The following is a 72,089-nucleotide window of genomic DNA, read 5'->3' on the forward strand; positions in this document are numbered from 1 at the left end:
AACTAAAACAGGGGAGGCATTTATTGGCTAACATTTGGTGGGGTGGGGGCTTACACCTCGAGCTTACCTGACACAAAAACATAAATTCCATTAAAATTAGAAAATTTAAGGATGAAAAATAAAAAGGAGAGTGTGTTTATAATCTTTGAGGAGGGAAATATTTCCAAATAAGAAATAAATCAATAATCCATAAAAGATCACTAAGTCTATTATGGTGAAAGACACCCTCAATGAAAAATAAAATGGCAACCTAGGAGAAAAGTATTTGTAACATATGTGAAAAGGGTTAATATTCTTAACATGCAGAGTCAAATCAATAAGAAAAATATTAATAGATTAGTATGGACAAAGGTCAGGAACAGGAAATTCATAGAAAAGCAATGACTAACAAATGTAAGAATATGTTTAACTTCATTATTGCAAAGGAAAATAAAAGTAACATAAAATATGGTTTGAATATTAATTATTTTTGCTGATTAGATTTGTGAATGTAAAAGGCTGCCTTAATGCATAGTAGTAATCTCAGAAATTAGGCATTTTTTTTAAAAAAAGAGTATGGTGATTCACATTGCCTGTTTTAGCAGTGTGTATTCATACTGCAAATGAGTCTGTCTTAATCCAGTAAGTTCACAAACCACAATAATAGGATATAAAGAAATACACATTGAAATAGCATTAGGTGAAGGGGAAATAAATGGAAATAAAAGCAAGTCTCCTTCAATAAGAAAAATCATTATTTAACTTGTGGCACATTCATATTACATAATACTATCTAGATATTAAAAAGAATTTTCTGTATGTACATGGATTATCAAAACAAAAACATTGCCGAAAAAAACAGTACGTATAGTATAATCTCACTTTTTAAGAAGTTAAATTATGTTAAGTGTCTACTATTGTAGAACTGCTTTATTTAAAATGGAAAAGTTAACACTTCAACAGTAGGATGAATTTCAGTTTGGGTTTCATAAGTCAAACACTGAGAATAATTCAAGTGAAATTAAACATGAAACACTAAGGTTTTTTCAAAGTGCAAATTTAAAATACACCTCAAATCCAAGATATAATTTCTTTAGATTTCAAGAATTTTGCCTCTGCTCTATTATAAATAGATCACTAACCAAATTGAAACTTTTATTATATTTTAAAACCTATCTAGATTGTTAACTGAAGATATCTGCCTGCAAATTTGAGATTTTTAATAATAACATAATGACTTCCAAATTACTTTGTCATATTTACAAATCACATCTTTATCATATCATGTTCAGTTAATACTTGTTCAGAGCAGAAATACAGCTCTGCCAGAAATTTTGTGCAATAAAGCCCTGTAAGTAGCTTAGAACAAAACATTTGTTATATATGAACTTACATCTCAAGATTGCTAAGATTTAACTTTAGCCAAGTTTCTTATTTACTTTATGTACTGCTAGGTTTGAGTTCAAAATGAAGGGATTCTTCCCTTTGGAGAAAAAAAAAAGGAGAAATGTAATTTGATCTTGTTTCAGTGCTATTACACTACTTTGCATATTCTGAAAGTTTTACAGAGTTCAGTCTCCTGAGTTATGTCAAGACAAACATTGTATCATGGAGAAATTAAAAGTGCAAAGGCAAAATTACATTTACTTCGTTCTCACTTATTAGAAAAGCAATCATTTCAGACATAGCTGCAACTGGGCAGTGTTTGTCTTGTTGTCTTCATTATTTTAAAAAGTGAGTTTTTCCCTTACTATTCTGTGTATCTGGAATAAAAAAATTATTCATTGTAAGTAGCACGTATTCAACCCTTTCTTTATAGATTACAACAGCATACTTCTCAGTATTTATAAAGAGTGAACACTAAATGTTTTATTACATTATGTTCCCAAATAAAAAAGTAATTTAAAAAAAATACGGTTCATGTTTAAATATCAATAGGAAGGCAAGAACTAAAACATTTTTTTTTTTACTGAATGTTTACTGCTGCCTACCAACTATTTTCAGTCTTCCTCCTGGTGTATCAACCCAGCTGAAGTCTTGTTTTGGCCATAAATGTGTGAGTAAATGTGTATTTCTTTCGGGTGGACGCTCTAACAGACTGTGTATGATTCATTGTATTCTGTTCTTTCCCCTCTAGCATAAACAGCAAGATATCATGGTGATATTGAGTCACTTGAGTTCTTTGAAGTGATTATAGTGACAGGAACCCCACTTTAGAGTGGACAGGAAGCACAGAAGACCCACAAACATTTCTGAGTTTGCGTCACTAAGATTTGGGGGTCGCTTGCTATCCTAGACCTATGTAGGCTTATCCTAGACTATATACACCTAGGCCACCAGATTTTAGAAACAATCCCATCTAAATTATGAAACTATGGTAAGACTCAGGTGAAAGAAACTTAGATGTTGCAAAGGAGTGGACAGGGAAGGAATAACAGACAGTAACACTAGAAACCAAGTCAAAACTCTTCCCATCTAATAGCAGGTAAAAATGGGCATTCAGGCTCAAAAGTTGAAAGTTTTATACGACCATCTTCAAAATAACCACTCTGGTTATAGGTTCTCCATATTTATTACAAAGTCATTTAAGTTTCAAGCCAGTCAAAGCACTAAAATTACATGGGTTATATACCAATGCAAGCAACAACACATACACATCATGATTTAGTCTCTTGTGCAAACCAGCAAATATGAAGAGCACAAAATACACTTATTCACATAACAAAGAAAAACATATTTCATCTACTATTAAAACATGTCAGTAATGAGTGGAAGTTCAACATTATTTACTGGGTGGCAAAGTCTTCTGATACCCAGATGAGGGAGCAAGAAAATATACATGCCCAACCTTGATATTCTGACCCTAGATAGTTAATTAATTGGAGCAATGGTGGTACACAGGAAAGCTAAAGCAGTTTTCACAAAAGGCTCACTCTGTATTTAATAAATGTTCATATTAAGGTTGTAAATTCAAATTACGCATAAAACTAAAGTGAATTTGTCTTATTTCTAAGTCTTAAAGTGAGCATACAAGACTATTATATACCACAGATTTATCTCCCCCGCCCCATATATATGGGTGTGTGTGTGTGTGTGTGTGTGTGTGTGTGTGTGTGTGTAGACATTTAGGAATTTTCCACTTTAGTTATACAAATCATTATAAGCAACTTTCCATCTCTAGAAAAAAAAATTTCAAAGGGCATGTTTTTATCACTTAATTGAAACCTTCAGTAAAACATTTGATGTTTTGGATACCAGGAGTCAGCATTCTCTTTGTATTCATAATCATAAAAACCCATATGCATTTTTTTGGCTTAAACCACAAAAATTTATTTCTTACAGTTCTAGAGGCGGATGTCCAATATTAGGATATGGCTGGGTTCTCTTGAGAGCTCTCCTTGTGGTAGAGGGAAATCTCTCTCATAACTCTTTCTATAAGGGCAGTGATTTAAACAAATTCACAAAGACTCTAAAAAAGTCTGACAAGTTTAGCTTTTGCCTAGAATAATATAATTTTTCAGAAATCATAAGCTCAAACGGTATGTGAAGTTGCATGATTACTGCTTTACCTAATGCAAAGGGAAATTATTTCAGTTACCCTGAAGGTCTTATTACAAACTTTAAAACAGAGCTTACAACATTCAAATTAATGAACCTGTTGAAACTATTTATTTCTGGAAATCAGAACAAATATACTTTCACTTGGAACATGAATGAAAGTTATTGGTGAATGCTACCCTCTATTATTTATTATACAGCAAATTGCCAAACTATGTGCAAAATATATATCAAAAGAAACAAATTCTGAAATCAGCTCTGCCCACTCTTGTGTTTGTTTGCTTTCTTTAATTATGCTTTCCTTGGAAGAAAAGCCTAAATTATGCAAACATATATTCTTTTACTTATTTTTTTCCAGTTTTGATGTCTATATCATGTGTTTAACATCATCTCAAAGTCAATTATATTGCCCTAAAATGATGCTCACACGATACAAGTAATCTTTCCAGATATGCAGAGTGACTCCATTGTCACTCCCCAAAGCACTGTATCCCACATGGTCATATCACAGATCTCAGTTCAGATGCATATGGCTAGGACCACATTGTGGCAATACACCAACAATTTTTCCATTACATTTTAAAGACTCTGGGAGAAGAGGCCTGGAGATTCTGAACGAGTTTCTTCTCAGAGCCTTATCCCAGTTGAAATACATGCAAATATTTGCTGCAGGTTTTTTATCCAAGATGACAAGGGAAGGTAGGTAGAGATCTGATCCCTTGTGCCTCAGTTCACAGGACACCAATATTCTTAAGTAGTTACAGAAAATAAATATCTGCTTTGAAAGTTTGTCTTGGCTTAAAGTGCTCTTGAAACACATTTATGCAATGTAATAGCAATCACAAATAGGTTCTTTTTAAACACGTGTTGTATATACAAACATACATATACATACATAATGTATATATACATATACCATAATGATCAATATGTAACTGTCATTTTAAACTAAAATGTGCAAAAACTTTGCAATTCCATGTCCAATTTGCATTAAGAAATTTTTGTCTGTAATTCAATTTGACAAGTATTAATCTAGCATATATTATGTGCTCTACATGTGAGAATAAATTTGCAAGATTAATCATTTACTGGTCTTAAAATAAGAATATCATGTGCCAGCATGTTGTTATCTGCTTTAGATTTGCAGAAAAAATGTTGCCTTCAAATCTTCAATGAGGATACTTTCTTAATTTCTTTTAATTTACCCAGGACAATTTGCCAAAATCCACAAAGTTAACAATGACTTCCAATGGAAATTAACAATGAAAACCAGAAATTTATGAACATAATCATTTAAGTCTAGCTGAATTAACAGAATTACCTAGAGTCTGAAAAGAGTTTCACAGAGAAAATTAATTTTTAAATGGACCCAATTTAATAAAAGAAAGAAGTTTTTTTTTAGAAATACATTTCCCTATTATAAAGCAGAACTACACCCTGTTCTCTGATGGACCTAAGACATTTTGAATGGGTACTAAATTCTTTGGAATGAATTACAAAAACAAGGGGGAAAAGGTCTGATTTATTACTGGAAATTTGGGGGAGATTACCACCTTTGATTTCTGGTTAGCTATTAAAATGATGCCAAAATGCTTGGCTGATTTCCAATCTTCCCCTTCAACACTATAGCACAGGCTTTAGAAGATGCTATCTTACACATTCAATGGACCTGTTGTCAAAAGAGGATTTTCCATTGTCTGTGGTGAGTATTTTTGTGTACATACATGCATGTAAGGCAGAAACACACTAGATGTAGATAATCTTTGAATATTATATGTTGACTGTGTTTCTTTTATTCTCTGAAACAGAAATAATGGCACACAGCAAAGCACCTTTTGCCCATGTTCTTTGCTCACATCATTGGGGTATAGGTTGTTTGCATTATTCATGGTAGAGCTTTTTAGGAACTGCTATCATGCAAGTTGCCTGTATCTGTGCTAAGTTAAAGCCTCTGTATCTCTAAATATGAACATGTATCAGCGTACTAAATTTTTCAAAGGAAGCAATTATTTAAAAATTTTAAATTTATACTTGCCAAAAAGCCTTCAAACAAGCCTTCATCTATCAATAATAGATGAAAGTAATCATATTTGTCAAATATGATATGGATGGGCCCATTATAAATAAGCTCACGAGATCAGACAACCTATGAGCCAGAACTGACCTATGTAGTAGGTTTTTGTTATAAGCCACAGTGAGTCCCAGGTGCCATGTCATGCATATATTGATTGAGGCTACATAATGACTACTAAAACAGACCAGACAAAAATACAGGAGCCTTATAGTTCAATGAGTTTGTCTATGAAGAATAGCTACAAACAGTGATCCTAAAATAGCCAATCCACCATGCAGGTAGTGTTAAGGTGTCCCCTAGTAGATAGGCCAAGTAAAAATACATTAGGCCTCAACACATTCATTTATTATAAAAGCATCAATCACACAGATAAGCTCAATTTTTTTTTCTATTTGACTCCCATAATCATTATTTCATTCTAACTCCAGTTGACAAAAGCAAGTGAAAATGTGCAATCATATACTACTTTGACAAATTTCAAAAGCTGAATTCAAAGAAATTTATCACCAACTACCTGCTGAGGTCTGAACTTTCCAGTTAGGCTATGTATATTTATCTAATTAACTGATAAATAGCCAAAAATTTTCTTAATCGCATTCTAGTCCTACACTGACTTACTGTCCTACTAAACTCGGTGCTTGCTGATTTTTTTCTGCAACTGGTGACTCAGAAATAGCAGCAACCTTTAAGGAATTTTTAATAGAGCTAAGCTCCCAAATATGTAAGCTGATGACATGCACTCCACAGCAGCGTCTGGCAAGCTTGAAGAGATTCTTAAGGACAGCCTTCCGGAGAAGAATATATACCCAGGGATCTAAGATTTGATTCCATGTTGCCATTCGGAGAGCAAAGAGTGTTGTTTCACAGGTCTCCAGAGAATTATTTCCATTTATGCCAATGTTGGCCATTGTTACCTAGAATACAAGAAAAACAGAGAAATCGATTGATTGCAGGCATTTTTTTTTTTTCAGTCCTGTTATTTTTAACTTAACTAGCTGTGCTACATGACCTTCATTCCACTTCCATAAAGTGATGTTATGCTGCAAAATACGGACAAAAATGAATGATAGAATCACTGATACAGACATTTGAATCCTTTGAATTCAAATTGACATCAGAACTACAACAACAGTAATTTCTAAAAGTAAGTCAGATGTGCATGACTAGAATGACTCAGGGAAACAGATGTTGACATCAGAAACCACCCTTTTTAGACTTCTGCAGATAATAATATCAAAGCCAGCACACATTTTGCATTTCAATAAAAACTAAATTATATTTAAGTACATAAATCATAGATAAGCTAACAGATTTTTTAAAAAAAAATGCATGCAGAACATTTGATATTAATTTGTACATAGTATATAATATTATTATGTAATGCTACTTTTAGAGTTTTCAGCTTGGTAACTACAATGATAATAGCATCTTCCCTTTTCTGAATCTCTCATCCCTACCATAACTAGGCTAAAACATTCTCAAAAGTAAACAATGGAATTTTCTAAGGACTTTGTAGAAATGAGCTTATCTCTATACTACTATACTGTGACTTAATCATAACAATTCTTATTTTGGTCTCCTATGTTCATTTCCTGATCACTGTGATTATAAAGAGATCATTTTGTAGAATCAGTTCCATAAATGGTCCCAGCTACTATTAGAATGAAGCAAATCACTGAGACCAGCTTTGACAGCCAAATAGTTGCAGAACAAACAAATAAGAGGACTTCAAAAACAACTCAGCTATAAAAAATAATAAAAAAATAAACAGGAGATGAAACTGAAATTAAATGATACTGGATCATCATGCCACAAAGACTCAAACATGATATCAAAAAAACCTAAAAATCCCAAATGAAAAGAAAATCAAGACCAATGTCAAAAAGAAGCATCTTTATTTGCAAGGCTGAGATCAATGCTTAAAGAATAAATATCACTTATCAAAACTTCCATGGCCTGTATGACATAGTGCAAACTCTTCAACTGGCACTGTGATAGTACATCTGTAAGTTTACCTCTATAATCTTATCTCCCCTGCAAATATCCTATGTTCCAACCATTGGCCAATATCTCGCTTTCAGAGATGCACCATGTTCTTTGAGCAATGGCTTATGTAATACCCTTTATTTTGAACTCCTATCCCCCTTTCTCTGCCAAATTTTCTCTGACAAACTCCTGTCTCTAAACCCCATATAAAACCCATGCATTTTTCCCAATCTTCACCAAGATGAATGAGCAGTTGCTCCCTCCTCTGTACTCCCACTGCACCCTGTCCAGTTATACACTTTAAAACAATGCATAATAATTATGCATTTACCTGTATATCTATGATCATCTTTTGTTTTTCTTCATATTTCTAATACCTGGTACAAGGCTGATATCTAAAATGTACCCAGTAAATATTGGTTGAATTTACTTATTTTTTATTCTTTGCATTTATTTTTTGAAGCACAATGACTCATCATCAGAGAAACCTCTGACCATCTGTCACAAGGGTCTAATATTTTGAAGCATTAAGTGTTTCTAAAAGTTTTAATGTATTACTGAAGGATTCCAGTGTGGTTTGTTGGCACTTAAAAGAAGCAAGATATTGCTGTCCATGCAGATCACTTGGGCAACAGTCTTTTCCCAGGAAATAATGCATCAAAATGCAGACCTAAATGTTCAGTAGCTAAATAAAATTAAAAGAGTATTTTCTGCACAACAGTACCTGGGTCAAATATAGACTCTCCTATCATTGTTGTATCATTGCTCCCTTAAATTATGCCTTAGGATTTTAAAAATATACCTACCTATATGGGACCAATTACTCTAAGAAGAAAATAACACCAAGACTTGACTGGCATTTGGACTCAAATATTTTCACTTTATATTGTTTTGTTCACTCAACAAATACTTATTGATTATCTGCTATGTGCCAGACAGTGTGCAAGGAATTGAAGATAAAAATGGCAAACAAAGCAGAAACTGTAGAATTTATAATCTGTTTGCTAAAATTGGGTAGGGAGAGTATAAGGATGAATGAATAAATATTTCTCTTGACTCCCAGTATTAAATGTATGCATTTTCTATTAATGAATAGGTATGTTCCTGGGTACCTACTCTGTGTATATGGGAGCAAATATACTCAGAACAATTGTGTGGAACAGTTGACCTTGCTTTAGAGATGTGCAAATTTAAAGCATCTCAGTTATATGGCATGCACTTCTCCGATTTTTCCTTTCTTCTCTAAAAATACTCCTATGTTCATCAACTATGAAAAGACACTGAATTTTCTGAAGGAGCCCAGAGCCTAGTCTTCTTTCCAGAATACCAGCGCAGTACCCAAGCACTCATAATCACTCTGCCCTTCCTTGACCAGCCCCAGTCATGGACAAAGGTTGCCCCAAAGCCTTGGGAGAAGGAATTATTGTTTAGCTACCCACAAAGCTGTAGGTGAAATATTTCTGTAAAATAGATGTCATTAGTATTTTATTTATAATAGCATCATTGGTAATTCTGGATAACCTAAGTCTGAAAAAAATAGATAAACCATGATAATTTTATATTATGAAAATTTATGTAGGTACTTCTGTTTGTGATTCAGTTTTAACTTTTTAAAATATTTTGTTTTAGTTTAGTTGGACACAATATCTTTATTTTATTTTTATGTGGTGCTAAGGCTCAAACCCAGAGCCCCACACGTGCTAGGCGAGTGCTCTACTGCTAAGTCACAACCCCAGCCCCTCAGCTTTAACTTTTTTAAAAAGCAAATCACTCCAGTTGCATTAATTGTGTCATCTCAATTTTGAAAAAACAACTGTTGTTTTGTGCATGGGAAATAGACTGGGGTATATACATCAATGTTTTCATTGGTTAACCCTAGGCAGTAGAAGTACAAAGGATTTTTATTTTCTCCTTTGGTTTGTGTCTAGTTTACTAATATTTTGGATAGACCATACATTGTTTTTACAAGTCGTGCTTTTTTCCCCCAAGTAATTTGTGGAAATACACTATTTTATCAGAAATTGTATGGATTATATATGCATATTCATGCACATATGAGTGATGTGATACTGAAGGTGCCAAAGAATCTCCTGGAAAATGTAACTCTGATAAAACTGGCAGGAGATATGTGGGAGATGAGGTCAGGCTGAGGAATGTCTGCAAGCTGGGCCAACATAGTCATTTTCCCTGGACCTGGATGACAGTCACTTCACATGCCTGGAAAGCATTCTTCTCTGACTGGCCCACCCAATCTTGCATTCCAGACAGTTATCCAGACTTTCATCAATACTTAGCCTTTCATCTAGTTCCCAAGAGAACGAGAGGACATAGAACTAGAGAAATATATATTATTTTTTAAAATATCTTCTACGGATTTTGGAAAGTTACAATTGTTCATCTTTATCAATGATTACAATTCGAACTGAGAAAACAGACAGGACCAAGTGTTTGCATAATCTATAAGAAAACAATTCATCTGATACCTCTAACACACTCAATACTAAGAGAGAAACAATGAAGTGAAAAATGTATAGGAAGGAGAGTTTAGGTGCATTGCCAAATTTCAAGGAGTAAAACATAATAAAATCAAATATCTATCTACTTGGGCCACATAATACAATTATATCATCTGCTAAGTTCAAAATTAATCAATCGGACAGACCACTTTACTCAGATAACAGAGCCCATGTAAACTAAAATTTTACTCTGGAAGCTATTTCACATCTGGGTCTGTGGACTAGATTCAGGAAAGCAATGGTAAATTCAATAATTGTGCTTCTGTTCCTTTGAGTATTCATACAAGTATATCAATCTAGAAGCAGGTAGTTTTTGAGTGTCTGCTATGTCCAGATCTTTTGCAAGATGCTAGTGATGTAGAAACTAATACTTAGATATCTAAAGTTCTACCTAACAAATTATATATTTTGCTAGTTATATAGTTTTTATTTGTTTTACTTAACACTAAAATATAATCTTGTTAAAAGCATGCCTTTTAGACTGATCAACTTTTTGCTGATCCCTAGCATCTGGCATACAGTAGGGCAGTCAATATCTACTAAATGAATTGAATGAATGAAGTCTCTGAGAAGACACCAACAAGAAAGCAGCAGCTACAAAAGCCTTCAAAAACAACAACAAAACAAACAAACACTATTCTTTTGAGTTCCATATACCAACTTTAACTATGACTAAATTACATGAATTTCTACATTGCTGATTACAGAAGTGTTTTAGCTTTTTGAGTGCTGTGACTTAAAGACCCAACCAGCACACTTGTAGAGGTGGAATAGTTTTTTTGAGGGCTCACAATTTCAGAGGTCTTAATTCATAGGAGGCTGGCTCCATTCCTTGAGGATTGAGGTGAAGCTGAACCTCATGGCAGGACAGTATGCAGAGGGAAGCATCTCACATCAGGAAGCAGAGAGAGAGTGAGACTCCAGCTCCAGATACAAAATATTTACCCCATAACCAAGCCCCAAATTAACCACTTCCTCCAGTCACATCCCACCTGCCTCTAGTTACCACTCAGTTAATCCAATCGGGATTAATTCACTGATTGGGCTAAGACTCTCATAATCCAATCATCTCTCCTATGGAACTTCTTTCATTGTCTCACATGTGAGTTTTTGGGGGACACTTCATATCCAAACCATAACAAGAAGATATAATATTTTAGTTTTTTCCCACTTATTGAATATCCATTATATTAAGACAATAGTTTGCAAATGGTGAATGATTCAGAAATAAATCAGAGAGAAATATTTCAAGAGGAAAAAAGGACAAAGTTATATAATATTTCTTGTGTCAAAATCTAGAATAGCTGTGAAATTTTGTCCATCCCCAAAGTAAACATCAGTACTGAAAAATTCACACATTTGTAAAAATTTATTTTTTCTGCTTGACTTATTCACAGAGAATTAAATGATGGACCAAATAATAGTACATTTCCATCTAAAGCCTTTCAGAATTGCTAAGACATGGGAAAACAGGACACATTGTAGTGAAATTACTCCCCTTGCAATGAGATAATCCAAAATCATAGCATTTTATGCTATCTTCCCTCCTTCACATCAGCTGAGGAAATTATATGTAGACTGAACAGCAGGAAAAATTTTACCCAAGTGCATCTTCAAGGAAGAGGAAAAAGTGAAGAAAAATTCATATAGGTACTATATATATTTTAACCCATTTCATTCTCATAAAATCCCCAGGGGTTGTTACTATTTCTCTGATACGGTCCATGAAAAACAAATTGCAGATCTGGAAATTTGAACAAGTTTACACTGCTGGAAAATGGCAGAGGAAAAATTCAAACCTAAGTCCATCTGGCTTCAAAGCGTCTTATCTTCTTCTACATCATTCCCATTAATGAGACCAGTGATAACATGTCATATTTATGAACAAGAAATGATTAAAAAAAGAATAACAACTAACATTAACTGGCCTATGTTGCATAGTACTTACTATATTTAGATGTATTCCCTCATTTAATCCTGCTACTAACTATGAGAGAAGTAATATCCCTACTTGAAGCTATTTCAGCCAATTCATGAAGAGGTTATCTCATGAAGGTCACCCAACTAAAATGTGGTAGAGTCAGGATTTGAATAGTGGAAGTGGGTGGATATAGATTCATGTATTGGCCTCCTTGGCACTAGTAGATCTTATTTTGAACTCTATATTTCTATTTATTTCTATGTCTAGTTGTATTTCTAGCTGATTCTATCATTGTCTTACTCAGTATTTCCATTAATACACATTCACTAGTATCTTTTTTTAATCAAGAATCAATTCTAATAAATATTTTGCTCCAGATCTCTTGTTGCCATAACCACAGACATAACTGACAAGTAAATCAGATGAGTTGAGTACCATATAACTGAGGTGTCAGTCAGAAGCATAGATATCCAAACAATGAAAGGGCAGACAAGAGCTAGCTGTCCTAAAATGAAAAGGTAATTTTTAAAAATATGAACTAACAGGTTTAAATTGATAAAATACAACAACATTCTGCATCTTTTTTTTTCTTCTTCTTCATATTTACTCCATGATGAATGGCATGATTTTCACTTTCGTAGTCTCCTGCCTTTCATCCTTTAGATTGGTCTTTAGATGTCTATTTGGATCTAAATAGATTGTTTCTTAATTATTTTTAATCCAAATTTATGCATTATTCTAATTTATCCTTATTTCATCATTTAGTAATGATGAATTTTTTTAAAAATCAATAAGAAAACTTTGAAGTCCTACAAGAAAAAAACATGTACATGAAAATATTTATGTTTGTAGGTATAACCTGACTTGTTAAAAAAGGGATTTGAAGCATTTTATTTTATGATTTTAATAATGTTATAAATTCTGTCTCTTTTCAGCTATGATTGTCTTCTTCATTAAACCTACAGTTGTAAAAAAAATAAAAAATAAAAAACCTACAGTTGTAATAAAACAATATTGTTTATATTCTAAATATTGGCAATGATAGATGCCTTCCTTTTAATCAAGAAATGTTTGTCTAAATATCAAAACCAAAATAATTATTAGCATCTCACCTGTGAATTGAAAAGAAAACAATTAATTGGAAGTCATAGTATCGAAAGTGCTTGGTTTCAGCAAAAGACTACTTTATGTGACTACTTGCAACACTCTCTTTATAGTAAAAGTAGATTAAACCAGTAAGCATTTCAGAAGCCTTCTGTCCTGAAACACGTTTTTCCAAAGAGAAATTTCCAACTGGCCCAGTTGGTTTATTATTACAATAGTTTGGAAAGATTTCCCAAAGCATTTTCTAAGCTCTACTACAATAATTCATCATTTAATGGGAACTTTTAATGAAATGGGTGTCCCTTTAAAAATAAAAGATATCCATAAATTTTAGAGAAAATCAGCCTTTTAAAAAAAGCCAACCTAAACCTGTTCAGTGGCACAGCAGATGGAATCCAAGCACTGGGGAGGCAAAGCAGGAGGATCACCTGAGCTCAGGAATTCAAGACTAGCCTGGCTATCACAGCAAGCCTGTACCTCAGGGGGAAATAAAGGAGAAAAGAAGAAAGAAAATAGGTAACCTAAGGCTACAGACCAAATGCAAAGGCTTCCAGAAACTTCATGGCTGAGTCACAGTATATCCTCTTTACAGAAGAATGAGATAACAGAATGTGGCGCTAGGAAGGGCTGGGCCAGGATTATATCCAATGCCTATTTAAAGGATTACACAGGTAGTGCTCAGGGTGAAAATAATATAAATTTCTGGTCAATTAAAAAAAACAGCCCATGCTAATTATTCAGGCAATTAATTACAAATAATTCCATTATATCATGGTACTTAAGGCAATCTGTTTGGTCACAAGATAAAACAATCTAAGTTTTATTTTCATTTGTAAGTTTTTATTTTTGCATTTGTTTTTTACTTTCCAGATTAATTTTTTCTGGAGTTATAAAGTAACATTTTAAATTTTTACCTAAGTAGCAAACTGAAATTCATCTTCCTTAGTTATAAATTAATACATAACCTACTTCTCTCTAGAATAACAACCTACACACTTAAATCCTTGATCAAATTGTCCCTCTCCCATGTAATTTTCAGCATTTTGAAGACACATCCTATCTCATGGCCTTATTATACTAGCCTCCCAACTCCAAATCCATTTCCTATTTGAAATAATTTATTTCAATAACTAAAGACCACATGATTCTCCTCTCATTGCCTTATTATTATTCATTCTTCAGCTGTTTGAGATTCATATCCTATGGTTTCATTATATCATTAACTCCATCAAGAAAAAAGATTTTGTCTTGTGGATACTGAAAACAAAGTGCACATACTCTGTATTTGGTTTATAATTGGCACTGTATAAATACCAAAGAGAAAGAAAAAAAATGCCAAAGGAACAAATGAATGAATGGGAAGACATTTTAGGATCCATGGAAGTCACAAATCATGACTCTTTTTTGTTTTGTTTTGTTTTGTTCTTGGCCAAATCACTTTATTTATTTTTTAGTTTTGTGTCATTTTTCCAAATCACTTTAATTTACAACTTTTAATGTACTCTATGAAGTTCGTAATTTCTTGAAATTCTCACCTTGCTCTTTAAAGAGTTGAGTCTACACTTTCAGTCTTCATTATCAGGAGGGATACCTAATTCCTCATCTGTCCACTGGGAAGGATCTGGACATATAAAATGACCTGGTACAGTCCACTGTCTCCACCTGCCCATGCACAGCAGCCAGGTCGGAGCCGTGCTCCCTGCGTCCCGACAGCTGTTCCAGCCACCCAACCTGCTTGCATCCCCATCCATGTCTTTGACACTCTTCTGGGCATGTAGTGGGTATCTAAACATTATCTGGCATAAACCTCTGAAACATGCAAAACTGTTCCACCTTGATTCAATGGTTCATCATTATTCCAAAAAAATAGTAACCAACATTCACCAAGTTCCTGATGTTATCATGTTAAAATACAAGAAGAGATAAATCTAAGGAATTGGATTTTTTTTCCTAAGGGGTCTTTTTTTCCCTTTTTTTTAATAACAGGCTATGTTATTGAAATGTAAGTTAGCACCTTAAAAACTTAGCATAAGCACATCACTTTTTAGAATGATTTTATGGATACAATCACAGTGACATTTTTATATCTCAATAATCATTACTTCACTGAGAACTCAGGAAAGCTGTCACTTACTAATATATTTGCATAATGATTATAATAAAAAATTACAGTAAATCTTTTTATTAGCTGAAGTTATAGTTAAGACAAAGAAGTCATCAATCATTGTCTAAAAAATCAATTTTACTACTATGTGAAAACTTGCTGTATTAATGCCATGTAAGTTTTTAAATGAAGCTCCCCAATACTTTTTAAAAATTATGAGTCCAACTTTTAAATAAATAGGAATTTCACAACACACTATACAGTTATTAGATTGGTATTCTCTCTGGATAAAAAATATTGATTGCCAAATTTCTGTCTAACCATCTTTTATGAAGCATTTTGTCTTACCTAAAATTTCATAGTTCCTAACATGGATTAGATCTCCTACTGCCTTGCCTGAAGTCTGTGGTTTGTGGAAAAGTATTGTTAGTCCAAAGGTATCATACATGTTTTTCACATTCTCCTTTCCCCCAAAACCTAAGTCTCCAACTTAGATTTTTGATTTCTGACCACTTTCCCAGGAAATTTGAATTAGACCATTTCTTCTCATTGTTTATTGTCTTCAGATGCTGACTACCTGGGATTCATTCTCTGAAGATATTTCTCTATAATTTATAAAAAGTGTTTTAAGAAACAAGTAACATTTCCAGGGGAAAGGGAAGAGGATGTGCAAATTAATTTAATCTTTCTGTAAGGCAGTTTAACATAATACATCACAAGGTTTAAAGGTTAATTCCCCTTGAGCTATCAATTCCATGTCCATGAGTTTATTTACAGATTAAATAGTGTGCAAAACTTCAAAGGATGTTTATTTTAGTGTTGTTTACAAAATGAGAGATAGAAGAAACTTCCAACAATCAGAAATTTGTAAAAACAGTGATGCATGCCAATGATCCCAGCAGCTTGGGAGGGTGAGGCAGAAGGATCATGAGTTCAAAGCCAGCCTCTGCAAACACAAGGTGATAAGCAACCCAGTGAGCCCCTGTCTCTAAATAAAATACAAAAATAGGGCTGGGGATGTGGCTCATGGTCTAGTGCTCCTGAGTTCAATCCGTACTCCCCCCAAAAAATATAGTATACCTACCTACATAATAGAATAGTACGTAGCCATTAACATGTCAAGATGATTAAGATAAAAATTTTACAATGTAGTTAAGACAACAAAGATTACAAGACAAAGATATTTCAGTAATTATTATAATAGCTAAAATGTATTGCATAATTACTACCTATTTTCTGCAACTAAGTACCACTAATATTCCCATTTTAGTGATAAGGAAAAAGAGACAAAAGGAAGATAATTAACTTGCCTAAGGTCAATGAGTTAGCAATGATAATCTGGCTCCCAATGTCAAATACAGTCCTTCTAATAAATGTCTATATGTGTGTTAACTTTAAATAATTGTGATAATATACCTAAAATAGTCAAGTTATAAGAAAGAAAGGTTTATTTTGGCTCGTGGTTGCAGAGGTTTCAGTCCAGAGTCATTGGCCCCATAGCTCTTGGACCTCTGATGGCACTGCACGTCATGGAAGTGCACAGAAGGGGAAACTGCTCACCTAGTGACAGCCAGGAAGCAAAGAGAGGGGGGCTGGGGTCCCCACATCCCCTTCCAGCTTCCTGACCTAGCTTCCTTCCACGAAGTCCACCTGTCAAAGGTTCCAGCACCTCCCAATAGCACCACACCCTGGTGACCAAGCCTGCAACACATGGGCCTTTAGGGGGCATTAAGATTCCGACCATAGCATATACTTTGAGAAAAGTGTAATAGAATATAGAGAAAAAACAAACAGTACTTAATAGAGGTTGGGAATGCACTTGTAGTAGAGAGAATTTCCAAAATATTCCAACCTAATCCTCTGAACCTGTGAATAGGATAAGACTCCCATGATTGTTATGCTACCTGGCACTATAGAGAGTGACATTATCAAGGTGGGCTAAGTCTAATCATGTGAGCACAATTAAAAACAGAGAACTTTCTCCAGCTGGTCACACAAGACCAGAAAGATTCCTGGTATGACAAGGATTCAGTGCATACTTTCTGGTTGATCCACAGAGGAGCCACGTGGGAAGGAATGCAGACTGCCCCAGGAGCAGACTGCAGCCCCCAGCTGACCGCAAGTCAGGAAATGGGGACCTCAGACTCACAGCCACAAGATAAGGCACTGTGTTTTGCCAAAGGCCTGAATGAGCTTTCAAAAGGATTTCCCCCTCAAGACCTTAATGTAAGAGCCCAATTCAGCTCTTACCTTAATTGTGAGGCCCTTGTCAATCCAGACAGAACTTTGAGAACTGTGAGAGAACAAACTGGGTGCTGCTTCATGCTGCTGAATTTGTGGAAATTTGTTGCAAAGCAGTTGAGTATCAGTATAGTACTTATGAGTGGCTTAAAATGAGGGAACTTACTGAAATTTATATATCAAAAATCTACAACAATCGTTGCACTTAATAGATGAATTTTAAAATCTGGAACATGACAAGTATGCCACAACTACTACCACTACTTAACATGATGCTATAATTTCCTGCCAATGCTATAGAGGAAAAAAGATGAGACATAAAAATTAGGGGGAAAAAAGAACTTTTGTTACTTAGAAAAATGATGAGTCATTAAATATTTACAATCAATGAGAGTTGGCAAGTTGATGAATAATCTGACTATAATAGTCAGCTTTATGTACTACAATAAAATACCTGAGGAAGTGACTTTATTAAAAGGAAAGGTTTATATAGTTCACAGATTTGAAGACTGAAAATCCAAACAGCATAGTGCAGACTTAGCAGGCACCCCTTCTCTCATTACCTCAGACACATGGTAGCTGGCAATAGCAACTGCACATGTGGGAGCAAACAAGTGATTACATCTCCAACCAGAAGCACAGAGAGAGGGTGGGGCCAAAACCAGACTTTTATAATAATCCTCTTAAGGAAGCCAAGGAGTCCTAAGAGAACTACCTTCCAAGGGGTTACCCCCGATGACCTAAGACTCCTATTAACTTCCCATCAAAAGTTCCCATCACCTCCCAACAGCACCATCCTGAAGATCCAGCTTCCAAAGGATTAGAGGGCACTCAACATTGAAACCACAATGTCCAATTTAAAAAATCAAAAACACTTCTCTATGCCAAAAATGCCAACAATATACCACTTTATACAGATATTTATATTCCTCTATAGGAATATTTGTATATTGATAGATATATCTATATCTATCTATATATATATAACTTTATGTATATATAAGATATTTATATGTCCTCTGTAGCATAGCGAATATACAAATTATACATAGATATTTATGTATATTGTCATATTTATCTATGTATATTGTCACCTATATAACAACAGAATATACAAATACCATTCAAAATATCATACACAGTGGCTGGGGTTGTGGCTCAGTGGTAGAGCACTCACCTTGCACATGCAAGGCCCTGGGTTCAATCCTCAACACCACATAAAAATAAATAAATAAAAAAGCAAAGCTATTGTGTCCAAGTACAACTAAAAAATAAATATTAAAAAACATATATATCATACACAAATTTCCTAGATGTTTATTTAATCAAGAAATTAACATAACACTTAAAATTTTTAAAGAAATTAGATTTTAACATGTATTTTTCAAATTTTACATAGTGGACATATATTAAAATAATATATCATACCCATGGTCATATTTCAATTATATGGATCATTGGCACCAATCAATCAGAATGGCACAGGCAGGCCATCAGTTTGGTCAAACAGGGATATACAAGAGGCTTGAATCTCATAGTTGTAAGTTGATTATTATGTTTCTCTCCTTGAAATAGCTCAGAAGGACAAACACTAGCCTTCCATTTTCTCCATGTATGGTTTCTCTCAATGAATTATTTCTCCTACACTCGAGGAAGAGAAGAGCACAGTTACATCATGAAGGTACGACGACTCACGTAAGAGACTGCAGACAGAAAAGACAGCTGGCATAGAAGGGAGACAACGGTGTCTACAAAGCTGGAGAATGGAAATAAAGAGAGGGCGAGAGGGCGACTAGACAACATGGACAGAACCTGAACAGTAGGATGGCCATCCTACCCTGCCTGCCGGAGGGCACAGGGTAAAAAGTGTACCTCAGATTGCTTCTACCTGTATAAACTCAGAGTTGTCCAAAGAAAGTGAATGCTGGAAGATCTTGTCATTGCCTGCCTTAAAAGTATGGAAAGACAAGGCTAAAAATCCCTCATAGAACTTGATTCTCCCACCCCAAGAGTTAAGGAAAAGATAACAATGACAGCACATTAGAGTGGTAATAAACATGAGCAAAGCTTAACACAACACATCTTTTTATTTTATGAACACATTCAAGATAGACAATGTAGATACATCCAATGTAGATACATCTGTACAAGCTTTATGATCTATTAATTCCAAATTGAAGGCAATCATCACCAAATTTCACTAACCATTCACTAATATCAGTAGGAAAGGTATAAGTAATCCCTGCAATAGGTCTGAAATGACCACCAAAAACTGTCTTACTGTCCTCAGGAGATTGTCAGCAAATGCCTAAAAATTTCTTGCTTGCATGATTGCAAAACTACAGCTCCAATTCCAATACTTTCCAGTATATTAATTCTGTTATTTTTTCCATAAAACTACCAAGTTTTATGGTATTATTTGCAATACCAGAAAGCCAAGCCCTTCCTCTGTAGTTACATGGAAGAACTGCATTCTTGAGAGGTCTTGAATAATACCACAAAAATGATCTCACCTAAAAGAATAGAATTTCCCAGAAATAACAAGAGACGAGAGGTTTTACATTCAGGTAAATTATTTAATAAGAAAGGGTTGAACTAACTTTTAAATTTCTCTGGTTGGGTTAACCAGTGACAGCTATGAGATTCAAAACCCCTCTAACTGTGAACTGAAAAAATTCAGAATCTCAAAAGGTAATGATGGTGTCTGTTTGGCTTCTTAGAGAAGAACTGACCTTATTAAACACAGTCATATTAAGAAGCACATCATGAAAAGAAAGGAGGTGGCATAAACCTGTTCTGGTATTTACTACAAGTTTATGGAAAAGAAATAAGTGTGAGGAAAAGATGAGGTAATTGAACACAAGGAAGAAAAGAAAAAAAGCTTATAAGTCAATAATTGAATCAAAAGACAAGAATTGCATTTCTGAAGAGAATCCAGTGTCATAATTGGTAGGTAAGAACTCACTCCACTAAACTCAAAGACCACCAGAGACTACAATGAACCCAGATTCACAGCTTTGGTCAAGAACTTGGCATAGACCACATAAGATGAAGTTTCACAGCAAAGATGTCCCTTTGGAAAATCATGGGCACTTATTCACAGATTCTTTTGTAACAGAGCTAGTTCTGTCCATACCTCCCCAGATAAACTACAAATTCCATTGAGGCTAGGATCCATTTTAGTCATATTAACATAATCTAAGTATCATATATGCAAATTCCCATCACAGCTATTCAATGCATATTTTTTAAGTTAAAACTGAGTTTTATTAGAGGGACGAATGGAATCATGGTAAGAACAATAATAATCATCTACAGCACCTTATATTGGATCCTTTCACATATTTTGTGAAAACTCATGTTACCTGATTATATGTTGTATGTTATCGTCATCATCAGTTATTACATATATTTTACAGAAGTTAAGAGTAAAGTTCACATAGATCTTTAATAATTTGCCCAAAGACATGTGGCTTGTATGTTCAGGCTCAGGTGGTGAGAAATTTTTGCATAATACAATAGAAACTCCCCTAATTAGAAGCAGTGGTTAAAGTACAGACTAAAGGCATTGGCCTTCTACTCTCATAGAGATGGTTTTAGTATAGTCATCTTGTGGAGTCACCACTGATGAAGATGTTCAGCGACATGAACAACATAAATCATACATCTTTGTATACACTAGGTGCTGCGTAAATATTTGGTAGGTGAATGCAGAACCAAAGCTTTCCAAGTCAAGGAAGAAATACTGATTCTTTCTTCCTAGTAACAGAAGCTAGAGAATAGTTAAGTACCTTGCTCAGAAAGCACAACTTCCTCTCAAATAAGAATTTTCTGAGGTTAATTGTGGTGGAACCATCTTTCTTTATCTTGGTGGAAAGATTCACTTCTGCCTGGGACTTAAATTGTAAAATATTTTAAGGAAGGCCTTGTAGAAAAATTCTGCAAAATAAATAATATGTCTTATTCGTGGTTTACACAGTTTAAGTGGCAGAACTGTGGCATTAAAATCTAAAGTGAAAACCCAGAGGGCTTTGTTCGTTTGTTGTTGTTATTGTTTCTGGTGCCAGGAATCCAACCAGGGCCTCACACATGCTAGACAAGGGCTCTACCACTGAGTTGTATGTGACCCCCTGACCCCGACACACACAGTGTTTTTCATTCCACAGTCCAGCTTTGACCAAATCCCATACAAGGGTTATCTAACCTCCCAGTTCATGGTCCATCTAAAGCTATTTTCTCTAAGGTCAAAAAACAGATTATTGTCCAAAACTAAAACATAGAGTTACCTAATTTTTTGTGTACTAAGGCTGTACAAAACAGAAATCAAAATAACAGTAATAAAGAGTAATAGAGCCAAATCGCTTCTTCTCAAGCAAAAGAAAAATACAAATCAATGACTACATACTCTCAAGTGAATGTTCATAAACATGACCTTTTCTAACCAAAAGAGAAGCTATGCTGAGATTATGAACTAAGTAAAATAATATGTTTCCTTTCATATTTTGCCACAAAGTCTAATTGTATTTTAAGCCTTAAGGGAAATTATTTGGAAAATGTTCCCTTTTTATTCACAAGCTGATCTTTATTTAATAGTGATGTGTTACTTGCCTTACTTCCTAATAGAAGTGCTAGAAAAGTAATTTCTTTATTACTCATGCATTAAATGAAATTTCCAGCAAAACCTTTCTGCCCTATTCACTTTGTTATAATTCACTCTCTACTCAATAAAGTGATATTTTAAAATCATGAGTCAGATCATATCCATCCTCATTAAGAAAATCTCCAAAGGCTTCCATTAAAATTTTAATCCAAATTCACCATCGCTTGCAAGGTCCTACACAGTGTGACCCCTACCTTCCTCTGTATCTTCAAATCCTCCCACTTTTACCTGTGCTCTCCCTGCTCCAGTTAACGAGCTTTGCTTTGTCCCTTGTTACAAAAAGTTCACTCCTCCCCTTAGGTTTTGTGCTGGCTCTTCCCTCTGCCCAACCACCCTGCCCCAATATTGTCCCATGACTGGTTTGTTTGTTTGTTTGTTTGTTTTGGACAATACAGAGGTAAGCTCATCATGAGACTGTCCCTGAACATCCAGTCTGAAAGAGCCCCATCCCCACCCTCAGCAACAGCACTTACAGCTCTTCAAAATCCTGTTATTATGTTCAGTTACTTATCATCTATCCTCTCCAGACTGCCCCTAGCCCTCTACAACTCCCATCGGCAGAAGAATGTAACCCCTATGAGAGACGGGATATTGCCTTCTTGTGAAGCCCCACAATCCCAGCACCTAGAACACTTTCTGACACATGGAATGCACTAAGAAATATTTTTATTGAACAAATAAATGGCTATTTCTAACCATGTTACATTTATGTGTGTGTTTTAGTTATTTTCTAAATTCAGTTCTCACTATGGTCTCATCTTTGGCTCTCTTTTATAAAAATCAAGGACTTTGATATCTTCCAGTCACAAATATGCCTAGGTACAATTGCAAACTGTAGTGCTCTGCTAACAAGAACATCAGATTTTGCAAGACACTTGGGATAATAAAAAGGCTGCTCAGTAAGAAAAGTCTGCTTTGCTGTAATCCAAATTTTGAAACTGACTACTCTTGGCACCCTCTGTTTTTAATCAACGCCTGACTGATCCCCTCAAAACACTTAGCAATGGGGCTGGAGATGTGGCTCAAGTGGTAGCGCGCTCGCCTAGCATTTGTGAGGCACTGGGTTATTTCTCAGTACCACGTAAAATTAAAAATAAAATTAAAAATTAAAAAATAAAGATACAAAAAAAAAAACCCACTTAGCAATGACTTCTCTTCTCTAGATGGGGTTTGAACCTGTCAGTGACAGAAAAGAAAAGTAAAAACTCTTCTTTTCAAAGGATTTTTTTTAAAAAGTGGAGAAAAGGGTACACTCATACATTCTTGGCAGGACTGCAAATTGGTACAACCATTCTGGAAAGGAGTATTGAGATTCCTCAAAAAAAAAAAAAAAAAATATATATATATATATATATATATATATATAAATGGAACCACCATTTCACCCAGTAATCCCACTCCTCAGTATACATCCAAAGGATTTTAAATCAGCATGCTACAGTGATACAGCCATATCAATGTTTATAGCAGCACAATTCAAAGTAGCTATGCTATGGAGCCAACCCAGTTCTCCTTCAGTATATTAATGGATAAAGAAATTGTCATATGTATACACAATGGAATATTACTCAGCCATAAAGGAGAATAACTTTATGATATTTTCCATTAAATGCATGGATATGGAGACTATCATGGTAAGGGAAATAAGTCAATCCCCCAAAAAACAAAGGTCAATGTTTTTGCTGATATGTAGAAGCTAAATCACATTAAAGCGGAGGAGGGTAAAAAAGAGAAGTTCAGTAGATTAGACAAAGGGAAATGAAGGAAAGCAGGAGAGATAGCAATAGGAAAGACAGTAGAATGAATTTTACATAAATTTCCTTGGTGTGTGTGTGTGTGTGTGTGTGTGTGTGTGTGTGTGTATTTTATATATATATATATATATATATAAAATACCTAAGTGAATCCCACCATCATCCATTAGATCCATAAGACTGGGGTCCTAATTAGAATAAGATGTAATCTATGCTTGTATAATTTTATCAAAATGGATTCTACAGTCATGTATAACTGCAAAGGACAAATAAAAACTAATAAAATACAAAAAATTAAAAGAATTTAAAAATCTCTTCACAAAATTCAGATTAATTTTAATACTTAATGTGAGGTAACTGAGTTGCCTAATTTTTTTTTTAATTTGGAAGTTTTTAAATTTACCCACATAAATTAAGTTAAGGTTAGGGACAGGAGAAGACAGGGAGACAAAGGGAATTACTCTAGAAGGGAGAAAGAAGGAAAAATTATTTTTAAAAAAAATCACTGAAGGCAGATTTTCCACAAATGTTTTCAAAGATTACCCTCAACAGGCCTCTCTCAGCATCACAAGAGAGTACAAAAATAATCCTATTTATTATCTTCACAAATCACAGTCAACTTGATATTTTTGCATTTTCTGCATGTCTGAAGAAACTTGGCTTACATATGAGGACATTTTAACTTTATCTAAAAGCTCAGATATAATATATGGCTAATAATGCTGTGTAGCTGATTAGATACTAAATGCAAACAAGTGTCACATGACTATGTCCTTTGGGTGAACCCTCTGAACACACATAGTCAGAAATGGTTCCATGTTTGAGGGCATACACAAGGAAAAACTTCATGCAGACGCACTGGATTAGAATCTGTACAGCACACTGAGTTCTCCTGTTTGCCACTCAGTGGTAGACATATAGGTGGGTTTCTTAAATTAACTATTATTTCTAATTAATTAAGTTAATTAATTATTAAATAATTAACTTAATTAATTATTATTTCTAAGACTACAACACAAAACTAAGGAAGAACTTTAAATTTAAAATGATCATCATGATTACAGTTTTATGTTTATATTTTAAAAATTTTATACCTTTTTTAATCAGACAATAAAATTTTAAGAATAAAATCCTTTTGTGACAATCTTTTTATACCTTTTTTAATCAGACAATAAAATTTTAAGAATAAAATCCTTTTGTGACATTCATGAGCATTGAATAATCACAGCCATAAGACTTGCTGTTTTGTTCACTAATTTCATCTGTGACTAAAGGATTCTAAAGGATGAGCTGCATTTTCCTTGAGCCTTTCCAAGCAGCGTACCAGGCACCACAAGAAACAGAGTAGAAGCACATGACACTGGCTCTGTCACTGAGGAGCTCCCTATTCACTCACAAGATGAGACAGTCACAAAACAAACAGCACAAACTCTACGAATAGAATTAGATGCTGCTATATTTCATCCACAGAAAGACAGAAAAATGCAAGATAAAATAATTAGAGCAGGTTTCATGGACAGTATTACAAATTTAAATAAAGACAAATCAATAATTTCAGAATTGTAATTCCTCTAATTGAAAAATATAGATTTACCAGTATGATGTGCTACAGGAAATATTCATCCTGAAGAGGTAATATTTAGCCATCAGCCACATATATGTTTGACCACATTTCATGTTAAGCCATGCAATTATGGTATTTTATTTATGAAAGACTGGATTTTCTTTAAGTGATTTTGGATGAAAAAATGTCTAGTAACCTAACTTTTGCATATGAGTGCTCTGACTTTAACTATAAAGGCACTATTTAGTAATATTCCATCAACCACCTGTACTTCAAGTCATGACCCCATGTTAATCTGCTCTTCATATAAGTTCATTTCCAGGCCTAAAGTCCACAAAGAAGGTTCCTGATTATTTCCCACAGACCCCAGTGCCCTTCAGTGGACAGGAAAAGTGAAGGTACTTCCAAAGGAGAAAACTTCACCCTTTTGGCTGAAACATAGGGAGAGTTCTTTGACCTTCAGGTGGGGGTTAGAGAATAACAAAGAAATTCCTCAGGACTGCTTGGGTTCTGTGACCTTGTCAGGATCTGAAAGCACAGAACACCATTCAGAAATCACCATGAAGCATGATTTATAATGGATTGCTGCTTGTCTCTTTATACTGTTGAGCAGATAAATAATCTCTCAGTTGAAGCTGATCGATTTGAACTTGAGTTTTGGCAAGCAAGTAAAACAAACCAAGAAGTCAAGAGAAAGGTGGTACATTTAACTAACACTAAGGTATGTTTATATATGAATGTCAATTCATATCCAAGGGAGGCATTTGACACAAGGTTGTTGATATAGGTAAAACAAGTTATTCAGTCTCTTTACAGCCACACATTCAATGGCTTCTTAAATTGACCATGTGGAAATCCACATCAGTCTAAAACTACCTAAATAATCAGACTGGCTTTTGTATTATGGTCATGTGACTTATATAGACAAATTTGAAGTTGGCAATTAGAAGAAGGTCAATGGCACACAGTAGAAATTACTCTTAGACAGACTGTTGTCATTTCTACCATCCAGGGATATTTTGAGCAAGCTGGCCTCTACATCCTTCATCCATACATCAGCCTCATGTGAGTTTAGAGAGAAGCAAGAAAAGGCAGAGATTCCCTCTAAATGCCATGCAGTTAGAACTGTTCAGTATTTTTTCCTAGACTGGCAGCAGCAATCCTTTATATTTTCATGAAATAAGAAAGAGTCTGCCTTAGTTGTCTTTGGACTTTCAGTGGAGGAAAGAAGCACCACACGTTCTTTAATAGCTTCAAAACCTGGAAGACTGCAGACAGTTTAAAATTATTTGGTATGTCATCTACTGTTCTGATTCAGATATAGCATAAGGGAAAAATATGGAAATTTTCAGTCATGACATATATCATTATAGAATTATATAAAGATTGAAATGTACTCAAATCTAATTCTGTTCACTGCAAATGAATCCAAGCACGATAGAGATGTCATTTGTTGTCTTATGCTACAAATTGGAAATAAGCTTGACAATAGGAAATGAAGAGTAAGAAGACATTCACACAGTTCATTATTTCTAAGTGTAATTCTAATCCAGCTTTTCCAAAAAGCTCCATTTCTAATTTAAACAGACCCAGAAGATATGCTAGATTGGAGGGAAATTCTCAGATATTTCTTCCTAGTGCTCGGATCTTGAGCAACTCCAAACCAAAACTAGGGTTGGATTGGAAGAGGGACAGACCAGTAATAGGGGTTGAGGACCACTGTGGTCAACATCCAATTCCTGGGACTAGGCAGAATCAACCTGCTTTCTAAAGTGGGAATTTATCCATGCTCTTTCAGCTACTGACCCTCTTTATTCAACTTCACACTTTGTAAATTAGTAAACTCAAGCAACTTTCAGAATACAGACAACAGAACGCAAATAGAAAAATTACACTACACATCAAGTTTTTTTTTTCTTTCTTTCTTTTTTGTCAGAATTCTGGAGGAAACCAAGAGGTACTGAGAGTCTAAGAGAAAAGGAAAGAAAATCTCTATTGGTTCTGTTCTGATCTGATAATTGTTTAATTCATTTAGGAAGAATGGAATTAATCTTTACTGAAAATACCAAAACATCTTACCAGTACAAAAGTCAACTCAATAAAAAGAATTGATGATATCATTCATTTCAGTATCTTACAGACTGAAATGGAAATGATTAAATACAAAATTAATTTTAAAGTCAATTTTCATAGTTTGGATTGAATATTATCAGAGACATGTTTTAAAGTAACAATGACCTTTTGGTTTAAGTAGATGATTGAACTTCACATTGTGCTATGTTCCTGCCCAAACTCCCATTGCAATGACCAAATAAGAAGTACCGTATATGTTGCCAATTTTGTCAAAGAAAGGAAAGAGTTATGAAGGGATCAAAAATAGAGAATAAGGGAATATGTGAACCCATGAAGTTCTCTGAAATGTAGAGTGGAGGCTGGCATACTCTGTGGGGGACAGTGACTCATTTCCATGCTGCATTTGGCGCAATAAAAGGAAACATAGCTACTCCCCACCAGAGCGAGGGCCATGGTGAATCAGAGGGAGGGCAATGCACCAGGTAACTCTGGACTGCAATAACACTTATAGCAAAACCACGAACTTTCCATCCACACACAAGAGGAAAACAACTCTCATTCAATTGCAAAATGCAAAAATTGCAATAAAAACAATACCAGATTTCTCTAGATAAATGTTGTAGAACTTTTGTAGAAAAGAATAAAAAAGACAGATGTGATGCATGGAAAGATATGAATAACAAATCAAGGAACTCTGATATTCTTGTAATAAGCATTTCATAAGGAAATAATAAAGTAGGCAGAAGCATAAGCAAAAAAAAAAAAAAAAGAAAGAAAATTGCTCTGAGGTTAAAAATCAAAATTGAGTCATTTTAAAAGAGTACCCTGAGTATAAGCAAAAAGTTTCAAGAATATTCCCACAGTAAAATAAATTTCAAGAATAATCCTACCAGCAACCTTTAAGAAAGGAAAAGAATTAGAACGATTTCAAGCTTCAGTATAGAGCTACATGAGCAAAACAAAGTAAAATAATGCTGACAGTCTTTAATAAAAAACTATTTGATGTAAAAATTCAATAATCAGCAAAACTATTAACCAAGGGAAATACATTTTCAAACATAATTTTTAAAGCCAGTCTTATTCTTCACATTAAAAGTCTCTCTTTATATCCAGCATATCTAGAAATCAACCAAAATCATAAACATTAGAATGGGGGAAATAAAATAAAAATGAAATTACAGAAATAACAAAGCCAGTAGAACAAAATGTCAATCAAATTCCACAGAATTGTCCAATGTTTATAACATGGTTAAGAAACCATCCAATGTTTAACAAATTTTATTAAATTCTCATTATGTGACAGAAACTACTCTGCATATGCAAAAATTAGCAAGAAGAACACAGCTATATCATCATGGAACTTCTGAAAATGTTGGAAATATGTGTAGAAAATGGAAAAAAAAAACAATCTGAATCTAAATACAAGTAGGATGCTCCTTTATAGTATTGCCAAAAAAGTTCCTCTGGAACCAACCTCCACTCAAATAACAACTGTAAGTTCTAGGATGGAAAAGAAAAATGCCATCACTACATGAAGACAATGGAGAGCAATAAAAAACAGTCAAATTCTGGAAGAGATATGATATATAGGAAAAAGATAAGTTTCCCATTCTACAGCTTCTAGCACCCCCCTGTCTGTGCCATGCAAAGTAACTAAAATCCTGATACAAAACCCACAGGATTTGCAGCCTGAAGAACCAGATAACAGAGTTCTGGAAATAAGAGAAGAACAAAGGGAAAAACCCCAATGTTATATATAAAATCTCACCAAATCTTGGGCTAACCCTTGAACCACACATGTAAGGGGCAGACTCCCATGCAACATATGTAAAAATGAAAGAATTTAACTGAAACTTGAGCTGCTTTCCAAAATAAAGTTTACAATTTGAGATAGATCAAATTAATTTCCTGTTAAACAGAAAATACTCTTTAGAGAAATATAACAGAATACAGTCATTCTTACAATGTGTGAAATATAATTCAATAATATTCAATGAAGAAATAGGAAAACAGGAGTTACTCTCAAAAGAAAATAGAATCAACAGTGATTGACTACAAAATAATAAAGAATTACCAAGAAATGTAAAAGAAGCTATTATACTTTACTTAATACAATCATATTTTTTCAGAGCGTATAAATTAAGTGGTAAATTTTTGTTTTGAGAATTTACCTATAATTAAAAGATTTTTTATGAATAAACATCTTAAACTTAAATGAAAAAATAGCCAGACTAAAAATAAACCTAAAACTCTTATCAAGAAAAACATACTGAAGTGATGGCAAATCATCATACGTCAGCTATATTTACATTTCTTAAATTTTTTCTAGTACATAAAAAGAATAATTTTCTGAAGAATCTCCATACTGCTTAGAAAACTTTAAATGGAACCACCATTTGACCCAGCTATCCCACTCCTCTGTCTATACCCAAAGGACTTAAAATGAGCATACTATGGTAATGCAGACACATCAATGTTCATAGTAGCTCAATTCACAATAGCTAGACTGTGGAAGCAACTTAGATGCCCTTCAATAGATGAATGGATAAGGAAACTGTGGTAAACATACATAATGGCATATTACTCAGCATTAAAAGAGAATAAAATCATGGCATTTGCAGGTAAATGGATGGAGGTGGAGAATATCATGCTAAGCTAAGTAAACCAATCCCCAAAAAACCAAAGCCCAAATGTTCTGATAAACAGATGCTAATCCATAATGGGGGGACATGGGGAAAAATGGAGGAACTTTGATGGGGTAAAGGGGAGGGAGGGATGTGGAGGGAATATGAGGACAGGGTAGATGGTGGAATGAGATGGACATCATTACCCTAGGTACATGTATGACTGCACATATGGTACAACACTACATCATGTACAACCAGAGAAGTGAAAAGTTGTGCTGCAATTGTGTACAATAAATCAAAATGCATTCTGCTGTCATATATACCTGATTAGAATAAATAAATTAATTTTTTAAAAAAGAATAATTTTTCCTTTAATTTTTTAAAATGGGTATAAATGTAGTGTTGAAAGTAGAAGATTAAATTTAAAAAAGAAAATTAGAAATGAATAAAACTTTTAAACTCTCAAATATATATATAAAAATAAATGGGGCTGGGATTGTGGCTCAGTGGTAGAGCACTTACCTGGCACATGTGAGGCACTGGGTCCAATCCTCAGCACCACATAGATTTTTTTTTAAATGATAAAAAAGGTATTGTGTCCATCTACAAATATATATAGTTAATAACTGCATGAAAAGATACTCAACATCATTAGTCAGTAAGGAAATGTAAATCAAAGCTACAAGGAGTTACTGTTTGACATCCACTAGAACAGTTATTAAAAAATAAACGAAAATAACAAGTGTTGGCAAAAATCTGGAATAATCAGGATTCTCATACATTCCTGCCAGAAATGTAATATGGTGTTGCCCCTGTGGAAAACAGTTTAGCAGTTCCTTTAAAAAGTAAATAAACATAGAATTATTACATGACCCAGAAATTCTACTCCTAGCTATATACCCAAAAGAACTGAAAAGTGGTACTCACATAAAACTTTGTACTCAATAGTCAAAGGGTGGAAACAACCTAAATGTCCATGAACTAACAAATGGTTTTTTAAAATGTGGTATAAACATATAAATTAATATCATTTAGTCTCAAAAAAGAATGATGTACTGATACATGCTACAACATAAACTTTGAAAACATTATGTTAAGTGAAGAAGCCAGACATGAAAGATTCCATCTATATGAAATATCCAGAATAGGCAAATCCAGACATAGATGAGGTTAGTAGTTTCAAGGAACTTCAAGGAGTGGGAAACGAGAAATGATTGTTCCATAGGTACAGGGTTCCTTTTTGGTGAGAGAAACGTTCTGTACCAGATAGTAGTGATGGTTGCATCGCATTGTGAGTGTCCTAAATGTTACTGAATTGCATCTAAGTATGTTAAAATGGTGAAATTTATGCTATGTGAGTTTTTCACAATAAAAAAGTAATAAAATTAATGTTTTCTTACTTTTATTATATAAAAACAATAATATTTTATATACAATAAAATCAAAACTTTAAAACTTTAGAATATAACTGATACAAAGCAATAATATGAAGAAATTTACCAATTTTTATTCAACCAATGACTTTGATGGTAAGATAGATCATGATTGATAAAAGGAATAATAAATTTAGCACAGGACTTAATAAAATGTGAAGAGAATGAGAATTGTACAGAAAGTTAAAGATATGAAAATAGGATGGGACAAAGAGTCCATAAAGATCCAAACACATATAAGAATTCCATATGTAATAAGCACTGGAGTTTAAAACATTTGCAGGAAGATCCTTCAATAAATAATTTGAATGCAACTGGCTAACTATTCAAAATGATAAATAGATTAGATACTTGTAAATTAAACTATGACCAATAAACCATAAATAAAAATGAAGGCACAGGACCAGAGGAACAAAAGAAATGAATACTGATACATAATCTTATTCTGGAAAAAAAGAAAAAAACATGTCTTAAACCTCAGACAAAAGGCAATACCCACAAAATAAATTATTGGTTAATTTCCTACTTATAAACAAAAGCACTAAAGTGAAAGGCAATTGCTTTTACAAGTGATTTTATAATTATTTTAATACATCAGAATGATCTGTTCTTGGCTGTCTAGTGTTCTTGTAAATCACGTAGGAAAATATAAATTCCCACACATTCACAAAAGAAAGGAGATAATGCTCAATTAACATAAAAGAAAAAATGTTTAATCACTCTTTCATCAAAGAATTAAAATAATACATTTTCCTTACTAGAATGGTAATAGTGGTCCAGATAGTGGGGTTTGGAGGATTTGTTTTAATTTAATTGGCAGTTTGCTATGTATTTTACAATTCAACTCTTTATATAAGTATTGTTGCTTAAGGCCATAAATATTATGAACAGTTAACTCACAGTGATTGTTATTCTAGTATCTAGAAGAGTGCCTGATGCACAGTAGATGCCCAATGTTTGTCAGTTCAGTTAATAATTACTTGTGAATGACCAATTTAGAAGTGACAGCTTCCTTCTGTAACACTCATTATTCATTCACTAGTAATTTCAAAACTGGCAAAATTATTAACTGGCAGCATTATCATTTAATAGTAAGAGAAACAATAATGACAACAGTATAATAACTGAAGAATATGGTACTTAGTATAAGTCAGACACTATTTTAATACTAATCTATTTAATCCTCACACCAAACGTATACAGTAGATGCTATTACTGTACCTATTTTTTCATATGAGGAAATATAAGCACATTGTAGTTCCATTCATATGGCCATGAAGTGAAAGAAACAGGAATGGTGCCTGGACTCCTAGCCACTACACTCTGTTGTCTCTCAGGAGCTAATTCTTCAGCTTTTACTTCACATAAGTTATAAGCTCTTTGAAAACAGAGCTTTATCTTTCACTGTGTGGTACCACTCACAACTCCATGTATAGTGCTTTAATACTAATGGTCTCAACAATTTTTGCTAATTTTGGTTTGATTCTAATTACTTGAAAATTAAGACCTTATAAGTTATAGAATTACAATTATAAATCACTTAAATGTTTTAATAGAACAAGATTCAAAAGATTAGTATCCCACATCTTTACTGCTGATGAGATAATGAAATCAGGAGTAATGATCTGAAACTTCAAGTGGAAGTGTCCAAGAAAGTTGTCTGAAACTATGAGCTTCTTCCCTTTCTTCCTAACTACAACCAGCCCTTCTTAATGGAGGAGAAAATAGAAAACAAATGAACTAAAAGCAAATGATTATTTTTAATCAAGATGGTAGGCAGCAATAATAGAATTGGATTGAGTGTTTTTAGGTTTTTTTGTGTATTTACTATGTGCCAATCATTTTGTAAAGAGATTTTAGGGAGATCAAACCATTTAATACGATAGTATCCTGAGTAAGTACTATCATTAGACTCAGTTCACAAATGTCCAAAATTAGCTTAAAGTAATCCCAGAGTCACAGCTAAGATGCAATAAAGCTGAGATTCAAGTTCTCAGCCTGTACTCAGCTAACATTATTCTCAAGGGAAGGCTTGATTGGGGACAGTGCACAAGAAGCTAAAATAATTGCTTTTATATAAACCAATTGGCTCTGTCTCCTTCACCATCCTACCACAACCACACTCTGGGTCAGCATTCCACAGTCTGAATTTTATTTGGGGATTCAAGAGCTGAGGAGTGAGGAAAACCACATCCTTGTCTGCATAAACCACAACTGTATCCATTCCTCTGTGGCATTAACACCCTTACACCCAGGAGCGGGAGACAGAATGACAAGTTTACACAAACTTTGAAAGGTATATTTACAAAGACCAAAGACAAATTTCTCCTATTGGATGAAGTCCTCCCTTAATACACATAAATATCATTGATGTATCAGGTCAAATTGATTGGTGTGGCTATAAGAACCTCTCCCAACATATATAAATTGAATAAATTTTATATACTTCCTATAAGTATCAGTCTGAACAAATATTATTAAGACTGGCAACCCTCAGAGATTTGGAAAGCATCAACATCTTAAATTTTTTTTTAAATGTGCTGGGTCTTACTATAAAGCCCCATACACATTACTCTAGAAGATTTTATACCCATGAGGGTATAAACCGAATCCACGTGTTTCTGATTTGCTTACTCTTAAATCATTCAAATAATGTTTTGTAAGTGCCATCTCCATCTTCATGACATCTTTGGGCATTTTTATTAGTCTTTCTCCTTAAAAACAGGAAGTCATGTTTTGCCAAGAATAAATGACCTTAAAATAACAAAGCATTTCAGACCACCATGCTCATTTTAAGCAACAGATTTTCATGTCATTTCTCAACCTGGCCGCATCTTTTTCCAATTGATTGACCTTCAATGGGTCAATTTTACACCACATATTTCCATGGAGGAAGATGATATTCTCTTCAAATGAGTTCAGTTTCAGTATACATAGCTCAATGTATTTATCTAATCAAACCTCAAGCCTATGTGTAATGTACCTTATACCTATATAAGGCATGGACAAATGAACTTCTGAATCATTGTCTTAAGGTGGACTCTTCAGGAAATAAACCGAGATAGAGCTCAGCATGCAGAAATCTTTCTGGAGGGTGGGAGACAGTGAGGGTAGTAGAATTGAACAGAAGCAGAGGTGCCCAGCAGGTGCAAGAAGCCCTCCACAGATGCCTCAGCAAGCTCTGAAGATGAATAGCTCTTCAGAAATGTTCCAAATGAGGTGAGGGGCACCTCGTATCTTCACAGTCACCTGTCACCATTCACACACAGAAGGACCACAGAGACAGGGATAAAACCTTGAGCAAGGCAGCCACCATTAGCTGAAGGAAATTTTTCCAACTAACACTCCCCTAAAAGGGGAATCTGAGTGGGGTACCACAAGATCCACTAAAAAGATCTCCCACATTTTTCTGGGAATTAATCATTAGTGAACATCAAACCTACCTCATCTTCTAGTCTCCTTAATATGAGGAATGGAGCTATATATATCATTCAATCAGCTGCTAAAGACATGACGTTAGCAAGGCCATTTTTCTGACCAATTTCAACATTGAGTGCAGAGATTTCATTTTATAACAATGAACATGCAACATCTGGAAGTCTTTATTCAAAATAATTTACTCCTCTTGTCCCATGACATGACTCCCTCAAAGATGAAACACCAATAAAAAATAAATATATCATGAAAAAAATTGTGTGGCTGTAGAGAAAAAGTCAGTGCTAAAGACAATGGGGCAAAATTAATCTAAATTTCTATTACCTAATATTTTCCTTTGCCTCAGTATTTTGCATTCAATACTCAGTTTATTAGTTTACTCATTCAGCAAACACTGATTAATGACTCACTATCTTTAGAAACTAAAACACAACATAGAACCTTGCCACCAAGTACACTGAGACCAAGAGAGAAAATGACACATCAACAAATTGTAGTAATGTCATAAAAGTAAAATACCAAAACTAATTCACTAGTTTGTGAAATTTCTCTAGATGCTCATAAAAGTCCTAAATTCTAGCTCCAGATTTAAACTTCATAGTGCAGGAGATTCTCCTGGACAGACTCTACCTCCTGTCAATACCCTTAGGGAACCTCCAAACAGAGACTTTCCCAAGCCTGGTCACAAATTAGAAGCATTAAAAATATTCCTGGGGCCTAATAATCAAATCCCAATCTCAGCCATGAAGTGAATTCAAAGTAGAAACAAGTGTAGTCACCAAACGAAACCTCCTTCCCATGAAATTCATTTAGCAAATATTTATGGATACCATGTATGTGCGTGGTATTGCTCTAGGAACTAGAGATGTAGCAATCAACAAGGTCTCCCCCTTCAAGGAGCTTGCATGCCAGGGAAAAAGCCAAACCCCCAGATGAACCAAGAGATCCATACTATGTGATCAGATACTGACAAGTGCTATGAGGGAAATAAAGCAAAGGTAAGGGAGAGAGGAGAAGAGAAAGTTTCCTTTCTAAAATAGCCTAAGTAGAGGAGGAAATATCTGAGTTACCAGAAAAGAGAAAGAGAGAAGCCACAGGAATGCCAGGAAGAGAAGGTTTCAAGCAAGAGACCACCAAGACTGGGGTGGGGGGACTCCCACATCTCCCAGAACCACTTCTCTGCTAGCTACTATCATTGTCTTCATGCCCCTTACTCCATGCCCACCCCAAAGTGAGAATAAACCAACAAGATCCCATTTATAAAAGAGCCCACTTTGTTTTAATTAGGGTACAATACATTAGAAACCCTCTTAAGTGGTATAAATCAGATCCAATATTCATTAGCTAAATAATTTTTTAACATGGAAAATAATTTAGCAATTGTGAATGGAAACATATAAAATGTACACTTAAAAATCAAAAGTCAAAATCTACATGTGCAAGAGAACATTTGGGTAAAGTAAACTACAAAAGAAATCATTTTCTCTTTATAGCCTCTATAGTTTTCCCCTATTCAAAATGATCCTGTATCCCTTAAGAGATGATAAAACAAACAACTGGCCTTCTAGTAAAAGATAGCTGAAGTTTAACAGTTCACAGGTCTACAGTTGTTGATTTAGGAAACATTAAAAATTATCATTGGTTTCAGTATTTGCTTAACTCCTACCTACAAAACTCAGAATCCATATTCTGGTCAATCATTTCCAATCTCTTGACATTAATACAACTTAAGTTACGTCAATCAGTCAACAAGTATTTAATGTTCTGCTAAATTGTTGAAATACACATAGCAATAATAATAAATCGCTTTTAGTGTTATGTGTTCTAGAAACATAGTATTTAAAAGAACCATTACATACATAAAGACAGAAACAAAGAATATTAAGAAAATGTTCCTTGAAGGTGCTGGTAAATATTCCCCCATAAAACAGAAACATCAAAAGAATGTCTTTAAAATTCGGTTGTGGCTCAGTGGTAGAGCACTTGCCTAGCACATGTGAGGTATTGGGTTCCATTCTCAGCACCACATAAAAATGAATAAATAAAATAAAGGTATTGTGTCCATCTACAGCTAAAAGAAATACTTTAAAAAAAAAGAACATCTTTAAGATCATTTACCAAGAAAAAAAATAATTTACCTGTGAACCACACAAGATAATTTTAAAATTGCTTTTGACTCTCAAAAAATTTGAAGTTAATTTGTTTCTACCTGGCACTGTAAGTTAAACGGCTATTGTAGTTTCTTGCATTTTTCAGTTAGGACTGTAATTCAATGAATTTATATGTGTTAAGCATGTTTACAATTATGAAACCCAGACATTGTAGATTTTTAAAAGTCAATAATAAGTTATGTTTTAAGAAAATGCAATGTTTATACAACATTTCTAAACCTCAATTCCTTTAGGGGGAAGAAAACCACATTTTCCCCATTGGGGGAAAAAACAGTACATTGTTTCTAATTTCCTGAGTTTGGGGTTCTAATTCATATTTTGAGTATATTTTCAAGTGGAAATAATTTCATCTTCATGAAATTTTTCTGAAATGTTTGTAGAGAGTTTATAGGACAGTGGAACTATTCTGTATGGTACTACAATGGTGGACAGATGTCATTAGACATTTGTCAAAACCCACAGAATGTACAACACAGAGAACTTTAAGATAAACAACAGACTTTAGGTAATAATAATGTATCAGTATTAGCTTATCAGTTTGTATTAAGTGTGTCCCACCAATGCACAATGTTAACAATAAAGGTCACTGCAGGCAGAGAGGGGGGTTATAGGTTAACAGTACACCCACTCATTTTTCTACAAACCAAAACTACTCAAAAATATTAAAGCCTATTATAAAAAGAATTCAAATAAACATCACAATCATTTTACCCTTGTATTGGTTAAATAAAATTCAATCTGTAAAACTAATAGTCAATATAAGTCTAAGCAATTTTAGAAATTATGCCACTATTTATTTTTGATACACTATATCCTATCAAGCACAGACACAAATATCTGCACCTTTCTCATTTCCTCCTCTTAGTATATGCAACTTTATTTCAGAGTGAGGCTTGAAAATGACAGTGAACACAGGTAAAATAATGCATTCAGATGTTCATTCAAGTCACAAACCCAATCACTCAAACTGATCAAACATAGAGAAAAGGCACATGCTGCAAAGTAGCACATTGGCCTGAAAGCTGTCACCATTAGAGTAATCTATGGGTATCTAAAAGCTTGGTTTTTACATGTGCTTTGAAAAGTAAGAAGCATTTAAAACACAAACTGGGCATGATGGGTGGCTCCATCATTAACACCTGTGCAAATCCCCCTAGACATTTGAGGAAAAAGAAAAATGCTTCAACTGAGGTATCAGTGGTGGGTAATCTGGTGTTTTCAAGCCTGAGTCTCTCCCAAGAGTCACATTTACACCTGCCTGATGACCTTTACTGAATCCTTAAGGCACTTGTGTTCAGATCACCAAACTTGTAAATTTCTTATTCAGAAATTACCGTGAAGACCTGTCTTCATGAAAGGAGCAAAGAATGCAAAGAATCCTTGAGACAATTCAAAATACCAATCCATTAAGGAGTACCTGTGGTATACCTATTACACATCTACCACAGAAATAATTTCACACTTAAAAGCATTTTAGAAGTATTGACAATGGTGTCATAGATGTATCAATAACTCAGTCAAACAGACAGCAGAGCTCAGAAAACGTTTCATGAAAATGAAATTGTTTTTCCATTAGAAAATACACCCAAAATATAAATTAAATCATAATGTCTATTCCAACAATGAAAGAAACCAAAATATCAGGAAAGGAAATTAGAGAAAAGAACAAATTCAACATATTCAAGACAAGAGAATAAAATTTTACTTTCTTAAGTCAATCACTCCTATTTCTCAAAGTCAAAAGCCAGAACTAAACAGAATTTTTAAGATGCTCAGAACAAATAATACAAAACAAATGATAACTTCCATTATCCAAATTGTCTCATTTAATGCACCACCTCATTGCTTTAAGGTTTCCTCCAAAGCTATGACTGTTTTGAAAGTTTCTGTAATATTTTTGAACACTTCCTTTCTGTCTTCATAGTCCCTTCACAACCCAAAAATCAATTTTAATTCACTCAGACTCCCTTATTATTTTTAAAAGATACTTTATTTCAAGATTTAATTTAGAAAATGAAGAAGAATCATTCCCCTCATGAAATTCTGTTAGTCAAGCAGCATAAATTAAGATCCCCCAAAAGGACCACTGACGTGGTTCCAAATGTTGTTAAAACTGATCTTCGTTATTCAGTTCAAACAACTATGCTATAAACGTAGATCAATCAAACAACTGTACCATAAGCAGAAATTTCTAATCCCTAACTTCAGCCTCACCTCTCCTTTTGCCTCACTTACACCTTTTTCTAACCTGTATTATTGTCTCTGGATGCCAGCCCACTTCTTAATTTTTGCAGAGGAAGTAATGAAAATAATCTTTGCTGTCACTTGCTCCCAACAGAAGGATTTTTTTTTCTTTCATGGCATGCTGTCACTCTTTCCATCATAAAGTTAAATGTTGGGAGGAGTTAAATTTATATTATTTTTCATAAATGTTGTTTCGGTTTTCTTTTTCTTCTATCTAGAATGTCAAGGAATGATTTGTGTTTGTTTCTAATCCCTAACATTAGCCTTCATTTCCAAATTAAAATACCAAGCAATCTCTCTCTCTCTCTCTCTCTCTCTCTCTCTATATATATATATATATATATATATATATATATATATAAATTATATATATAAATTTATATCTGCTGGCTATTTAAAAAAGAAAGAAAAAAATAAAGAAAAAAGGAAGAGTCTCTGGTCCTCCTGTCAATCATACTTTTCCCAGGCTATCAGCATTGTTTCCAGGATTAACGCACTAATGATTTCTACACTTCAATTATCCACACGGTTCACCCGAATAATTAACCATCTGAAATCACCATATTTTACAAGTTGAGACCTAGTCATTACATGTGTAAAAGAATTCAGTAGCTACTAGGCTTTGTGTGAAAATTAAAAGTCTAGATTACTTTCTGTCAAAACTTACTGGATTCTGATCCAATGTTGTATTATAGTTGGTCATTTTTTAGAAAGTAATCATATTCAGTATATTAAAAATACATTACTTATGGGGGATGGGGTTGTGGTTCAGTGGTAGAGTGCTCACCTAGCATGCATGAGGCACTGAGTTTGATTCTCAGCACCACATAAATGTAAAATAAAGATATTGCGTCCACCTAACACTAAAAAATAAGTATTAAAAAATGCATTACTTCTGTAAAACTACTTTACTTCTACTGTACTGCATTTAAACAGGTAACACCATGCTTAGAATTGTTTAGTAACACATTTCTTTGAAATCAAAGCCTATGAAAATAGAACCAAGTATGTAAATGCATAGCTTAATTCTAAGCCAGAGCTTGAGTGCTGAAATCAGTTTTGAGTATGAGGAAATGCTGGCATTTAAAAGTCTGAAGTTCCAAACTAGCAACTTTAATAAAGACAATAAACTTTATATCAAACATGGAAAACACAAACTTTCAAAACTTGAGGGTCTTACCAGAAATGGACTCCAGCAAATGCAGGAGACACACATTATAGCCAGGAGCTGGATGACCATTTCAAAATGATGAGACCTGCCTTGTCTGTGCTGTTGACTTTTAAATTTAACTCTTAAAAGTGTAATTCCTGTAATGGCATTGCACAAGAAGGAAACACCAAGGGCCAAGAGCCCCAGAAAAGAAAAAAGTAGAAGATAAAATCTATCTTCCCAGTCTTCGATGTGTTCAGTATTGTAGAAACACCAAGTCCTTGATGCTTGAATTTTATAGTCTCGATGCCCAAGAATAGGCAGCAAAGCTATAAAAACAGCGAACAAGCACACGCCGCTCAACATCATTTTCACATGTTTGGATGTAATTTTTGTAGAATGAAATATTGGTTTGGTGACTCCGATACACCTCTCAATCGCCATCACACTGCCTAGAAAAAGTGGGCACAAACCAGAGAATACCATAGAGATACCAAAAACACTGCAAAGAACATTTGATTGATCAAAGCGGATCCAGTCTTTATCAGACGCATATACAAAAACTGCTATAGTTCCATTGATGAGATGACCAAAGAAGTCTGTGATTACCAGGCCACTGGCCAAAAGCAGAAATGATGCCTTGGACTTCTGTCTAAACCTTTGATATGCCTTCATGAGAATGGCAATGGCAAGGCTGTTTGACAAGATTCCCACTGTCATGAAGATTATTGAAAAAAACACTGAAAGCCGGTTTTCTGTCTGGCAGGTTGTATTTGAAAGGAGCCCAGCTGCAGGAGACTCTGGTTGTTTGGAATTGTTCATGGACATTGTTGTGGAGTTAACAGCTGGCTCCTCAAGTCATCTCTCTCTCAAAACTGTGCAGGTTTGCAGTCCAGACATCTGTAGCATAAGAGAGAGAGAGAGATTATAAATACCAAATTGCTGATCATCTGACCCTTAAAACCAAAGTACCCCAGCACCCTGTGGTGGGATTGGATTTGTCTGGCCTATCATAAGCAAGATTGCATCATACTGAAAGTAGCATCCATCTGTTTCTTTTTTCTTTTCAAGATTAAAAAAAAAAAAAAAAAAAGCCAAAATTGAGAGCTCTTGGTTAAATATCCTCCTAAGGCTTCACTAACACCTTAAAATTTTAAAGGTGTGCAAAATACTAACAAGAGTAGATTTAAAGCCAATAATTTTTTTAAAGCATAACAATCTATTTAAATCATTTTAAAATTCCTGCTCCTTTCTCTGAAGAACTTTGTCCTCAAACTTCAGATTATCACCAAGGTGAACCACCTTGTTTGTCAGGCAGACGTATCAATCTTCTCTAAAGTTTGGGAGGGGGACCAACAAGCTCATGTTAAATGGAGCACATAACACCAAACTACACACACATTGACTCTTGGAAGTCTGAGCGGTGAATCTCTGGGAAGGTTTTTCTGATCTAGTTACCACCTGTGCAGAAATCCTGGTTCCTGATGATGAAAGGGAAGGTCCTTGTTTGCTCTAGGCACAGCTGCCTAACTGCTGTTAAGTTACAGCTTCAGAGGAGCAACATCCAATGCGAATTATTTCTTTGTTGCTCTTTCCCCAAGGGATTGAGTCCTGAGTCACAGACACTAGATACTACCACAACCACCCTGCCTGGAGTTGATTCCATCGGCGTTTCCCAAGTTGCTTTCCGGGAGGCTGGGAATTAAGAGGCCAGCCTTTCCTGGGACCGAAACAGCCCCAGTGGAGACGGCTGGGCTACCCGGAGGGCGGCTGCCTCCTCTAGATCTTACTCACAGTTCTACTTTCCCCGGTCTCTAACCCCGCAGCCCCCAGGCTTCTGCTTGCAACATCTTCCCTAAACCTACTAAGTTGCTGAAACTTTCTGCAGTTGCTCAAACGCCAGAAGATTGTATTCCCTTATACCCTGGGGGGCGCCAAAGGCTTACCAAACTTCTGAGCCAGCCCGGGTGAGAATAAGAACTGTCGCCCGCAAGGAACCATAGGGAGAGAAGGCGATCTTCCCCTTTCCCTATTTCCCTCCTCTGAGACCCTTTCTACCTGGTCCCCATCCGCCCAGCTCACAATCGGGACCGGTCAGTCCGAATACCCTTCTTTCTTAGTCTCCGCAGTTGGGGAATCTGGTCCAAACTTGTTGCCAAGAGCAGCCTAAGGCGCCTTCCAGCGCAGCGGGCTGCATCTATCTCCCGGCGTCTCAGGGAGAGGGTGGGTTAAACCCAGGGTGGATTGAACATCCAGAGGCAGATGCGTGGGAAAGATGGTTACCTCGGTATTCTGGGCGGCCAGCAGGGCTATCGCGGGAGCCCCAGAGCGCTTAGCTTGGTGCGCCATGGTGAGTTCAGCCTCTCACCGCCGCTGCCGCCGCAGGTTTCAGGAGCACAGCGCAGCGCTCCTGCTCCAGCACCCGCTTGAGTCCCGCCGCTCGTACCCTCTGCGTGGTCGATCCTCTCACCGGAGATTTGCTGGCTGCGCTCAGCCCCTCTGATCCCTCAGCACCTAGGGACGCTTGAAGCCAGGGAAGGATGGAAGGCGCGGGTGACCTCCGCCCCTTCTTCTCTCTCTTCTCCGCCCCCTTTTCCACCGAAGAGGGACTGGGAGAGACTAGGGCAGCGCGCTCAGATGCTAAGGCCACCCCATCTGCAGCAGAGCTGCCCTCTCAGCCACCGGACTAGCTACAGAAAGTTTTATTTTAAACTCATTTTCAAAATAAAGGGGCCATTTCTGAGGATTCAAGAGAAGAATCTGGAGAACTGAGGGAAGTCTAGAGTCTGTCGGGCTGTCAGATGCAGCTTGCAGAGGAACTCCTTCCAAATCCAGCCCGAAAAGGATAAAGAAAGCGGTTAGAAAGAGACTGCGTGTTGGCGGGAGAATATTGTATTAGATCTCCCCGGGGCAGTGAAAAACAGGTATCCACTCACGTGTTGTAAATGAAGACACAGCCCTAGAGTGTACCCCAGTCCGAGTACTGGACGTTTTTCCTGCTGTCTAAGGAATGAGAAGGGAAAATGGGTGAGTGACCTTCAGTGATTATTAAAACCCACTGGTGAGAGAATTCCTAGTGATACGTATACCCCCCAAAAAAAGATGTACATCTAACAAATTTTGTGGAGGTCAGTTTATAATGAATATTCATATTTCATTAACAATGATTATTTCTTTTGATTATATCACATTGTCTATATATCTATTAACTGTGTCTCATTTTTTTTCCAGCTTAAAGCTTAGGTGAATCTATGAGACTTTTGTTCTTTTTACTTTAGTAAAATGTCGCCACCACCTATGTGAAAAACCAGTGCCACATGAGAATAAATGCCATTGCTCTATTCTGGAATCAGAAGGAGCCTCTGAATTCCTGGAAATTGGAAAGGATCATAAAATGCAAAAGTGAGGTCAAATAAGTTAGCCATTAACTGTAGGAAAAAATGGATGCAGTTTTCCCCTGTGGTAGATATTGAGATTTTTAAAATTGATATAATCATAACTTGTAAAATAAACTGTTACTTAGACATGGCCAAAGAAGTGAATGTTTTGGTTAATTAAATATTCTGGTTAGTAGAGAAATATTATACCCAGATGGCCAGCACCCAAAGAACAACTGGGTAATAAGCCACACTGAAAATGTGAGCGACACAGAACACAGCTCTTTCCTTTAATAACATTTCATCACATTTCATTGCAATTATGGTTTTGCTTATGTCTCTCCCACTGAAATGAATTCCTACAGGGGTCTCATTCATCTCTCTATCCTCACCTAGGATAAGGTGTGATCACCCAACAAATGTTGTTTAAATTAATAAATCCTACCAGTAATCATTTCTGGGATTGTAGTCCTGCATCTTGAAACTCTCAAGCTTTCACTGGAGCACCCAACAACAGCTGCTCTAGCTACTGCATTAAAAAAAAAAAAAAAAAAAACAATCTTATTAACTCAATGGCAAATCATAACATTAAGCCAGGTGCAGTGGTGCACACCTATAATCCCAGTGGCTCAGGAGGCTGAGGCAAGAAGATCATGAGTTCAAAGCCAACCTCAGCATAGCAAGGCAATAAGCAATTCAGGGAGACCTTGACTCTAAATAAAATAGAAAATAGGGAAGGGAAAATAGGCTCAGTGGTTGAGTGCCCCTGAGTTCAATCCTTATTACAAAAAAAATCATAACATGAATTATATATTTAAAAGAATATTACTTTCTTTTTCAAAGTACTGCATAAATCACATTATATTTTAAAATCTACTTTGCATACGTTATTGGAATTCCTATTTTAGAATCCACTCTCTAATCAAGACATATTTCATCTGCGTATTAACAAAAGATCCTAAGCACCTACATAACTTCTCCTTAAGACAGAAGGCATTACTATTAGTAGAGCAAGTTCCTAATCTGTAAGGAAGAATAAACAATTAACTACCTTCAAAGAAATACAGAGAGAGAGAGAGAGAGAGAGAGAGAGAGAGAGAGGTGTGTGTGTGTGTGTGTCTGTTTGGGCTTAAGCAACCCAAACCTGATCCTCTAGTCATTGTCCCCAAAGATGGGACCTTGAGAACTGGTGAATCATCATCACATGAGGACAAATAACAAACCAAAAATCCATGGGAGGAGAGGCTCCTGAAAAGCAGTATAGTTTAATTACTATTTCTGAGAAGTGGCACTCTATTAAAACTAATCATTTCTGTATCCATTCAACAAGTTCACTGAGAACTTAGCCTTGTGCCTGAACTATTTCCTAGGCAGCAGAGATACTTCTGTGTGAACAGAGACCACAGCCCCTGCTCTGACTTCTAGGCTAAGAGAACATATTTACTTTTGTGGCGTGCATGCTTAAAACCTTGATGTAATTTTAGGTATCCAGGATTACCTTTGCACTAAATGGAGGCAAAGCTGATGCCAGCCTTTGTACAAGGTGATAATTTATGACAGGTGTGTGCTTGGCAATCATGGTTCATGGTTAAATGTAGGACACTTTGCTCAGAAGTTGTGCATGCTATAAGTCAGAGAATAGAGATTCCATGACATTGAAGTTGAAATAAAACTCCATAAAAAGCAAGGGGAGTGCTGGAAATTGGTTTTTGTAGTTTTAATAAAACTGTCTAGAAAAGCTTTATTGGAATTTGCCATCAAGATTAATAGTGGAAACATGCCCAGTTTAGTAGTAATGAAAATAACAACTTTTGTCTTTTTATTTTTGTTTGTAACTATTTGATACATAAAAATTTGTTTGTGTAACACATTTGCAAGTAGTTAATTATAAAAAATAAAATGAACCTATGACCCTAATACTCAAGTAAGTAAGAGCTATATTGTTTCCTAGAGCTGCTGTTAAAAAGTACCACAAACTGGGTAGCTGAAACAAAAGAAACTTATTGTCTTACAAATTTGGAAGCTAGAAGTCCAAAAAAAAGATGTCAGCAAGGTTGGTTCCTTCTGAGAGCCATGGGGGAGAATCTGCTTTAGGCCATTTGCTTATTTCTGGTGATTAACTGGCAACCTGGGTCTTCCTTGCTTCTAGATGCATCATCACCCTAATTTCAACCTTCATTTTCACGTGCTATTCTCTCTGTAGAACCATTTTCATATGTTCATGTTCTTTGTAAAGACCTCAGTCCATATTGATAATGTTATATCTATCTATATGATTCTCCCTCTTTTCCATTTCTCTGTGTCCCTACCCTAGCTAACCACTGTCCCAAATTTCTGTCATCATTCTCTTGTGGTTTTATGTAGTTTAATCACATAAAGAGATGAGCAAATGTATTATTTAATTTTCCTTATTTTGTAATGTAACCTTCTGCAACTTGCTTTTTCAGGCAAGATTTTTTTAAAGTTATGCATATTGATATATGCAGTAACAAATTATCCTTATATAAAGTTATGTAACACCTCAACATTTGGATATTCAAATTTTTGAAATATTATCTTTCCATAGCCATTGGATTTATTTTCTCCAATTTTATGAAATATCCTACTATGAATAGTCTTGCACACATCACCTTGAATAGGACTTTTTCTTGGATATGTACCTAACTTGAAATTACTGAGTCATGAGGCATGAGAATGTCTATTTGAGTTTGCCTTCATCCACATTCATGAAAAGCTTTGCTTTTGTCTAGCTTTTAATTTTAACCAGATGGTTGCAAAATAACATCCCATTGTGGACTTAAACTACATTTCCCTTTCTATTCATGTTTCTTCTCCTATGAGATGTCTGTTCATCTCTTTTGTCTAATTTTTATTGGGTTTTATTATTATTGATTATTCTTTGTTCTATATACTAACCTTCTAAAAGTTACATGTTTTGCAAATGTCTTTGTCTAAATCAGTTTGCCTTTTTGTTTTCTTTTTGCTTTTTTTTAACAAGTCTTAATTTTAATGCAACCAATTTAGATATTTTAAATAACATCTCTTGTATTTTAGCCTTTTTAGTGCTGCATTTTGAAAACGCTTCCATACCCTGAAGTATAAGGATGTTCTACTACATATTTTCTAAATATTTTATCATTTTTTCCATTTACATTTAATCTTTAAACCTTCAAAAAATGTTTTTTGAATATGTTGTGAGGTTTTTTTCCTCCATATGGATAACTAATTTTTGTGGTGCTATTATAAAATAATCCCTCTATTATGGTTTTAATTTTGTCCTCAAACATGTATATGTCAAACTGCTAATACCCAGTACCTCAGTAGCAAAGACAGAATCCTTAGAGGTAATCAAGTTAAAATGAGGTTGTTATGTGGGTCCTAATCCAAAATTGGTATCCTTACAAAAAGAAGATATTTGGAGGCAGATTATGCAAAAAGGGAAAACAAAAAGTGAACAAGAATGTGGCCATCTAGAAACCAAGAGAGATCTGGAACACATCCTTCTCTCACAGTCCACAGAAGGAACTAAACTGCCAACCCCTTAATTTCAGACTTCTAGAATCTGGACTGTAAGACTATAAATTTCTGTTGTTGAACCCACCCTTCTGGGACCCTATTATTACAGCGCTGGCAAACTTACATACCCTGCCTTCCCTACTATCTAGAACACATAACTTTCATGTATGAAATTCCCATATGTACATGGAAAATCACCATTTGTTGACTGTATACCCAACAATAAAACTACACTATATGCTTTAAATATTTAATCCTCTATAAAATTGTATGAAGTCCAAGTGGACATCATCCCTTACTCAAATTGTAGCAACAACCCCTCCCCCCAAAAGTGTCCAATCTACTTGACTCCAATTTGATGTTCTTATGCAGTCCAATCATTCTTTACTTTAGCAGGCACTAAAGTAGATTGAACCCATTCATACTCAAGCTCTTCCACTTATAACCAGTTCTGTAACCTTAGAAAATTATACCAAGCCTCTTTATGCCTTAATTTCCTGATTTTATCAATACAAAAATAGTAATAATAAAATGATGATAATATCCACTACATAAACTAGTTATGAGAATTCATTGAATTAAATAGTTTGAAGATTATTCAGAGCTCCATATGTGGCAGATAATATTGTATATTTTTAAAATGCAAGTGTGATTACATTGGCCCTCAAATTACTGCTCTGAAATGGCTTCCTGTTTCTCATTATTTCCCCCAGGTAGATTCTTAGGAGCTTCAGTTCATAATACATATAGATGCAGATATAGATATTTAACATTAGTTAAATTTGGTGGATGCTGGTAAACAAATTTTTAAACACAATTTACTGTAGAAAATTAGCAGATACTAATGTACATTATGAATCTTCTGGAAAGGAGAAGATGTTCATTGGGTCTCCCTGAACTGTAGACCCTAGGAAAATATCATTTGGGAAGCTCTATTGCCACCCTTAGGATAAACTCTGATCCATTTAATGCGGCCTCAGGGTCCTTCCTAATCTGTCCCAGCTACTTCCTTCCAAGGTTTAACCTTCATCCCTTACCCTTAGACTCAGTCTTAGCCGACATCCTCAGCTCCTGAAATATGCATGTCTTCATACACATGGTGCCCTCTGTCTTCAGCAATCTTCCTACAACCCAGGAGGCATCCACTGACTCCTGTTTAGTCTACAGGGCTCAGCACCCAAAAGCTAGCACCCACAAGTACCTTGTGCTGAACTACATGTCTGCTGTTATCATTGTATTTCCAGCACTTTCACATACTATGGTAGATGTTCAACAATTAATGAATAAATAAAGGAAGTACATGTATTACCAATGTGGAACCCCAAGCACAAAGAAGTAACTCAGCTAGGTAGAATGGCAAGCACATGTGACAAAGCCAAGTCTGTCTGACCACAAAACCCCCACTCTTACCAAGTCTTCACACTGCCTCTGGGTTTAATAAAACATGAAGTACTGTCCTTTAGGTACAAGGTTGTTGCTGCTATCTCTACCACCAGAAGGACAGATGTCCATATTGTTTTGCTTTCAGTGCAGAAGGTTTTGCAATAACCCATCAACATTGTTTCACAATATTCCAGACCAGCAGTGGCACTTTTTTTGTTAACTCTTCTTTCTTCTGGAAGAAAGAAAAGAAAGGTTGGGAGGAAGCTCAATAGAAAGAACATACTTAGTGTTCTCCTATTCTGTGCCCAACACTGTGACAGGCTCTTTTAATGTGCACATGAATGGCACCACGTAATTATGTTTATGCTCATTATAGAGAAAAGAAGTGAGAAAATTGAAGCTCAGAAAGCATATTTGATTTGCCCAAGATCACACAGCTATGTGGAAAGAGTGATAGGGCACAAACTGTAACGTTCTCAGCTCTTTCTGATTCATTCTGGGGACAAGAGGACAGTGCTGACCCTCTTCAACCTCTTACCAATTCCTATCTCCCCTTCTTCACCCCTTCCATAGTCCTAGATACCCTATTTCCATTCTACAAATTGATTTAACTCATAAGGGGAACAAGGCGTTATGCAAAAGATATTTAAGATGCAGAGATGATTAAGTCCCACTTTTTGCCAGTTGTCATTAACCCTTTCCACTTCTTACTTCTTTTTTATTTTACCTTCATCCTTGACCATACTTCTATTTGCTCCTTTAGAATTTTATCTCACTTCAATATTTGGCAGAGATACCTAGATCCAACTAAGACACAAATCACAAATTGAATCGACCCAGTTAGCTTTTTTTTTTTTTTTTTTTTTTTAATGGCCTTCAGGAGGTGAGACATAGGAGAGTGTTTGGCAAAGGTGGAAGTAACAAGAGTTTGTTATATGGAAAGGAGTGGATCAGATGTAGCATCACAGAAATGCCTGCAGGCACAGATACACCAAAAGCAGTGTGCCAAAAATGAAACAGTGCTAGGGAACAAACTGCCTCTTTTACTCTTTGTGTTCATGTTTACATATTAAAAGATATAAAGTTTACATCTATTGAACACTGAATATGTGTCAAGTACCATGATAAACACTTGCATGTATTATTCAATTAGCTCTCACAAGAACTTGATGAGAAAAGTAAAAAACATAATCCTAATTTTGCACATGGGGCAACTGAGACACAGAAAATTCCATGGGCTAAGTCACAGAATCATGGAGAAGGAACTCAGTCCTAGGTCTGCTCAGTTCCCGAGCCTCTGACCTTAAACCTTGACCCATGCTGGCCCATGTCACTGAAGATAAGAAGCAGCCAAGACTCCCCTGCACATTCTATCTGGACACAGAGGGTTGTTCAAGTACAAGCAGCTGTCAGGGCATGCCCTTTTGTGGCTGAGTGATTATCAGGGGTCATCTTGACTCCCTGGCTGCATGCAATCAAGACTTGACTGCAATTTTCACGTGAATTTCACTTTAATAAAACTTCAAGATGCCAGCATCTAAATATAAAGCAAATCTGAAACTAGCATGAAAAATGACAAGCCCATCCCTGAAAAAGCACAGAAAATCACCCCTTTAAAAATGATTGAAAAATGGTCTTGGACTCAATTCAAGTAAAGAAAATTTGAAGAGGAAAATAATGATAGGGTTACTGTTCCTCTAGCACAGCAAGGAGAGCAAAAACTGATTTCTCTGAAAGATGGATTCATCACAGCCATGGGAGCAATGAAATCAAAAGAGCTGAACTTGACAGTAGAATTGGCTTCTTGGATGTTCACCCACTGGGTCTGCAGATCAGAAAGACTCCACATGTAGGGTAAGTGCTCTGCATCCACCATCTTGACATTCTTAATAATTTCATCTCTGAATTTGTGTTTCATAAGTAAAGTCCAATGGTGCCTTAGAATAAACCAGGGGCTTGCAACCTCCATCTCATGTATAGCATTGCCTCCCTAGAGCAGGTCCTCAGCCACCCATTCCCCATCCCAAACACCACTCCTCAGGTTCCCCATTCCTACCCCACCTGGATATTGCTTCCACCCTTCACCAGGAAAGGAGCTTGCCCTCAGGCTTGGATAGTGTTGGGCTCAGGCACAGACACTGTAGCATCTCAAGCATGGCAGTTGCCATTCCCACTCTAGATGAGACATGGAGTTTTGGGGAAAAGCTCTCATCCTCCTTCACATGAATACTGATACAGAGTTTTAAAGATATTTAGGATCTACCCATCTACCATGGGTTAGGGTATTGGATGCATGGAACTGGGAAATACCTAGTTGACCCAACCCCTGCCTACATCCAGCTCCATGCCTGGATACAGCACATACGTCCCCTGGATGTTGAGGAGAGAAACTCAGCAACTATCAGGCCCAACAAAACACAATGCACCCCAAATCACTGAGCAGGATCCTTGGCTGTCTGGAGGATCTGCACTGGCCCCAGGAGTATTCTAGACCCAAATGCTCACTCAGCCAGCTCTATGCCTAGAGGGTTCCTCTATTCTTCCTTTTCACCCTTCTGATTCTGTCCTGAGAACGTTCTCTTCTGACTAGTTAGAGGAACCCTCAGAGGACAAGCCACAGAATGCAAATTGCATAATTTTGGTGATTCTGCAACCAAATGAAATGTTCTATTTGCATTTACATTGGCATTGCACAACATAAAGATGAATAATAAAAGCCATGATAATAATTTAACACTTTAATTTCATTTACTTAGAACTTAGGTAAAGAGCAAATAAAAAAAAATTACCATAACTAGTCAAGAGAGAGACCACACAAGAAAGGAAACAGTTTTATACTTTAGTACCCTTGACAGCACTTTATCCTGTTTTGTTTGGGATATTTGCATTTGTCTTTCATCTTTTATACACTGAATGCAGCAAGTGGGTCCTAGACATCTACATATCCCTTATCATTGTTCATGGACTATCACATATGATCAATAATCAAGAGGTTGTATCCTCTATATATTTGGTCTCCCACTAATTAGCACAATTCTTTTGTTGGTGCTCATTAATGTGTGTTAAATAACTATTTACCATTGTGATTTTTCCTTATGTCAGTGATTGTATCTCTCTAAACAATATGAAGTGGAGCATAAAAATTATATACTGTGTTAGTCATCTTTCCATCACTGTGAAAATATACCTGAGATAAACAACTTATAAGGAGGAAAAGTTTATTTTGGCTCATGGTTTCAGAGTCCATGAATTTGTGAAGTCCAATGGGGCCTTAGAATGAACCAGGGTCAGTTGGTTCTGTTGTTTTAGGGCCTGTGATAAGGCAGAACAACATGGTTGGAGTATATGTGCTTTGATTTATGTCTGAAATGTCCCCAAAAGGCTGATGCATTAAAGGCTGGGTAACTAGCCCATGGTGCTATTGGAAGGTGGTGGTACCATTAGTAGGGGTAGAGCCTAGTGGAAGGAAGTTAGATCTCCGGGAATGTACCCTCAAGGGGAATACAAAAGACAGTTCCTTTTTCTTTCTTTGCTTCCCACCTGTCATTAAGTGTGCACCTTTGTTCTATGTATGGATTCAGACTTCAAAAACCATGCACCAAAACAAATCTTTCCTCCATATAAGTTGATTATTGTAGGAATTTGTCACCATGATGCAAAGCCTCTGACAGCATTGCAGAGGAGACAGCTCACCTTGTAGTAGTCAGAAGGCAAAGAGAGACAGGCTCCCAGTGTGCACTTGAAGGGCACTCTCCTGATGAACCAGATTCCTTTCTCTAAGCCTACCTCCTAAAGGTCCCACCACAGGCTGAGGACCAAGCCTTCAACGCATAGGTGACATTTAAGGTCCAAACTATAGCATAGACAGAATAAATAAAAACCAAAGAAAGTTACTTTTGAATTATCCAAAGCAGGAGGCAGAAATTTAAAAATTGAAGGAAAAGTCATTCCAAGCTTGAATTTTGCAACTCATTACTTGCATCCTCCCCTTGTTTCATATTTAAGTATAACTGAAGCATCACATCTTATTTTCTAAAAGTCAGTGATTACTTATTCTAACACAAATGGCATTGTTTCTTCTATTGTGAAATTTTAAAAAGATCAAATTGAAAAACAAAAAAAGACTGTATTATTATTAGTGTTTTAAATGTTAAAAAAAAAAAAATCTTCAATTTCTGAGTGTGCTTCCTTTGACCATAAGAAGACATCACCTTGTGAAAATGTCATTCAGGGCCAGTCATGACTAACCAGAGGGGGCAAAACTGCTGTCCAAACAAAGTTTCCTTTGTCAGACACATGGAGAAGTTGGTTCTTTCACATAGTTAAATCTTTATTCTCAATAGGATAATCATTAGACAGAAATGTCTCCACTTCTAGAATGCCTCCCCTGCACACCTGATATAGTCTACATATCTGTCACAGTTGATGCCTTAAACACAATTAAGTGAGGATAAAACTTTATCTTAAAATATGTAGATTTTCCTGACAATCTCTCTTCCTTTAAACAAGGTTAGTGATCCAGCAGATCAATGTATTTGTCATCATTGACAACCCTTTTCTCCCCGACCCACCAATACCTCAATATGAAAATTATATTATTAATTAGATGATTATCTTAGACAAGTAACTTGACCACTATGAGTTTTACATGTCTCACCTATGCCCCAAAGATCAACAAGGAAATTAGAGAAAAAGAGGATAAATGGATAGGCTAGAATGGTCTTTAAGCTCCTCTATTAATCAGGGCTCTTCAAAGAAACAGAATCAACAGGATGGCGGGAGGGTGGGGGGCAACTGGGAGACTTAGTATAAAGAATTGCCTCACATATCTATGGAGGATGGCAAGTCCAGTAGACTGGAGTCCTAGAAGAGCCAATAGTGCAATGCTAGTCCAATGGCCAGCAAGTAGAGACCAAGGCAATGTTCCACTTTCTATCTGAGGAAAATATCTTCTGGAGAATTCCTTCTTGCTGGTGGAAGCCAAAATAAACCTTTCCTCTTTTTAAGCTGATTATTTTAGCTATTTTTTATACTAATGGAAACCTAACTAATATTTCTAGAATCAGTTGGACTTTGGGAACTTAGTTTGAACAAATTTACATGGTAGAAAGAATGACTGACTATTAGTTATGTATAATAATAACATTATTGTTTTTTTTAAGCAATACAAAATCCTCCTAAAATAGAAGGGCTTAAAATCCTTCAGTAATTTCCAATTAGCCATCAAGTAAAAAAATTCAGTTTCTGTATTCAAACAACCAAGATCTCTTTGGTTTTATCCTGTCTTATATTGATTCCCTTCACTTGACCTACACTTTAATTCATTTTCCAAATACACCCCACACTTTCTCACCTTAGAACCCATGCTCCAACTATTTTTTCTTCCCAAAATGTCCTTACCTCAATTAGATTCATGTCAATCCTGCCCATATTTTAAAAACCCCATTCAACCATTATGTCCTCCATCAGACCATCCATCTATAGATGTCCCTTGTTTCAAACTGAAATTTTCTTTCTCTGAAGTCTAAAACAAATAATTTTTTTCTTCCGAATTATTACTCTATCATGCATTATGATGTATGTATTCTTAACTCATTATCCCTATTTATTATTAATTACTTGAGGGTGTGAATATCAATCAAATGTCTTAATGAATGCATACATGCATCTTTGTAAGTAGATATGCAATGGAATTTTTGAAAATCAAACAAATTCAGTAGAATATTAAACCCAAGGATTTCTACTGCAATGCTAATTTCTACATAATGCAATGCAGAAGTGAAATGGTACATAAAATTAATAAGAGATCCATTGTGCCAGTAGGTGATCTTTGAACTTGAACTACATCTGTTTTTCCCTGCATCTTTATCTGTTGGCCCTGGGTGGAAAATTTTAGAACTGCCAACCTTCATAATAACATAAACAATTCCTTTAAAAACTAAAAGTAGAACTACCGTGTGATCTGACAATCCCACTACGAGGTATATATCTAAATAAAATAAAATAATCACATCAAAGAATTACGCTCTCATGTTATGGTGGCATTATTCACAATAACCAAGATATAGGATCAACCAAGGAGTCTATTAGTGGATGAGTGGATAATGAAAAATTGTTACATATATACAACAAAATATTATTCAGTCATAAAGAAGAATCAAATTCATCATTTTCAGTCACATGGATATAATGGGAACCTAATTTGTTAATTGTAATAAGTCAGACACAGAAAGATAACATGTGGAAACAAAAGGCAATCTCATAAAAGAACAAACGAGAACAGTGTCAATAGAGACTGAGAAGAGTAGGGGAGATAAATAAGTTAGACAAGGGACATCAAAACATAGAAAGGAAGAATTGGTTCTGGTTTTCTATAGCACAGCAGGGTAAATATCGATTACAAGAATCTATGATACATTTTAAAATAACTAGAAGAGTACAAAAGTTTTCAACACAGTTGGGCATGACAGTGCATGCCTGTAGCCTCAGTTACTAAGGAGGCTGAAGCAGGAGGATGGCAAGTTCAAGGTCAGCCTCATAAATTTAGTCCCTAAGCAATTTATTGAGACCCCATCTGAATATAAAAAGCTAAAAGGGTTGAGGATATAGCTCAATGCTGAAGTATCTTGGGTTCCATCCCTAATTAAAAAAAAAAATTACAACACACACAAAAAAATGCTTGATGTTTGAGAAGATGAAAATGTCTATTATCCTCATTGGATCGTTGTGATTTGTATACCCATATCAAATTATGGCCTGTACTCCATATAAACGTATAAATACTATGTCTCAACAAAATAAATTCATAAGTATTGAAAAATAATAAATCTTACCTCTGTGTGAGTGCATGTACGTGTTTGGGTGGGGAGTATATTTCTCCAGAGAACCTTAAGAAGAAACCCCCAACCCTATTACTTACCCTGCTAAATTAAATTCATCCTTCTATACCATGAAGGTGGTCAGGGAACCAGCTAAATGTAATAGCATTTCACACAGAGCACCAGTCATACAACGAATAAGAAACCATATGAGAAGCCCACTTATATTCAGTGGGTAAATGTAGTGGGAGTAGAAGAAGACTCAGCTTACCAGAGAAGCAGGTGCCTAGAACTCATCCTGGATCCCCATCCACAAAGCCTGCTGCAATTCCCTTTCCAGTGGTCCAAGGCACTGATACATCTCCATCTAGTATCAGAACAGACCAGGAATATGAAAAAACTTAAAGAGTAGCCAGGGAAGCAAGAATCGTCACTCTCAGCTAATTCATACATCGATCCATTAATTTATTCAGCAAGTAAGTATTTAGTAAGTAAGAACAAAATTTTGGATGCCTGTTTCTAGAGTTTGTCACATATTATATAGCCCAGATTTCAGTGAGCAACAGATCTTTGATAGTACTAGCATAGTAAACATAGTCCAAATATAACATAGGAGGAAGAAAGCAAAATTGAACTTATAATCACACCACATCTGCAGGTGATTTTAGAATTTAACCATATCCAGGGTGAGGAATGGAAAACACATTGGGTAAACCTTGCTGCTATTAAGGGTATTTGGAATATGAAATGGACCACTGGGCCAGGACCATATTGGCAGTCACTGTGTGGTTGTGACTTACGCTTTCCAGGGTATCTGCTCAAGATAACCATGCCAAGTTTTTGTGCTACAGGCCTGCAGTTGACCCAGCCAGTTAAAATTTAGTCACTATTTTTTATACCCCTGCCTCACACATAGAATCTGCCACAGTTTAAATACACCAGATTCAGATATAACACCAAGTAATCTGCATGCTAAAAAAGGAAAATATTAAGAAATTATATCATGAAAATATGAGAGTAAAAGTTTAAAATAATCAATCAAAATTATAAAATAATGGGGCTGGGCTATAGCTCAGTGGCAGAGTACTTGCCTCACATGTGTGAGGCACTGGGTTCCATCCTCAGCACCACATAAAAATAAATAAATAAATAGACATATTATGTCTAGTACAACTAAAAAACAATATTATAAAACAAAGGAGAAGGTGATATCAGATGAACTTTGCATAGTTTCCAACAGATTTCTTATATACTTACACTCAAATGCGAAGGGAACGTCATATCCATCTGCTCTCTGAAATATAACCAGCAGAGAGAAATAAGCTGTGGTGTAGTACCTGGCACAGCAGGGCGAGTACAGAAAAAACAATTTACTGTATATCTCCAGAGGGACAGAAGACATTAAATGTCCCCAACACAAAGAATTGATAAATATTTGCGATGATAAAAATTATTTCATTAGTACACATTGTATACATGTATTAAAATACCACAGTGTACCCCATAAAAATGTATAATTATTAGGTGTTAATTAAAAATAAAAATTTTCAAAACCAAAAAAAAAGTCTATTTACAAAAAAGCTAGGAAAAACTTCCATTCACACGCATAATCAATCTGTTGATTAATTTCATTCTTCCAAATAATTTGGTGTTTTAAAACCAATATAGGAGATGTCTCTGTGTATAGTTATTGCTCGGCTCACTGTGTTCATAATTTTTTTCAATTGAAAGCTATTTTTCTGAATCGACCAGATATTTGCTATTGTCTAGGAAATAACTTCTAGTAACTCTTTAAAATCATTTCTTCTTCTCAGTAGTAAACTTTATAATGGCCCACTGTGACCTACATAATCAGCCTGCACTTCCCTCGCTACTCTCTTTTATTTCCTCCTTTTCATCTGGTGGTGGGGGTGACGCTTTCTGAAGCACACACATCAGAACTTTAGGATGTTTATGCTGTTGCTCTCTCCACTTAGAATAGTTTCCCACAGATACCCACTTAGCTAACTCACTTCATGTCTATGCTCAAATCTCACTTTCTCAATGAGGTCTATTCTGACCCGCCTAGATAAAATGTAAATTGTTGCCTCTGTCCCTCTCAATACGACTAGGCCAGGCACTCTCCACACCTCTTACCCTGCACTTGTTTCTCTTAATATTCCATAGCACCTATACCATCTAACACACTATGTGATTGATTGGTTGGTTGAAATTATTATTTACCTCTGTTGCCCCAACTAGAATGAAGGCTCTATGAATGTTTTAGTTTGTCATTGCTGTCATAACAAATTACCACAAACTTGGTGGTTAAAAAAAAATGATCAATGTGATCTCTTACCATTCTGGAGGTCAAAAGTTCAAAATTGGCTTTACTGGACAAAAGTCAAGGTGCTGGCAAGAAGGAGTATTATATAGATCTGGGTTTGAAAACTAGTGCCACTATTTAACCTCAGTTTTCTCATCTATCAACAGAAATAAAACTTACCTTATAATGTTGTTGTAAAGAACATATTATATGATGCATATGAAGCAATTGAACATAGCGATACATACCTTGCACAGAGTAAGTGATGCACAGTGATGCATCATGGGGGTTAGGGCATGTCAGTGCCCTGGACCGGGAGAGTTGTGGTGATAGGTGTGGTGATGTGTGCCTTTCCAATTGTGATGAGAACATCTGATCCTGCTCTACTGCAGCATAAACTACACATTCAAAACAATCATACAGCTCTGTCACTAGCAACAGTTTTCTTGAAAAGAATTCATTAAAATTAATGAATAAAGTCAGCTACAATTAATTAAATCAGTTCTGTTGTAGTGACTCATTCGGTGTCCTCACTGAGCAAAGCCATTGTCTTATTCACCCCATTAACAGTGATGTAGTGCAGCCTGAATACCAGGAGCACAGTAAGCTGGCCTGTTTGGCTGCATTGCCTTGATCTCTCACCCTGGAATTAAAATGGCAATTAGATCTCATTAAATAAGAGCAGACTCTTTATTTCTCTCACTCCAGATACTTAGTAATGGTTCTCATGAAGTGTTTTTTTGTACACTTTGAAAGCCCTTGACATTTTCTATTTTCATAAGTAAACTTTACTTTGTCATCAGCACACTTAGACCTTCAGAAGTAATCAACACTCCTGAGAACTTAACTCTGAGTCCAGGCACTGATTCCAGGACTTTACATCTCCCCACTCACTGATCCATTTTACTCCCAGAAGGCAGTATGCGGCAAGTACTCTTAGTATCCCAATATTGCAGATGAGGAAACTGAGGTGCCAAAGCATAAGAAATTCAACCAAGGTCTCCAAATTACCAAGTGGTGGGTTGAGAGCAAACTCAGGCAGTAAGGACCCAGAGCCAGCATTCTTAACCAAATCCTGCTGACTAATTCCCCTGCAAAAATACCAGAGGAAACTGAAACTTATTATTATTGGAATTTCACTAACAAAAGTGAAATGGACAAAAGGGAAAGGAAACATGTAAATATGAATCTTTCCTCACTGAAGAATTTGTACATTCCACTTCACCAGAAAAGTTGACTCTTTCCTCTGTGTTCATCCCAAATCTTTAATTATTTGTACTTGCATCAAATATTCATATAACACCCATCAGCTAGATATTGTGCTAGACGTGATCTTCCTCTCTTATACTGAGAAATCCGTGAGTTAGGATCTCACTTGGCATTTACCTGTGCCTTCACCTCACACAACAGCAGCTGAACTCACAGGTCTAAATAAACCAGGGTGGGATCAAAGTTGAAATAATATACCAGGAATATTAAAAATAAAAGAATTTAGCATGTTGTTGCATGTGATTATCTATTACATGATATATGACACTCTATGTATTGATAACATTTTCTCATATTATAATTTTGTGTATTGTGTATATATAAAAACCTATAATATATATTTATAAACATATATATTTTGCATACTTTATAACACTTCTCTTACTAACAATGTCATTAAATATTTTTATAACCTTTCCTCATTTATTTTTAAACCAGCATGTTGCCATGCAAAATGGGTGATTATCTAGTGTTACAATGTTTTGTAAATTAAAATATAAATATAAAATAAAATATATGGGAATACTGATTCATGATTTATGGAGGTAACTGCAACAACCTAATTATTTTTGATGTGACCTGGAATAGACAAAGGAGCAGCCTGAACCTTAAATTCCTATCTCCCTCCCACTCAAATACCTCCACTGTTCAAGCAGAGCCATCATCTGGCAAATTACATGATCTTTCCGCGTTGATTTCCTTAGCTGCAATTTGGGGGAGGATAAAGTGCTACCTCTAGTGCTGCTGTTTTCCAGCATGTGTCAGAATGGGAAATCCTTCCACTTCCCTTGGTAAATATCTCCCTACTGAAAGACCACCACCCTTCTTTGCACAGGCATGAATACATAGGCACATGCAAGTATGCATGCACACACACAGTCTTCTCTAGGTTCTATTCACCCGCTTGGCTGCAGTTAAAATGCTAAAACCTTGAAACAAAAAGCTCTGATAAGAATCCCTTTCAATGGACCACAGTCCATACCCTTCAGGTTTTGAAATGTCTTGAATTTTACTTCTGCCTAACTCAAGGGATTGTTGTGAGGAATAAATTAATTTTACACTTACTATAGTAGATGTTTAATAGGTGTGTGTTGTTACTTTGATCAAAATAATAGTTAATATACAGCAATAACCACATAGAGTATTTAAATTCATTTCTCCTAACACTTCCTTAATTATCACATTGCATCAGTTCTTAAAGTTATTTGAAGGACAAAACAAGTGCTTCTCAGAACAGTGGAAGTTAAGCAGTAAAAAGGATCCCTGTGAGAAAAGTTCAACTGTAAATACATGTGCTTATTAATGCTAATAAAACAAAACAAACAGCATTTATAAGAATTGCAACTTTGAAGGAGTTAAGAGTATATCTAATAATAATTGATGTTGTTAGATATGGATATAGTTATAATATTACTTCCAGCATAAAACATGAGATTTTTAAATATAATAAAATTTTTAAAATGACTTTTCCTTACAGGCCCATAAGAACATAATTAAATGATAAGAGAGTTTTAACAGCATTGGAAAACCAAAAGCAAGTTTCAAAATAATAATCCAGAGAAGTCTTGTAATGTTAGATTGAACACTCATTTGAACAAAATATGTAATTCTTTAGGTCAATGCTTAAAAACATTTCATTTTTATACTTTCATGAAAAACTAGATTTTTCAACTGAAACCATTTTGTTTCTCTTAGTGGATCCCAAAGACTTACAAAAACAGACTTTGTGTTCCTGTGTGTGCAAGCATGTGTGCACAGTGAAGGCAGAATTCATTCACAAGCTCTGAAGCAGAGACAACAAACAGTGGCTCAAATGAATCTATTTTCTCTTAAAACTGAATACCAATTGATTTTTAACTACTATTACCTGAATGTGTTAATGTGTCATAACTTCACCCTGCCATCATTTTTCTTCGGTAAGCATTGAAGACAGATTTTTTTTTGATACATAACACTAAAAATTAATTCTTAATATTTTTTGAAGTTTCAGATAATGTTTGAAAGCTGAAACTTAGACTCTAAATATCTTTCAAAAAAGATATAATATGAAAAACTAATGCTAGCCATCTACTGGCATTACTCTAAAACCTAGGAAAAAAGAAAAAGTGACTCAGATGAGGGTCAGGAAGCAAAGTCCAAAGACTAGGAGTAATACCTTAGGTTGTTTCTAGCCGCTGCAGGTGGTTGGCTGGGCAGAGCAGAAGTCTACCACTGAATGGTCCTATTCTCACCACGCATGGCACCTGTGGGAAGAAGTAAGTGTTAAGCTACTTCCAACAGACTGGGAGGAAGATTTGAGATAAATGCTTGACCTGTACTCTCATTTTACTCATTTAAAAAAGAAATTTAAAAATTTCCATTTGAAACATAGTCATTGTTTATCAGAGGAAAATCTGAAAATGTATATGATTCCATCTAAACATGTTTTTGCTGTTAAAACACTGGGAGTTTAAAACAAAAGCAACAGCAGGCCAGAGCAAGATGGTAGCTGAGACATGCCATCAATCTACTCTTCACAGAAACATCAATTTGAACAGCTATTCACACACCAAACCACTTTCATAAGAGCTAAGGAAACCATTTGAGAGACCACAGCACCTGGATTTAGCGTAATAATAAGAAAGATATAATGAGAAGACAAAAAGGAAGATCACCCTTCCCCCAACTCTAAGCAATGGCAAAAGGGAAAAAAATAACTCCTTCTTGGGAGAGGGAAACGGAATTAATCTAGGCCTTTTACTTGAAACCCAGTACCAGGAAAACCAGAGTGAAAACCAGTACTAGGCAGAACCTCATAGTCCCTGTCCCCAGGTTAATGCCCACAGACTGAGCCTCTGGACCCACATTGGCCAGAGGCCCAATCAACCCCCAGCTTCAGGAAGCACAACATAGAACAGGACTCCATCTGCTAGGGGTTGTGACAGGAAAGAAAACAAAAGACTTTGCCTTAGAATTCAACCTAAGTACCCTTCAATAGATGAATGGTTAAAGAAAATAGATAAGGAAATATACACAATGGAGTATTAGCCATAAAGAAGAATCACTTTATGATATTTAAGGTAAACGGATGGATCTGAAAACTGTCGTGTGAAATAAGCCAATCCCCAAAAAACAAGGGATATGTGGAAGCTAACCCCCAATTATGGTGAGAGAGGTAGAAGTTCAATGAATAAACAAAGGGAAATGAAGGGAAGGGAGGGGGAATGGGAAAAGGAAAGACAGTAGAATGACCTACCATAACTTTCCTATGCACATATATGAATATACCAGACTGAATGTCATCATTGTATACCCCACAAGAAATTAATTTTAAAAATAACTATGGGTAAATGGCAGAAGGTCAATACAGGGAAGGGAGTAGGGGTATGGGGAAGAAAGGGGAAGGAAACATAGCGGGAAATGAATTAGAACCAGATACATTCCATGCCTTTATAATTATGAAAAAATGCATTCTACTGTCATATACAAATTAAAAGAACCAATAAAAAAGAAAAAGAACTCAATGTTGGACCACCCTCATGAAGCTTGCTACCAGGAAGAATTCAGGGGTCCCTTATCCCTGGCCACTGCTCCCAGACAAAGTCTCTGGACTTGCCATAGCAACATGAAGAGACCTGTACCTTAATGAGAAGGTCTCATTGTCACCTGCATCATCACCAGCTCTGAAATGGGGTTGATGCACATACCTAAGATTGTGTAGGTTCCTGAGACTGAGATGCAACACAGCTTTATATCAACCTTGGCAGCAAGGAACTACCCAAACCCATCCTTCTCTCCCAATTTCTGGAAGAATAATACAGACAGAATAATTGTCTACTTGGGGGAAGAGAAGGGAAGTAGTTGTCAAAACTTGGCATAGAATCCTGGGACCAGTTCTTCCACAGTGAGGCCCTGAGTCAGGCAGAATCCTACAGCACTTGACTATAGACTCACGACTGTGAATGAGGCATCTGGACTTGCCCTGCCCCTGCCAAGGATTTATGGCTGTGGACACAGAAATTGTCACTGCATATGACCCAATCTTATACACAGAAAACACCAAAGACTCCACCAAAAACCTAGTAAACCTAATAAATGAATTCAGCAAAATAGCAGGATACAAAATTAACATACAAAAATCAGTAGCATTGCTATGTCATAAGACTAAATTATCTGAAAGAGATAAATTCTATTAATAATATCTACAAAAAAATACCAAGGAATAAAATATAATGAAAGAGGCAAAATAGCTCTACAATAAAAACTATCAAACAATGATGGTTAAAATTGAAGAGGACACCAAAAAATAAAAAGGCAACCCATGTTCATGAATTGGAATAATTAAGATTGTTACAACATCCATCTGCAGGGCTAGGGTTGTGGCTCAGTGGTAGAACATTTGCCTCACATGTGTGAGGCACTAGGTTCGATTCTCAGCATGAGATTGTATTGAGAATATTATTATATTTTAATTCATAAATAAATGAATAAAATAAAGGTCCATCAACAAATAAAAAACATTTTTTAAAATGTCATCTGCAGATTCAATGCAATCTCTATAAAAATATCAATGACATTTCTCCCAGAACTAGAAAAACAACCCTAAAATTTAGAAAAAACACACACACAAAGTCCAAATATCCAAAGCAACCTCTGAGCTAAAAGCACAAACTAGGGCATACTACACTATCCAACTTTGGAATATACTAAAAAACTTCAGTAATCAAAACAACATGGTATTGGCATCAAAATAGACACATAGACCAATGGAGCAGAATAGAGACTCCAGAAATAAACCCAACTATCACCAATCGATTCTGAAGAAAGGGACCTAAAGCATTGTTTTTAGTAAACTGCAGTGGGAAAACTAGATATCCAAATGCAAAAGTTTTAAACTTGACCCCTATTGCTCACCATGGACAAATGTCAACTCAAAATGGATCAAAGACCTAAAATTATAAATCAGAGCAAAAACGTAATGGAAACACTTCACAACACTGGTGTAGGCTATGATTTTTTTGGATGAGACCCCCAAAACACAGATAACTAAAGCAAAAATTAAAAATGGAAGTGTACTCCTCAGTTTCCTGTCATTATAACAAAATATCTGAGATAATCTACTTAAGAAGAATAAAGTTTTATTTAGGCTCATAGGATAATTTTGTCCTATATCTTTGGGCCATGCTCCATCATGGCAGGAGCATCTGAGGGAGGAGCTACTCACTTCCTAGTAACCAGGAAGCAAAAGGAGAGTGAGTAGGATGCAAAGTTCCACAATCCCCTTGAGAGTAGACCACAGGGATCTTCCATGAGGCCCCCACCTCTAAACATTCTGCCACCCCCTAATAGTGCCATCTCAGGGTTGGAATCTTTAAAAAAAAGTACCTTGGAGGACATTCAACCTGCAAAAATATAGTAGGGATTGTATTGAAGTAAGAAGCTTCTGCACAGCAAAGGAAGCAATCAGCATAGTGAAAAGATAATCTGCAGAATGGGAAAAAATGCACAAACTATTCATCTAACAATTTATGAGAAATTCAAAATCTCAAAAGCAGAAAAACAGACAATCCCAATTTACAAAGGGCAAATGATCTGAATAGACATTTTTCAAAAGAAGATTCAAGGAAGCTCAGGGCCAGCCACAGTAGAGGGCTTCATACCTCTGGCCTTGAGCAATACTATAATTCTGTATTTGTGCTATGTTATCAGAAAGATTGGAAAGCAAATCATGGACTTGGATCTCAAAACAAGGTTTGCAAGTCCCAGTTTTTATTTTCTTTCCACTATACTATGCTTTTTGAAATGTTATTTTCCTGCCAGGCTGGTAGCAGTTTTCAATATAACATCTCTAATACTTATATTCTATTTCTTGAATCGTATAATGATTATTTTGTGACAATTTATCAAGTTATATATATACTTAAGATTTGTGTGTTCTTTGGTAGATATATTTTGATTTTGAGCATTTATTAAAACAGTTTTCTGGCTACTATGTGAAAAATGTTTGGGAATAGAAAAACTGAAATCAGAGAGAAAAGTTAGATGATAACATTTGCTTGATTATGAATTATTTTTTAGTTCTGAAGATGGAACAAAGAGAAAATTCATTACTCTAGTTGCATAAGACTTTGAATAGATTGTGCAGGTTTTCAAGAGTGTAGTAAATCAAGAGCCAGTTTCCTACCTTCTCCTTAATGCCAGTGAGCAGGGGAGGAGAGGAGCCAAAGAAGGGTATGGAATAATCCATCAGAAGGCTGGATGCCACTCTATGAGCCTAGAGTTTTCCATAAAGACCAGCCATGTAGTCAGGGGAAGAATAACAATTTATCCAGAGAGTCTTAGCAGGTTTGAAGAAACAGCCTGGTGAAGATGGGTATCTTGTTGCCTCCAACTATCCTGGAGATAATAACAAAGAAACCTTGGTTTTATGTGTCTAGTTGAGTGTTGTGCTTAGTCCTTTAGAGTGAAAACAGATATCTAGGATGTGATTTGCACAAGTATAAGCAATTTACAAATCCTTTTAAAATATTTTATTAAATTCCAATAGCATCCTTATATAGCAAACATAGCATTTGCATCTTAATCCAAATATGTTACACTGTTAAATCTCTTCTTATAGGCTTCATTTAAGTGAGCAAAGAGAGAAGGTTTCATTAAAATCTGGCATTTGGAGGAGATGCAGGCCCCAAAAATACATTCACTGATATTGGAGGCTCTGCAGAAATCCAGGTGAAACATGATAGACTAATGTGATGGTAGTGGTGATAAAAAGAATGGATGGGTACAAAATGTATTTCTGGAGGTGGTAATAATAGAACGGTGTGAGGAGTGAAGGAAAAGAACAATTACCATGTTTCAAGATTTCATAATTGGGCTGATTGTGGTGCTACCCATTGAGTTATGGAAGATGTTGCAGAACCGATTTCAAGAATATCAAGAGTTCTATTTTAGATGTTGTAATCTTGAGATGTCTTTGAGGGGACACCCAAAATACCAGCCAGGTATGTAGTGGACATCTAAATATGGAGGAGAAGTGAGGGGCCTGAAGTGGAGACATGCACTTAGATTGATGGCTTATCAACAGTATTCAAAGCCTTTGGAAGGAGTGAGATAACCTTGGGAGAGAAGATAAGAGAAGTAGGCCACTAAGATGTTGAACACAGTAGAGGGAAAAAAATCTATGCAAATACAAAATGGAGATTGTTAATGAAAGCAAGAGCAACTTTAGTGGGTAATGGGATTAGAAGCCAGATTAAAGTTGATTTAAGACTGAGTGGATGTGAGGCAGGAAAAAGGACAAGTATAAAAATGGCTTCAAAGAGTGTTGTTTTACATATGTCAACCCATTTTTTTCTCTCAGAATCTTATGAAATAAGTACCCTTATTTTTCCCATTTCATAGATGAAGCAAATCAGGCCTAGAGAAGGTAATTGGTCCAAGGCCAAACAGCTACTAAATTACAGAGTTGGGATTTGAACCCAAATCACTTTAACTCTTAAACCCATGTTTTTAACTGCCATTTGATAATGCAAGCTACATAGCACATGATAAAGTATGGATTTGGAAACTCACTGACTCATAAATCAGACAATCAATTCAAGAAATGCTTGTCTAAAACAGAAACAATTTTAATTGCCTGAAAAACTTAATTTGGCATTCAAAAGCAGGTATTTAAAATTGAGTACAAAATTCTAATTAGTCCATCAAAAATGCACTTATCGCTTCTTATATACTTAACACAGTGATAATACAGTATCAAATGCAAGATCTGTCTCTGTTCCCAACTAACTGAGCCTACTTGTCTACTACACTGATCAAAATTATAAAAACAAGCCCCTGATGTTTAGTGCAATATAAAGAGTAATTACTGCTATGTGGGAAGGTGGAAAAAGATATTTGCAAGTCTGTTAATAAACCATTTTGAGTATTCAAATCTACTTTTTTTTCCAAGCAGTTTTAAACTGTGGAAGGTTAATATTACACTGTTTATCCTTTGTTTTCCGTGCTTATTTGACTACTTAAAAACAATCTATTTTATTTGTCATGTACACATACCACATGAGATGTGTATATAAAATATTATGTTCTACTACATTGGTAGGAGCACAGTGATTCACATGTCTTGACATTTCTATTTGGATTCCAGGGGGTGTCCAAGTAAGTGTTTTGTTTTCATTCCTATGTTCTTGAGAAGAATTTCCTTCAGTGTTAGGCTATTTCAGAAATCACTACACTATAATATGTCCTTTCTTCCACATCAATCACAATCATAAAGTTTCTTTATTAAATAAATCTGTGACTTTTTTACATTCTTCTTTGCATTACTTTAATGTCATTCCAGATCTTTTAATTTTATCACTGAGGTTTTCCAAGGAGTCTACTTCAGCCAAATTCCTCAGATTCAAACTTGGTGTTTATACAACATTCTTCCCAAAACCTCCATGAGTAATTTAGTACTGGGCTAGTAAACTAAAAAAAATCCTCTAGGAATTTATATGTACACATAAATATTATAGATAAGATACATGACATGTGTAGAAAAATGTATATGCATCTAACTTGACTATAACAACTAATTTAATCAACATTTTATTAAGAAATACTAATTTTATTAGTACATATTTACAACTTGACAAGAAACTAGAAATATATAGATACATGTACTTATGTGTTCTGATACATATGGGGTAGTAGATTACTATGTGTTTATGTGTACATGCACAAGTATATGTATGTGTGGGTATACACATACACATTTCCTCAGCAATTGTATTGTTCTATTTTAATTTAAGCAATTAAATAAGGTAATTGAAGATTTGAATAACTTGATTAGCTTCTTTTAGTAATATGTAAAACTTTGCACCTAACAAAATTGAGTTTATTTTCTAAAAATACTTGTTAATTGTAAATAGGTGTGAGAGCAACTAGTGGCTCTACACAAAAAGAATGTTGCTTGAGGGCTGTATGGATTTGGGGATTCACTGACTCATAAATTAGACAATCTGTAGCTCAGTGGCAGAGTGCTTACCTAACTTGTGCGACCTGTACCACCATATACAAATCATATACAAATAAAATAAAGATATTCTGTCCATCCACAACTACAAAAATTTAAAATAAAAAAAAAAAGGAATGCTGCTTGAGCATGCAGCCAGACTTTGGGATCTTCCTTGACTGGGGGATGTTGCCAAACATCATCATCAGTTGAGCAGCTAAGAAGCTGCTGCTGTTACTGAACAGGCCAGCATGTCAAAGCCCTCCAGCATGGCCCTACTGCCACACAAGCTCTTTACTGGTGAGGACCATGGTCACATCACTTAGTGAACACTATGCCTGTAAAACTGGGTTTACCAAAGGATAATCCCGAAACCCTGTTAAGCCTGTCAAGGGATCTCAGTCATCTTTGCGTCCTTAGTTCCTGGTACACAACCCATCACACAAATGAGTCTGGAATGCATGAGAGCAATGAGGAAGAAGACAGTGTCAACAATCTTCTTCTATATTCCACTATAACTCTACTCCTTCTTTCAACCAACCTAGTAATTTGGAAATTTGTTTCCTTAATTCTTCTCACTCTTTAACCCCTTTTGTCTAATTCACTTGGGGATTTATTTGACCCTGTTCCCAATATAAATCATGAATCATCTATTCTTCTCTTTCTCTGCCTTACAACAGAGCTCAAGTCACATCATAAATCTCACTTGAAATACTGTAACAGCCTCCTAACTAGTCTCCCAGTCTCCACCTTTTTTATAAATCTACCATCACTGTTACATGTAGCATCCAGAACAATTTATTTTAAGTATAAATCTTACTAATATCACTGCTTAATGCATATGAGTGACTCCCCAAAATGCTTCAAATGAAATTCAACCTCTCTCCAAGGCCTCTAAATTCTTCATGATCTAGGCCCTTTCTATGTGACAATAGTAAATAAAAGACTAAAAAGAGTAAACCATTGATGAACTCCTGGGAAAAATTAGAGCTCTAGGAAAAGAACCAGGACCCCAGAAATATTTGTCAGATCAAATAGAGAGCAATTAAATAAGGTAACTGAAAATTTGAATAACTTGATTAGCTTCTTTTACTAATATATAAAATTTTGCACCTAACAAATTCCATTCTATTCAAATTCCATGGAATTTGTCTTTAAAAAATAAAAGGCAATCATAATAAAACCCAAACAGTAAAAATAACATAAGCAATATTTACACTATAAAAAAGTAAATCATACTTAAAAGCACCCTCAATACCCCCACCACCATCAAGCTACCCACTTGCACTTTAAGAATGCTTTGCTAAATAATTCAGGTTAAACAGAATTCAACACCGAAATTACCGAATTTGAAGATGAAAGACAATGATGTTACTACACACTCAAGTGTAAGATGCAACAAAGAGATTTGCAATAAAAATTATTAATTCCAAACATATTTATCAGAAAATAAGAAATACCAGCTAACGCTAATTCCTCATTCTTCTAAAAGAGATAAAAGAAGAACAATTAAGTGAACTAAAATGTATTCAAAAGAAGTTATCCATAGACATAGAAGCAGAAACAATAAATTAGAAATTTCACATGCCTGAAAATTACAAAACGATATTAAAACTTATTCTAGTACCAATGAAATAGACAAATATCTAACAACTATCAGTAAAACAAAATATAGGAAAAAAACATAATGTGCAAAATTAAGAATAAGGAACCAATAAAAGCACAGATACAGACAAAATTGAAAATTTAGATAAAATAATGACACTCTAGAAAAAAATTTAAATAATACTAATTTAAAATAATCAAAATAATTGCCACAAGAAAAGGGAGAGCCACCCTGAAAGGACTAATCTTAAAAATAAAATCGTAACAAAGTTTTCAAATTTATATCATCCTAAAAATCACCAGGCTTTTAGCAACTACCATTATTAATCCTCAGCATTAAACAGGAGGTATGTTTAGCAGTTAGCATTTATTGGGTGCATGCCATTTGTCAAGCACTGTACCAAACACTTCACAATTCCTTGTTAGGTAACTATCACCCACTCCATTTTATAAAACAAGGAAACAGAGCCAGGCAAAGTTAACTTGACAAATTTCACACAGCTAATAAATGGCAGACCTAATTTTGGAACAGACTGTAATGAAACCACAAAGCACATCTTCCCATCCTCTACATTAAAGGCAGAAATGATTTAGCTTTAACAGGACATTGGTTTTTAAGAGATAAATAAATTTGCATGATCACTTCAAGAAGTTAGGAGAGGCATTTAATAAAATGCACTATCCGTTTCTGAGTTAAAAAAAAAAAAATACTCAACTTCCTTTACATGCTAAAAAAAAAATCTTCTCAGAAGCCAAAAGCAAACACAATCCTCAAAGGTGAAAGAAGAGAGCAAGTTTCTCAAACTGGTATTAAGGGAGGAGATGTCCACAGGCATGTTTAGAAAAAAATAGTCTTCCTCAGAGCAAATAAATTTGGTAGGTAAATAAGTTAATCAGGTTCTTTTTTACTGGGGGATTTCTCAAAGGCTCTAGAACACTAATATGTTTGTTCTGTGACTCTCCTGGGAGGAAATTTCCCAAGCTTCTTTGACTACTAAACTCTGTGCTCTCCTTTCTGGGAACTAGTGCCCACAGTTAGGTAACAAAAGGCAGCACTAGCTAGGCGTGGTGGCACAGGCCTGTAATCTCAGCAGCTGGGGAGGCTAAGACAGGAGCATCCAAGTTGAAAGCCAGCCTCAGCAACATCAAGGCACTAAGCAATTCACTGAGATCCGGTCTCTAAATAAAATACAAAATAGAGCTGGGGATGTTGCTCAGTGGTTGAGTGTCCCTGAGCTCAATCCCTAGTATCAAAAAGAAAAAAGAAAAGAAAGAAAGAAAGAAAAAGGCATCACTCAGCACTATCGAGCACTGAAGGCCTCTACAGCAACATTTCCAACAGAACTAGAATTTCCACCATATATCATCAACACTGTCCTAGGGGAACTAAAAAATGCAATAAAAGAGAAAAAACAAGACACTTGTATTGAAAAGGGAGAAAAAACGCTTGTTTGCAAATGATGTGTACACATAGAAAGTGTGTATACATAGATAGAAAATCTAAGATTAAAACAATCGATTAAAAACTAAAAATGACAATAGCTTCGTTTGTTAGATACAGAAGAAGTATATATACATAAGTGGAAATACCCTTAATGGGTTTGTGACTTTTCTAGACAGATTTTTCTCATGATTTGTGGTGAGAAAAAAAAAGTTATTTGAAATGTATAGATTTCATTATTTCCTTAATCTGATTTGAAGGTCACAATAATGACACAAGGAGAAGTATATTTCCCTTGCTTCTGAATTTTGTGTTATCATGGAAAAGTGAATCAATACAGAAGAATTATTTAATACATTTAGAAACAACTCTGGTGATAGTTGTGTGGCCTTGGAAGGTAGCTCTTATGGGTCTAAGATTTTATAAAATTTCAGGATTAAAAAGAAATTTTAGGGTTGGGGTTATGGCTCAGAGGTTGAGGGCTCACCTAGATTGCATGAGGCACTAGGTTTGGATCCTCGGCACCACATAAAAACAAAATAAAGGTATTGTGTCCACCTACAACTAAAAAATAAATGTTAAAAAATAGAAAAATAAATTTAGGTCATCTAGTAGGATCCAAAAGACTTAAAAACTATTTAGGTCTTAATCCCTCATGTCCATGTCATAGAATTTATCCTAGTAAATAAGTAAAAAAAAATGCACAAAGCTATTTATATTACAATTTAACAAAGGGTAATACCAATAATATCAATTTGCACAGAATGCTATTGTTAAAAAAAATTAAGCCACCTTATGTTATACTAA

General features: G+C 35.3%; 1 protein-coding gene across 1 annotated transcript; it reads right to left on the reverse strand.

Annotated features, from left to right (window-relative positions):
- Positions 1-6,225: 6,225 nt before the first annotated feature.
- Ptgfr (prostaglandin F receptor) lies at positions 6,226-41,422 on the reverse strand. The gene is made up of 2 exons (XM_076862934.1): positions 40,625-41,422; positions 6,226-6,525 (listed from the first exon to the last, which is right to left on the reverse strand). The coding sequence occupies exons 1-2, from the start codon at positions 41,420-41,422 to the stop codon at positions 6,226-6,228; spliced, it is 1,098 nt and encodes a 365-aa protein (XP_076719049.1).
- Positions 41,423-72,089: the final 30,667 nt, after the last annotated feature.

This window comes from Callospermophilus lateralis, chromosome 7, assembly GCF_048772815.1.
Source record: "Callospermophilus lateralis isolate mCalLat2 chromosome 7, mCalLat2.hap1, whole genome shotgun sequence".
NCBI lineage: Eukaryota > Metazoa > Chordata > Mammalia > Rodentia > Sciuridae > Callospermophilus > Callospermophilus lateralis.

Bases quoted from the DNA above. Each gene is read 5' to 3' on its own strand.
- Ptgfr (XM_076862934.1), bottom strand. From the start codon at position 41,422: ATGTCCATGAACAATTCCAAACAACCAGAGTCTCCTGCAGCTGGGCTC. The intron at 6,526-40,624 runs GTAAGACCCTCA...CTTGTATTCTAG, and splicing joins TTTGCTGGAGTCCATTTCTG to GTAACAATGGCCAACATTGG.